Here is a 72,089-nt window from a genome sequence, read left to right as displayed (position 1 = left end):
CTTATAAATATAGTTTAAACTCGAGGTCTGTCTTCGAACTGTGTATGAATCATTTCAAACGATGCCATTTAATTTGTTGCCTGACATCTCAGACAGCTTTGTCTGTAAGAAATAAACTCCAGCTGTCTGGAACCTGGGTAGAGGAAACAGATTATTAGCATCAGAGCGTCCAACTTGCAGAACACATGACATTGACACATTTACACACATCTTATCTTGTTTCACATATGTGTGTTTACAATTACTCTCAAGTGTCCAGACTGCAACATAATCATCAACAATTATGTGTTATTTATTTGCGAAAAGACAGAATGCACCTTTACATGTGAGGTAGGTTGAAATATTCATTTTAGTTGTTTCCTAACTGGCAACTTTTAACATAGAACAATCAGATATTAACGAGTTTCCCGTCTGTTGTTTATTAAACTAGAGAATCGTGGTTACAAAAGTGCGAGCAAAATAATAAGAAGAGAAGCCGCCCCAATTAACATGTGAGGGTAGGTTGTACTAGTTATTCTTAATTGTTTCCTAACTGGCAACTTTTAACAGCGTGAGTGAGTGAGTTAAATTTAACGTCACATCGGCAATATTGCAGCCATATCGTGACGAAGAATACTTTAAACATAGCACAATCAGATATTAACAGCATCAGTTAAATGTATACAAGATAGGAATTCGTTTACATTCAGGTCATGACAGCAGGTGTGAGAGAACAGTTCAGAGTGAACCTGCCCAGCCGAAGGTATGTTAATTGTTCACTTGAAACATATAGCAAAACAAAGTTAACCAACAGGGGAACATATGGTAAAAAAATCATTTTTTAAAAATTTCATCGATCATTATTTGCCTTAGTTATTTGGAAATATCTCCTAAACATATCTGCCACAAAGACATTTTCTGAGACCTTGAATGTTGCAAACTTGATTGTACCTAAAACCAGTGTGGACTGTAGACACCAAAAGGTTGGGCATACGTCAGTAGCGTTCGACAAGGAGAGAAAGTTGACTATGGGAAGTCGAGGTCAACTCTCTTGTGGAAAGCATTATGTCACCTTGCATATTTAAGCTTGGATGTAAATATGGGTGAGATGAGGCGGCTTCTTCGGCGTCTGTTGTATCAGGCTCAGTGGGTTAATATGAGGAAATGAATTGGCTATTTAAATGAAGCTTGGGTTTAATGTCTCGTTAAATTCCTATGTTTTGGCTTTGCCAATAACCCAAAAGCAACCCTGATTCAGAATTTGTACTTTACCAAGTGCAGTACCTAATAGAACACTTGTAAACTTTAGGTTCCCAACCTTTTGTGTGTCGCTCGATGGCTTCCCTTACAACCTAAAACCTCGATGACGGATTGTTGTAATTTACTCATAAAGGGAAACCACACTCCGGCTCTCAGTCGTCTAGCCGGCGCCATTTTAATTATCCCTCCCTAATAACCAGATGCCAATGAGCGTCTGCGACCATAAACTGGGCTTCCCGGACCAACTTGGAAGAACCTCCTACACATCGAGGAGGAGTCCTTTAAATCATGGCATTTCATTGGATGATGCTTACTGACACCTTCACTTTGCAAATTCTTCAGTGTAACTTTGTGTTTACAATCATACAATTTAGCATATCGCAAATAAGTATATGCCGTATTTTGCAACAATAAAGTTCAGTTCATGTACTTAAAACAGCAACGATGGTTATTTTGTCTGCAAGTTACATATATCACAAAAATTTCAACTCTTTTGATTTGCTATATGCTTTCTGGTATACACCCTACACCTGTGTATGTTTGACGCATTCACAGGTAACTACAAGTGTCAATCAATCTTCATTTCGTACTGAAGAGGCCACAGGCCTATATTTCATATACATATATGATGGGGAATTACAAAAGTAAATATGTTTTACATTACAGTGATAAAACTTTTGTTCTATACAACGTTGCAATGTGAATGAACATGGCAAGATTTTGTAATATATTTTGATATTTACTGCTTGTATGAGTTGAGAATTATATAATACTTGGATGGACATAGTAATACCTTTTATTATATTTACAACGTATTGAATTATACGATGGGCAGATGAGAAGAAAGTGATATTCGTCTTCAATTCCTTACAATTACAAAGTGTACATATTCTATCTTCTTTTTTAACATTTTTATATCTCCCGCTTTCAATCGATAAATCGTGAGATAAATATCGGAATCTTGCTAGTGATCGCTTAAATTTCTTTACATTTACACATGATAAGCATACTTCATTGAATAGATCATTATTAAATTTTGAATGATAAGAACAATTACTTGACAGATATTTTCTCACACCATGTTTGAATATATATGTGTTATGGTTAACGACTGAATGAATGATGTACCAGATTCTACATATTGTGCATTGCAAAGGTCTCCGAAGCCAATAGAGAATTAGAAGTGTAATTGGCGGTAGAACCACTCATATTATTTAACAAAGACTATCCAAAATAACTCAGTAATGTTCACCCCAGCCTCAGAGAGTTCATGGATTATACAACAATCAGTGGTTTGAGTTTGGATACAGAACTTCTTGTCTCCGAGGTAAGTATCCAATCTAAGACTGGGTTATAAATATTGAGCGTCAGTGCAAACGAACACATTGCCTTGACTATCCTCAGAAACAAATTCCATTTGATGTAAAGGGAAAACTATCTGTAGAAATTCTATGAAAGGATCACTGAACATCAGTGATGACACCAGGTGTTGGCCAAAAGGCTGAGCATATCCGGCCCGACCGGAAGCAGATGCCATTTACAAAAATTGCCTGGGAATTGAAATATTGTTTGCGTGACATCAGTACTCCTGCTCTGTGACTGCGTCCTAGAAACAAACCAGAGAATCAATCCATTTAGCTAATTTGGAATTACGACTGCTGTGAAGAGGTAGAGCTTCCGGTGGTTGTAAGTAAAGAAAGACGTTTAGGAAATAGATTTGTTTTACAACACACTGGGTGCCAGTTTTGATGTCTCGGAGCAAATATTTGTTTTGTAGTTCACTCATCCCACATAATACTTGCTCTCTTACTCCCTTGACCCGTTCACTGATTACTTCAGAAAGGATGGTTATAGGGCTGGGACGGGTACTCGGGTACTCGAATCCGGGTCGGGTACAGCTGGAATCGAGTCCTATTTCTGGGAATCGAGTACCCGGAAAGGGAGAGAATTCTGTAATGACAAGGGCAGATAGTAACTTGTCTTTTTCATTATTGACGTAACACACATTTACATCATTGGTATTGTCCGATTAATGGAGGTTATTACTAACGACTGTAATTTATCTGCGCATGAGCAGTGAGTAATCAAGTTACAGTAACAGTAGGAACGAAAAGTTTTTTTTAACAAGCAATGTAAGCAATGGTGTTACTCATATTGGTTAACTAGACGTAAGTTATATAGCTTGAGATCATATTTAATGTCTTATTGCCACCCTTTCAAGTTTTCTGTAATAATCTCTGTCAAATCGTGATTGGATATTCAGAAAGTTGACGGAAGCGCTGTATTCCTTACATTTCCGGGTACTCGATTCCGATTCGGGTAAGTACATGAGGGTACTCGATTCCATTTTTTCCTACCCGTCCCAGCCCTAGATGGTTATGATACATCCCAAACCTGTCTTTGAACTGTGTACGAAACATTCCGCACGAGGTCTAGCAGATGATGACTGTATTTGTTGTTTGACCATCCCGTGCTTGACGTCTCAGACAAGGATACATTGTTTGTAGGAAATAAGCTCCAGCTGTGTTTGGGGCCTGGAGTAGAGGGAAGCAGATTATTGTCATCAGGGCGTCCAACTTGCCGAACACATGGCATTGACACATTGATCTGAAATAGTTGTCACTTGTAATGGAAAAATTAGTTCAGCCAATTGGACATACTTGACCTATTCTTTCATAACATTGGGTACAAAATGGAGGATCTTCACGATTTAATAAGTATTCATGTCTATTTGAATCTGATATGATCTCCTCCGATCTGGACTGACAATCCAAGTAGGATGAAGCTATCGTTGGTTTACTTTCATGTCCTAGTACCTGACATCCCGGACATAACATCTAATTACAGATTATAATCACTGTGTTGTGTCTCAGGTTTGTTGAGAGCTTCTTCAACCCTAGCATCTGCCACTGTGTTATCAGCAATCCAACGTGGCTGGTTAAGCAACAGAAGACGATGTCGTAGTGACCAGAAATAAGAACATTATTCAATTCAATGATTTCAATTGAAAGTTGATGTTTAGAAAACCTGCATTTGATAGCCGAGAGAGAATCTGGATATGTTGAAGTGTTTATATTTACACTGGTTATTGATACATTTAGAGCGGTTAATATGACATTAGCTTCTGCTGTGAAAATGGAGCTGCCATACGCTACCATTCTTGGATCCATCTGTGAAGATGGATTTGAAAAAACATACGTGTTTCTTCGTTTATTATTTTGTTTCAGCTGGTTTGTTTCAGATACCTTCAGTTCAGTTAACAAAAGGTCCATCTCTGGCCTTACCACCTTGGTGGAGAAGAGAAATTTTCAAGAGCTATTTTAGCAGAAAAAATACTAGATTGTATTCTAATTCCAAGTGGTTGAATAAGTGATGGTTTGTTATTGTTGAGTTCATTAAAAAGTGGATTAAAAAACACAGTTACATGCAGGATTGGATTTACTAGAAGGTAATTCAGGAATATACTATAAACATAATGTACGGCGGCGTAGTTTTAGGCATGGCTCATCAGCCTCCATATGCAAACTATGAATGAGTGAAGTACTGAAGGCTTTAAGGTTCGAAGGCTAAGCCCCAACCCTAGATGATGAATAGAATCTAATAGTTGTAAAATTCCTTTCACAAAGCTCTACTGTAATCCAGATTAGAACGGATCCAGTACTTCAGTGGGCGGTGTTATTTTTACCTCCTCCCAACTTTTAATATATCCAGTGCCTAAAGGCATAATATACATTTATACACATTTTATATGTGATTTATATTATCCACACAAATGGACACAATTTTGAAAATTAAAATCCATTTTAGAACACCATTTATCTAATATATCTAAATACATTTGCATTTGCCTTTCAACAGTATTGCTATTTTTCATGTTAATGGCATTTATGATAAATGACCTCAATGGAACTAAATGGTCAATGGTACTGCGATCGTTATGGAAACCCCACTGAATATGTGCAATTTACATTATTTGATTGTATGAACCATGTGACACTATTGTTGGCCGTACGTTCCGGTTTTTCAAACGCAGCTGGTCGGTGACATGAGAGTCTATAATTTGTGGGATCAGTATGATCATGCCCAGGCTTTGGTATGGGGTAGAACTGTGGCCTCACGCCAGGGAGAAGGAAGTTTACCAGCGGTCCAAATATCATCAAATGTACTTACAAACCTTTCTGAATATGGTTTCCGTAAATGACTCAGGAGTTTATCATGTATGTTATCAGCTCCTAAAACAGTAGCATGAACTTGTTGGAAGGTAGAATAAAGCGCATTGATAGAAAAGATTTCATTATAGTCTTTTTCCTTATCTGAACTACTCCTATTTTCCTGGTGTTCTTTGTATTTCAGGAATTAAGGAACACTCAACCAAGGAAGAATGATTAACCAGAGTAGCAATTTATCAATAATACTCAGCCTCTTCATGTCCCTTCCTGGCTGGTTTGTAGACAGCCTGGATACAAATCGTCATGCATCAGCAAGTTTAACTGTCCATAAGATAATGATTGTTATAATTCGGAACTGTTGGTTAACAGCGCAGGTGTTTACGTGTTGAAGTCAATACTTAAAACAAAGGCCAGTTAACTTTTTGTTGAAGGAAGGAACATCAGATAAGGGTCATGGGTTCAATATGATCGGAAAATAATCACTTACACAGTCGAAATGACCATTGGAATCCATGTAGTAGATCAGCAAGAGGCTATCAACAGATGAGTATGTACCTGCTCTTTGGTGCGGGTAGGTTTCTTCTTCTAATGTTTCCTGTTTACTGTTTGTGTCAGCACTACGCTAAAGTGGATTATACCCGTTTACATTGCCCACAACTAAACAGGGCTTGGGTAGCTGGTTGTGGAGTGCCTGAGGATCATTTAGCTCAACAGTGGAAGATGTAGATACATACAGTGGCCATACCGTTAAGATAATGCTTAATGTTAATCAGACAGCAACGACTTGAAATATTAAGTTAATCAAGGCTGAGAAAAACACCCTCCCTTATCCACCAGTAGCTCTCAGAAGTCAACATTTACCATTAATAGCTTTTACTATTTTTGTTTCATATTAAAAATACTGGACAGGTTTTGGGAGAGGACAAGTGCTGTACGTCGCAGTTGGCACATTTGATGTCATCTGTGGATTTGCACATGTCATCTGTGTACTTGCATATTTTTTCACTTCTACGGAAACATCTTGTCTTATCAGTGCAATCTGACTGTATGGCCAAACCTTTGACACTGATAACACCAGAGTGGTTTTGGGACTTTAAACTCCACTCCGATGTTAAAGTAACCAGATTGTATTGATTTGAGAATTTTTTAGAAATAATGAGAATGTGGAAGGGTAATTATGAGTTTTGACAATATTTCCAGCCTCTGTTTTCTGGTAAAGCGCTATTCAACTGATTTTATATCAGCTGCTATGGCTTCTTCTGTCATTTCTGACAGACAGCGAGCACGATCTCGCACGATGCCTCTGAAAGAATTAGGGACTTGTGAGCGGAAACAACAACCCCCTGTGTTAAACAACGGCTCGAAATGCAAATAATAATAAATTGTTGTCGTGATTGATCCAAAACAAAGACGGAACGTTTTGACGTTACCACAAATGTAACATTTCTTACATTTGACAACTTTCTAATATACGCATTATGTGTTCATACTTTCGGTCATGGGAATGAATACCCTCAGGGATGTCTGCCGAAAGAAAAATAGAGTGTACGTATATCATGAGAAGTGTCTACTAAGCACTCTTAACAAGGAGCCGTCACAAACACATACAATGCAAGTCAGTTGTTCATCTGAGAAAAAAAGCTGGCAAAACCGTAAGACATACCTTTTCTTGCTGATGTGTCGAATTTAGAAATATCCTCTACAGGTGAGCTAGTGGGTTAAACATTATAGTCACATTGGCAGTATCTCAGTTGTATTGACGAGAACAGTTATGCTAAATATGATAAATAGCTGTCACAAGGGAGAGTAAAACATTAGCAAAAGTCAAAAACCAATAATTTCAAATACTGAAACTATCTACTCAACACATACACCAACAGAAATTTACTATTAAAATACGAGGTATAGACCACCAGCATACAGAGATGGAACTGGAGGACGTGGAACCTACAGTATTTACTTTGCTGCATGGTTTTTCAGCAGAATTTAAACCATCACTTTGGTATCTGGTAATTATGCTAGCCATGAATAGAGTTCTAGTAGTTATGCTAGCCATGAATAGAGTTCTGGTAGTTATGCTAGCCATGAATAGAGTTCTGGTAGTTATGCTAGCCATGAATAGAGTTCTGGTAGCCCGCAATGCATTAGGACCAACATGTTATCACCAGAGGGCAATATTTTTACATTACTTGAAGCAAAACGTGCTTGGTTGTGATTGTCTCATCATAAGGGATACAAAATGGAGGATCCTCACCTTTCAACAAGCATTCATAGATAACATCGTCGCATTACAACTGCATCATGTCTCGATGGTCAGCCCTAGTATGTGAGTGAGTGAGTGAATGAGTATGGTTCTACGCCGATTTTACCAATATTCCAGCAATATCACGGCGGGGCACACAGAAATGGACTTCACACATTGTACCTATGTGGGGAATCGAACCCATGTCTTAAGCGTGACGAGCGGACGCTTTAACCATTAAGCTACCCCACCGCCCCTCTAAAGTTTGTTTCATACCGACATGGATGTTACACTTTGTTTGCTTTATCTGTCGTATATATTCTCTGATACAGGGATTAATATCAGAATATGGCATCAAATGTGGAGAGACAGATGTGTCAATGGCTGCTTTAGCTGCAGCATCAGCTTTGATATTGCCAAATATGTCTACGTGACTCGGTACCCAACCAAACAACGATGCCATATTCGCCAGTAGAAAGATCCTGAAACAATTTTAAAATATCAAGATTATTTGGATGACTATACGATATATATTTTAGTGCCTGGAGTCATGACAGATTCAGAAAAGATGATAAAACTGGTTACTATTTCATTGATACTGAATGTACATTAAGTCTGTCAGAATAGCCTTCAGATGCAAAGATTGAGTTATTGTCTGGTATCCTGAAAGATATCGTTTAGATCAAACGACACTGACACTTAAAACCTTGCTATCATCCGCCGATCCATTCATTATTACTGAGCGATAAGAATCATACTTCATTATCCATTGCTAAAGTTCATCTTTATAATCAAATTGATTGTTTCTGATTATTTTGGATTTAGTAAGATCTACATCTGGTCTAATTAACTGTGTAGGCGTAAGTTAATCTGGAATAGGGAAATTATATCAGTATCAAGGTTCGCAGCTGTTATGTGTGGTTTGAGCCGAATACCGATTGGTGGAACTAGTTTAGTAATTTCCGAAATAGTTCCTCATACTTTCGGTGAAAAACTGACCCACAATAACGAGGTTTGACGGATTCGAACGCAATATAGTTATGTACTGGAGAGATAATTTAATATGGCGTAGCCATACATTTGGAGAAGTCCTTAAGGCCCTGATACAGAGTTGAGGCCTTGGTGATGTATGGGCTCTAATATTACCAGATAACTGTTTCATGCTATAATAATTAGTCTATTTGTATTGCGCTAAATCCACAACGACAGCATGCTCATAGCGCAGACAAGATAGAATTTAGGAGTCACTTGTAAAACATAGAGAAAAGGTATGTCTTTAGGTTTGCTTTGAAACATGTGACTGTTGGGCTTGTTCTAAGGCGAGCTGGTAGCTCATTCCAGTTCATCATTCAGTTTTTAGAATAGGGGTCATGCTTGAGAATTTTGGTGCTTTGCTCACAATACGTGCCGCAATATTTTTATGCGTTGCAGGCGGTTTAAGAGCTCTTGTGGGATGTTTAAAAGCAAGCTATCACAATAGTCTATTCTGGAAAGAATGAGGGAAGGAACAAGGGCAGCTGTAGAATATTCAGTCATTAGATGGCGTATTTTTCCGATCAGGGATGCTCCATCAATATCACCTCTGGGAACTAGACTCAATAAATCCAGTGCCTTCAGACACTTATCTTTGATATATTTTAGGTGTGACTTGAAGTAAGGTGATGGTCAAAACGTACACCCAAGAAGTTGACTTCTGTTGGCAACTTTAAACTGCATATGAGATGGATATAATTGGGGGTCACTATATGGTTGATATTTCAGGCCGATTTGATTGTAATTTGTTTTTGGTTTTAAAAACTTCAAACTATATCTTTGTAACTAAACGTCTGTGTTATTGAGACACAGCTGCAAATGCCTCTGGGTAGTGGGCATATCTTACCGTGACGGTACACTTTAAGATTATTCACAGTTGACCCGTCATTAGAGCCATTTATAACTTTTTGAAAAACTATCTATTTTGTTGCTAAACAACATGATAACTTGTAGGACACCCTGATCTTGGTCGTGATAAATATTTGACAGATGGTGCAGATACAAGATCTGCGTGGCTGAAAATTTATCAGCAGTCTGCAAAGCGGATTCAGATGGTAAGATGGGCTCCCTTACCATCTTACTCCCATCTTGGGCTCCCTTAGGGCTCTTACGACGCCCTTACCCGGCAGGTAATTGTAATTTTACCTGTCAGTACCCCACACCTGGGATGGCGTTCCTTTTTACTGGAACTACGGTATATACCCTCGTAATCGGTCCTGACGATTTGGGATGTGCGAGAGGTACAGTGTCAGTACCCGAGGGCCCTTGGACCTTTACCGTAGTTCCTTCAGCAACACAAGACGATGATCTTCGTTCAATAGCTTTATATTCACTCTAAGTGATGCTGGTCCAACCCACTGTTTGTCACTTAATTAAGAGACTTCAGCCGCAAAGCTTCAGTTCCAGTCGAAATGCTGGTGCCTTGAGTTTGTTTCTTAGTTAGTGACAATCAGATGAGTGCGGATGCGCCCTAGACACCAGGTCTGAGGTTCCGAGGAGCACACCAGACTCTCCACTTGAGGTCTCGAAGCGCACTAGTCTCTTTCTGTCGGACCGCCTCCGTGGTGTAGTGGTTAGAGCGTCCGCCCGGAGTGCGGAAGGTCGCGGGTTCGATCCCCGACCGCGTCATACCACATGGCGTTAAAATATGGTACTTGATGGCCCTGCCTGCATCAACTGGTACAACAAGGACTGGTCGTCTCGGAGTCAGTATAATGTGTCTGAGTGGGGTATTCATGCTTCACTGAGGCATGGTATCTCAGTGGGCTAGCACTATAAAACCAGCTTCAGTCTGGGCTAGTACAAGCAGCCGCACATACACATACACACGCATGCACGTCGTCAAATGAGCGAAATATTCTCAAGCACGACGTAAAACCAAATTTCACCTCACCTCAGCTCACCTCTCTGTGTCGTGAGCTTTGCTATACCCGAAGACCCGGGATCCTTCGTCACAGGTATAAAGATTATTGTTGTTTTATTGGACGGTAACCTTTTCCCCTCGCTGCAAACTACTGTCCCCTTCCATGTCTTTACCCCCCAATACCTTATTTGTAAGCCTGTAGGGTGAATTCCAGGAATCTCAGAACTTCTCTAGGCTTGACCATATATGACTCGTATATTACCAAGAAGTGGTACTAAGATCCCTGGGCACGTTGCTCCATCTTGCCAGCCCAGCTGATTTCTCCTACCTTCCACCTCTTGCCCCTGTAAGCTCTGACGACCTACTTTCATGTATATTATCTGAATACCGACCTTACAAATATTAATAATCACATCCTATTAAGATATTATTAAATCCTGTCATAATGTGTCTCCCTTTACATCTTAATCACCTGTATTAATGATCTAGACTTCATATCAATTATGTAAATAAATGTCATAATTTATGCCTATAATAATACTGTCAGTGTTTACACTGTGGGTGATCACAGATACATAGGCCATTATTTGGTACACGTTTCTTTGCCTGGGTATAAATGATGTGTTTTGTGCATTTTATTTTTTTCCCAGACAGGAGAAGAATAAGATGATGAAGAATGAGATCCACAAAAGTTCTAACATCTTTTGAAATCGCTCTTACATTCTTCTGTCATTGGTTTCAGTACAATGTTCACAATGTGATAAATATTTGGAGGAGTTCACACAAGGTCCGAATTTTTAACATGTAAAACACCTCAGTCGGTTTAGGATATCTATTTCAATATCTGTTTTACAATGTCCCACTATGACAAATTTGGGTGCTGTTGGTGATTGAAAGGAAACAAAGGTACGTATTTGTTTTGATTGTTTCAGTTTCAAATGTAAATGATTGAAAAATGATTGCTGTGGTGCTTACATTCAGTTTGTATGGTGAGGAAAACCACGAGCCGTGTAGAACAGCATTGTTCGCGCACTGGTACTCATAGCATTGGGTGCGGAAAGAGAGTACTGTATTTATCAAACGTTAGGCGTGAATACACAATGCCTTTGCCAAATGTACCACAAGGGAACTAGAACCTACTGCGAATGTGTAATCTCAAATATATCATGTGTTAAACTTTAGACTTCCAGATATCCCTCGATGGCTTCCTTACAAACGAATCTCAAGGATTGTTGTAATTTACTCACAGGGGGAAACCACATCCCAGTTTTCTGTCGTCTAGCCGAAACCATTTTTTGCCAAATTCAAGTACACTTCTTGCACTCAAAAGAGAAACGATCTGTTTGCAGACAAATTACATTATCGGATATAATTCAATAATTACGACCCAATCCATGTACTATGGTACCAGCCCCGTATCTGTCGCCATGAACGTAATGCTCATATAATACCATTTTTACAGGTGCAATTGGCAGTAGAATTACTTGACAAATATTGTGCAAAACAACCCATTAACGTTCACCACTGCTTCCTCAAAGTTTATATGGCAGTCTGTCTTCCTCAAGGTTTATATGACAGTCTGTCTTCCTCAAGGTTTATATGACAGTCTGTCTTCCTCAAGGTGTATATGACAGTCTGTCTTCCTCAAGGTGTATACGGCAGTCTGTCTTCCTCAATTTTTATATGACAGTCTGTCTTCCTCAAGGTGTATATGACAGTCTGTCTTCCTCATGGTTTATATGACAGTCTGTCTTCCTCAAGGTGTATATGACAGTCTGTCTTCCTCAATTTTTATATGACAGTCTGTCTTCCTCAAGGTGTATATGACAGTCTGTCTTCCTCATGGTTTATATGACAGTCTTTCTTCCTCAAGGTTTATATGGCAGTCTGTCTTCCTCCATTTTTATATGGCAGTCTGTCTTCCTCAAGGTTTATATGGCAGTCTGTCTTCCTCAAGGTTTATATGACAGTCTGTCTTCCTCAAGGTTTATATGGCAGTCTTTCTTCCTCAAGGTTTATATGACAGTCTGTCTTCCTCGAGGTTTATATGGCAGTCTTTCTTCCTCAAGGTTTATAAGGCAGTCTGTCTTCCTCAAGGTTTATATGACAGTCTGTCTTCCTCAAGGTGTATACGGCAGTCTGTCTTCCTCAATTTTTATATGACAGTCTGTCTTCCTCAAGGTGTATATGACAGTCTGTCTTCCTCAAGGTGTATATGACAGTCTGTCTTCCTCAATTTTTATATGACAGTCTGTCTTCCTCAAGGTGTATATGACAGTCTGTCTTCCTCATGGTTTATATGACAGTCTGTCTTCCTCAAGGTTTATATGGCAGTCTGTCTTCCTCCTCCAGTTGTTTTCCTCAAGGTTGTATATGACAGTCTGTCTTCCTCAAGGTTTATATGGCAGTCTGTCTTCCTCAAGGTTTATATGACAGTCTGTCTTCCTCAAGGTTTATATGGCAGTCTGTCTTCCTCAAGGTTTATATGACAGTCTGTCTTCCTCAAGGTTTATATGGCAGTCTTTCTTCCTCAAGGTTTATATGGCAGTCTGTCTTCCTCAAGGTTTATATGACAGTCTGTCTTCCTCAAGGTTTATATGGCAGTCTTTCTTCCTCAAGGTTTATATGACAGTCTGTCTTCCTCAAGGTTCATATGGCAGTCTTTCTTCCTCAAAGTTTATATGACAGTCTCTCTTTCTCAAGGTTTATATGACAGTCTGTCTTTCTCAAGGTTTATAAGGCAGTCTGTCTTCCTCAAGGTTTATATGACAGTCTGTCTTCCTCAAGGTTTATATGACAGTCTTTTATATGACAGTCTTCCTCAAGGTTTATATGGCAGTCTGTCTTCCTCCATTTTTATATGGCAGTCTGTCTTCCTCAAAGTTTATATGACAGTCTCTGTCTTCCTCAAGGTTTATATGACAGTCTTTCTTCCTCAAGGTTATATATGGCAGTCTGTCTTCCTCAAGGTTTATATGGCAGTCTGTCTTCCTCAAGGTTTATATGGCAGTCTGTCTTCCTCAAGGTTTATATGGCAGTCTGTCTTCCTCAAGGTTTATATGACAGTCTGTCTTCCTCAAGGTTTATATGACAGTCTGTCTTCCTCAAGGTGTATATGGCAGTCTGTCTTCCTCAAGGTGTATATGACAGTCTGTCTTCCTCAAGGTTTATATGTCAGTCTTTCTTCCTCAAAGGTTTATATGACAGTCTGTCTTCCTCAAGGTATATGACAGTCTTTCTTCCTCAAGGTTTATATGGCAGTCTGTCTTCCTCAAAGTTTATATGACAGTCTGTCTTCCTCAAGGTTTATATGACAGTCTGTCTTCCTCTCAATTTTTATATGACAGTCTGTCTTCCTCAAGGTTTATATGACAGTCTTTCTTCCTCAAGGTTTATATGACAGTCTGTCTTCCTCCTCAAGGTTTATATGACAGTCTGTCTTCCTCAAGGTTTATATGGCAGTCTTTCTTCCTCAAGGTTATATGGCAGTCTGTCTTCCTCAAGGTTTATATGGCAGTCTTTCTTCCTCGAGGTTTATATGGCAGTCTTTCTTCCTCGAGGTTTATATGGCAGTCTTTCTTCCTCAAGGTTATATGGCAGTCTGTCTTCCTCGAGGTTTATATGGCAGTCTTTCTTCCTCGAGGTTTATATGGCAGTCTTTCTTCCTCAAGGTTTATAAGGCAGTCTGTCTTCCTCAAGGTTTATATGACAGTCTGTCTTCCTCAAGGTTCATATGACAGTCTGTCTTCCTCAAGGTTTATATGACAGTCTGTCTTCCTCAAGGTGTATATGACAGTCTGTCTTCCTCAAGGTTCATATGACAGTCTGTCTTCCTCAAGGTTTATATGGCAGTCTGTCTTCCTTTCAGGTTTATATGACAGTCTCTCTTCCTCAAGGTTTATATGACAGTCTGTCTTCTCAAGGTTTATATGGCAGTCTGTCTTCCTCAAGGTTTATATGGCAGTCTGTCTTCCTCAAGGTCTATATGACAGTCTGTCTTCCTCAAGGTTTATATGACAGTCTGTCTTCCTCAAGGTTTATATGACAGTCTGTCTTCCTCAAGGTTTATATGACAGTCTGTCTTCCTCAAGGTTTATATGGCAGTCTGTCTTCCCTCAAGGTTTATATGGTCTGTCTTCCTCATTTATATGACAGTCTGTCTTCCTCAAGGTTTATATGGCAGTCTCTTTCTTCCCTCAAGGTTCCTCAGGTTTATATGACAGTCTGTCTTCCTCGAGGTTTATATGGCAGTCTTTCTTCCTCAAGGTTTATAAGGCAGTCTGTCTTCCTCAAGGTTTATATGACAGTCTGTCTTCCTCAAGGTTCATATGGCAGTCTGTCTTCCTCAAGGTTTATATGACAGTCTGTCTTCCTCAAGGTTCATATGGCAGTCTTTCTTCCTCAAAGTTTATATGACAGTCTCTCTTTCTCAAGGTTCATATGACAGTCTGTCTTTCTCAAAGGTTTATATAAGGCAGTCTGTCTTCCTCAAGGTTTATATGACAGTCTGTCTTCCTCAAGGTTCATATGGCAGTCTGGCAGTTCCTTCCTCAAGGTTTATATGGCAGTCTGTCTTCCTCCATTTTTATATGGCAGTCCTCTTCCTCAAAGTTTATATGACAGTCTCTCTTTCTCAAGGTTTATATGGCAGTCTTTTTCCTCTTCCTCAAGGTTATATGGCAGTCTTCACTCTTCCTCGAGGTTTCATATGGCAGTCTTTCTTCCTCGAAGGTTTATATGGCAGTCTTTCTTCCTCAAGGTTTATATGGCAGTCTGTCTTCCTCAAGGTTTATATGACAGTCTGTCTTCCTGAAGGTTTTATATGACAGTCTTTCTTCCTCAAGGTTTATATGGCAGTCTGTCTTCCTCCAAGGTTTATATGACAGTCTGTCTTCCTCAAGGTTTATATGTCAGTCTTTCTTCCTCAAGGTTTATATGACAGTCTGTCTTCCTCAAGGTTTATATGATAGTCTTTCTTCCTCAAGGTTTATATGGCAGTCTGTCTTCCTCAAGGTTTATATGACAGTCTGTCTTCCTCAAGGTTTATATGACAGTCTGTCTTCCTCAATTTTTATATGACAGTCTGTCTTCCTCAAGGTTTATATGACAGTCTGTCTTCCTCAAGGTTTATATGACAGTCTGTCTTCCTCAAGGTTTATATATGGCAGTCTGTCTTCCTCAAGGTTTATATGATCAGTCTGTCTTCCCTCAAGGTTTATATGGCAGTCTGTCTTCCTCAAGGTTATATGGCAGTCTGTCTTCCTCAAGGTTTATATGGCAGTCTGTCTTCCTCGAGGTTTATATGGCAGTCTTTCTTCCTCGAGGTTTATATGGCAGTCTGTCTTCCTCAAGGTTTATATGGCAGTCTGTCTTCCTCAAGGTTTATATGGCAGTCTGTCTTCCTCGAGGTTTATATGGCAGTCTTTCTTCCTCAAGGTTTATAAGGCAGTCTGTCTTCCTCAAGGTTTATATGACAGTCTGTCTTCCTCAAAGGTTCATATGGCAGTCTTTCTTCCTCAAGGTTTATATGGCAGTCTGTCTTCCTCCATTTTTTATATGGCAGTCCTCTTCCTCAAAGTTTATATGACAGTCTTCTTTCTCAAAGGTTTATATGGCAGTCTTTCTTCCTCAAGGTTATATGGCAGTCTGTCTTCCTCAAGGTTTATATGGCAGTCTGTCTTCCTCGAGGTTTATATGTTTATATGGCAGTCTGTCTTCCTCAAGGTTTATATGGCAGTCTCTTCTTCCTCCAAGGTTTATATGGCAGTCTGTCTTCCTCAAAGTTTATATATGACAGTCTGTCTTCCTCAAGGTTTATATGACAGTCTGTCTTCCTCAAGGTTTATATATGACAGTCTTTCTTCCTCCTCAAGGTTTATATGACAGTCTGTCTTCCTCAAGGTTTATATGACAGTCTTCTCTTCCTCAAGGTTTATATGACAGTCTGTCTTCCTCAAGGTCTATATGACAGTCTGTCTTCCTCAAGGTTTATATGACAGTCTGTCTTCCTCAAGGTTCATATGACAGTCTGTCTGTCTGTCTCCTCAAGGTTTATATGACAGTCTGTCTTCCTCAAGGTTTATATGACAGTCTGTCTTCCTCAAGGTTTATATGGCAGTCTGTCTTCCTCAAGGTTTATATGGCAGTCTGTCTTCCTCAAGGTTTATATGACAGTCTGTCTTCCTCAAGGTGTTTATATGACAGTCTTTCTTCCTCAAGGTTTATATGACAGTCTGTCTTCCTCAAGGTTTATATGGCAGTCTGTCTTCCTCAAGGTTTATATGACAGTCTGTCTTCCTCCAAAGGTTTATATGACAGTCTGTCTTCCTCAAGGTTTATATGGCAGTCTGTCTTCCTCAAGGTTTATATGACAGTCTGTCTTCCTCAAGGTTTATATGGCAGTCTGTTTTCCTCAATATGGTTCTGTATATGGTTTATATCTGTCTTCCTCAAGGTTTATATATGGCAGTCTGTCTTCCTCCATTTTTATATGGCAGTCTGTCTTCCTCAAGGTTTATATGGCAGTCTGTCTTCCTCAAGGTTTATATGACAGTCTGTCTTCCTCAAGGTTTATATGACAGTCTGTCTTCCTCAAGGTTTATATGACAGTCTGTCTTCCTCAAGGTTTATATATCTGTCTTCCTCATGATATGGCAGTCTGTCTTCCTCAAGGTTTATATGACAGTCTGTCTTCCTCAAGGTTTATATGACAGTCTGTCTTCCCTCAAGGAGTTTATATGACAGTCTGTCTTCCTCAAGGTTTATATGGCAGTCTGTCTTCCTCAAGGGCAGTCTCATTAAAGGTTTTATATGACAGTCTGTCTTCCTCAAGGTTTATATGACAGTCTTTCTTCCTCAAGGTTTATATGGCAGTCTGTCTTCTTTCAAAGGTCTATATGACAGTCTGTCTTCCTCAAGGTTTATATGACAGTCTGTCTTCCTCAAGGTTTATATGACAGTCTGTCTTCCTCAAGGTTTATATGACAGTCTTTCTTCCTCAAGGTTTATATGGCAGTCTGTCTTCCTCAAGGTTTATATGACAGTCTGTCTTCCTCAAGGTTTATATGACAGTCTGTCTTCCTCAATTTTTATATGACAGTCTGTCTTCCTCAAGGTTTATATGACAGTCTTTCTTCCTCAAGGTTTATATGACAGTCTGTCTTCCTCAAGGTTTATATGGCAGTCTGTCTTCCTCAAGGTTTATATGGGAGTCTGTCTTCCTGAAGGTTTATATGGCAGTCTTTCTTCCTCAAGGTTATATGGCAGTCTGTCTTCCTCAAGGTTTATATGGCAGTCTTTCTTCCTCGAGGTTTATATGGCAGTCTTTCTTCCTCAAGGTTTATATGGCAGTCTTTCTTCCTCAAGGTTATATGGCAGTCTGTCTTCCTCGAGGTTTATATGGCAGTCTTTCTTCCTCGAGGTTTATATGGCAGTCTTTCTTCCTCAAGGTTTATAAGGCAGTCTGTCTTCCTCAAGGTTTATATGACAGTCTGTCTTCCTCAAGGTTCATATGGCAGTCTTTCTTCCTCAAGGTTTATATGGCAGTCTGTCTTCCTCCATTTTTATATGGCAGTCCTCTTCCTCAAAGTTTATATGACAGTCTCTCTTTCTCAAGGTTTATATGGCAGTCTTTCTTCCTCAAGGTTATATGGCAGTCTGTCTTCCTCGAGGTTTATATGGCAGTCTTTCTTCCTCGAGGTTTATATGGCAGTCTTTCTTCCTCAAGGTTTATAAGGCAGTCTGTCTTCCTCAAGGTTTATATGACAGTCTGTCTTCCTCAAGGTTTATATGACAGTCTTTCTTCCTCAAGGTTTATATGGCAGTCTGTCTTCCTCAAGGTTTATATGACAGTCTGTCTTCCTCAAGGTTTATATGTCAGTCTGTCTTCCTCAAGGTTTATATGACAGTCTGTCTTCCTCAAGGGGTATATGACAGTCTTTCTTCCTCAAGGTTTATATGGCAGTCTGTCTTCCTCCAAAGTCTATATGACAGTCTTTCTTCCTCAAGGTTTATATGACAGTCTGTCTTCCTCAATTTTTATATGACAGTCTGTCTTCCTCAAGGTTTATATGACAGTCTGTCTTCCTCAAGGTTTATATGACAGTCTGTCTTCCTCAAGGTTTATATGGCAGTCTGTCTTCCTCAAGGTTTATATGGCAGTCTGTCTTCCTCAAGGTTTATATGGCAGTCTGTCTTCCTCAAGGTTTATATGACAGTCTTTCTTCCTCAAGGTTTATATGACAGTCTGTCTTCCTCAAGGTTTATATGGCAGTCTGTCTTCCTCAAGGTTTATATGACAGTCTGTCTTCCTCAAGGTTTATATGACAGTCTGTCTTCCTCAAGGTTCATATGACAGTCTGTCTTCCTCAAGGTTTATATGACAGTCTGTCTTCCTCAAGGTTCATATGGCAGTCTTTCTTCCTCAAGGTTTATATGACAGTCTGTCTTCATCAAGGATTATATGGCAGTCTGTCTTCCTCAAGGTTTATATGACAGTCTGTCTTCCTCAAGGTTTATATGGCAGTCTGTCTTCCTCCATTTTATATGGCAGTCTGTCTTCCTCAAGGTTTATATGTCAGTCTGTCTTCCTCCTCAAGGTTTATATGACAGTCTGTCTTCCTCAAGGTTTATATGTCAGTCTGTGTTCCTCCATTTTTATATGGCAGTCTGTCTTCCTCAAGGTTCATATGGCAGTCTGTCTTCCTCCTCAGTCTTTCTTCCTCAAGGTTTATATGGCAGTCTGTCTTCCTCAAGGATTATATGGCAGTCTTTCTTCCTCAAGGTTTATATGACAGTCTGTCTTCCTCAAGGTTTATATGGCAGTCTGTCTTCCTCAAGGTTTATATGACAGTCTGTCTTCCTCAAGGTTTATATGACAGTCTGTCTTCCTCAAGGTTCATATGGCAGTCTGTCTTCCTCAAGGTTTATATGACAGTCTGTCTTCCTCAAGGTTTATATGACAGTCTGTCTTCCTCAAGGTTTATATGACAGTCTGTCTTCCTCAAGGTTCATATGGCAGTCTGTCTTCCTCAAGGTTTATATGACAGTCTGTCTTCCTCAAGGTTTATATGACAGTCTGTCTTCCTCAAGGTCTATATGACAGTCTGTCTTCCTCAAGGTTCATATGACAGTCTATCTTCCTCAAGGTTTATATGGCAGTCTGTCTACCTTAAGGTTTATATGACAGTCTCTCTTCCTCAAGGTTTATATGACAGTCTGTCTTCCTCAAGGTTCATATGGCAGTCTGTCTTCCTCAAGGTCTATATGACAGTCTGTCTTCCTCAAGGTTCATATGGCAGTCTGTTTTCCTCAAGGTTTATATGACAGTCTCTCTTCCTCAAGGTCTATATGACAGTCTGTCTTCCTCAAGGTTCATATGGCAGTCTGTCTTCCTCAAGGTTTATATGGCAGTCTTTCTTCCTCAAGGTTTATATGACAGTCTGTCTTCCTCAAGGATTATATGGCAGTCTTTCTTCCTCAAGGTTTATATGACAGTCTGTCTTCCTCAAGGATTATATGGCAGTCTGTCTTCCTCAAGGTTTATATGACAGTCTGTCTTCCTCAAGGTTTATATGACAGTCTGTCTTCCTCAAGGTTCATATGGCAGTCTGTCTTCCTCAAGGTTTATATGACAGTCTGTCTTCCTCAAGGTTTATATGACAGTCTGTCTTCCTCAAGGTCTATATGACAGTCTGTCTTCCTCAAGGTTCATATGACAGTCTATCTTCCTCAAGGTTTATATGGCAGTCTGTCTACCTTAAGGTTTATATGACAGTCTCTCTTCCTCAAGGTTTATATGACAGTCTGTCTTCCTCAAGGTTCATATGGCAGTCTGTCTTCCTCAAGGTCTATATGACAGTCTGTCTTCCTCAAGGTTCATATGACAGTCTGTCTTCCTGAAGGTTTATATGACAGTCTCTCTTCCTCAAGGTCTATATGACAGTCTGTCTTCCTCAAGGTTCATATGACAGTCTGTCTTCCTCATGGTTTATATGGCAGTCCGTCTTCCTCAAGGTTTATATGGCAGTCTGTGTCTTGTCTCGATGTAATAATTTAATCAAAGACTGAGTTTATATCAAGGTTGTATGGGGTGAAAGTATCGCACACCATGTAATGTACACGTTGTAGGATAGCAATAGAGAAATGGTAAAATACGCTAAAAATCAATCAAAGGTAATTCCCGCATACCCCAATACTTTGATCGATTGATTGTTATCTTGCACAGTGAATTGGTCAAAAGTACGCTTTTGTACATGTAGGTATAGTAAAGCAAACGGAAAATAGCCATATCTTTGCAAGATACATGTTCAAAGGATCAGACTCAAAATAGTATAAGTTCACTTGTTCTTCATTATTACCGAAACGATTCTTTTAAAGAACAGTGCACATGTACACAGTTGTCACGAACGTTTGCTTCTGACCAGTAAGACATGACACCATATTTGAAACACCTGAATGACATGGAAAATTGAAAGAGGATCTGGGCTTATAATATTCCCTAAAGCTAATTATATATTTTAGAACATGAGTATGTTTCACAGATACGTGACATTGTGCACCTTCCGGTGATATTGTGGATATTAACAGATGCATTCCTCGAATACGGCCACTACCTGAGAGAACTTCATATCACTTCCGTCCGTTTTAATTACGATATTGTATTTTGTTGTGCTATTATTTGCTGATGATGTCATTCTTATGTCTAGTTCTGTAATTGGTCTTCAAAATCAACTAGATGTACTTTCAGCGTATACAGATAAATGGCAGTTGAGTGTGAATCTAGATAAAACAAACATTGTTATATTCCGTAGAGGTGGTCCTTTGTCGGCTCGAGACAAATGTTTTTATTAAAGGTAAACGTATGAATGTTGTGAATGATTATAAATACCTTGGCATATTGTTTACCCATACGCTGAATCTGAATAAGTGTTTACTTAACCTGGCGAGGAGAGCAAAGAAAGTTCTTTTACATCTTCACTCTGGTGTTCCTGTGCTCTGTGTTATTCCACCGACTATTTACTTCAAATTATTTGACTCTCAGATACAACCAATTTTACTGTATGGATCTGAAATATGGGGTTTTAAAGAGTTTTATACCATAGAAAAATTCCTTTGCTTGCCTGTAAAAAGTTTCTAAATGTTGGTTTGTCAACACCAAATGCTATGGTTTATGGTGAATTTCGGAGGTTCCCATTGTACATATCATCTTATTGTCGTTGTTTAAAATATTGGTGTAAAATAATTCATATACCTGAACATCGTGTACCTAAAAAAGCCTTCAATATGCTTTTACATCTTGATTATCTTGGAAAGAATAACTGGACATCTCATATTCGCACCTTACTATTTAGATATGGTTTGGGTTGTATTTGGTTATTACAGACAGTTGGCTATTGGTATGTTTAAACAGGAATGGCATTCAACTCTTAATGAAAGTTCTAGATATTATTCATATCGTCAATTTATGTTGTTGCTTGAGCCAGAGTGTTATCTTGCTCACCTTCGCTACAGAAATTTTCGCAATGCTTTTATACGATTTAGATTAGGCCTTAATGATTTATTAATTAACCGTGGAAGATGTTTCTATGGAAAAAAAACCAAGATTATGTTACATTATTGAAAACGAATTCCACTTTCCACTTTATGTTTATGTGTCCTGTATATGAAAATCTAAGAAATAAGTATCTACCGCAACTGTCTTTATCTCAAATCAATGTTAAACTATTGTCTTCCTTTCTTTCCTGCAAAGAACCTCCAAAACAACACAAAGTTGCCCTATTTACAATGCATTTTTGTTAAGAAAAGAATTGATTAGACAGAAAGATTGATTAAATATGCTATTGTAAAGATGTATCTCTTTTGTACATGGGCCTATAGCCTTTCATACAATAAAGAATTGAATTGAAAATTGTATCTATTTGCTGCAGCAAGAACTCAGGAGACCTCACAAGAGACCTGTCAGTTATTCCAAAATGTTTACCAATACTAGGTTATTGCTATTTTAAATATATGATAATAGCTCAACTAAAATAATAGTTGTATCTGATCTGTTCCCTGAAGTTATATCATTAGGTATGTTGTTTTAAACCGGATTAGGGGTAGATTTCTAAAACCATTGCCTACAGCTGATTGTGGATTGCGAATACTCATGGTAACCTTTATTTCTACCTATTGACGATGCCTTGCAGAACAGAAAATATAATGTTAGCGGTAAATCACGATATCTGATGTATCCGAAATTTCTTTTACCAGGTTTGTTATCACATTCACTTCCTTGCTGCGCTATGTTATAGTTTCACTCTTCCAAGTGTTTACACAAGTCAATGCCATCTTAGCTGGTTCTTTATTGTCACCCTGCGTTTTGATATACGGAATGCTGTTCTTCCATTCTCGTGTAGGTGTCCATGAAATGCAAAACGTCGATATATATTTCAATTATTTCAGACTTGGTGTTTTGTTTTCCATGTATAATTTATTAATTGTTTTATATATACTTATATTGTTATAAAGCAAACAAGGGGGTTTTGCAATTATTAAATCTAAACAATATGTCACCAACATTCTGTAGTAACTATTTTTAGAATTCCCTCCTCCCCTTCTATTTGCGGTACAGAGTTGTGTCCATTGGCCATCGAAAGAACCTGTGCTTGCAGAGTTCGAATTCTAGTTCTCCCCGATTATTCTCGAGGGTATCATTACAGTAGAAAACATCTAAGACGTGCTGTGATGTAACTGGAATATCATCAAAAGCAGCGTCAGACTCGACTCATGCCTTTTCGTACAACAAGCTTAATATTATAGTTTACGCTAAGCACCTTTTGATGGAACAGGCCATGCTTAGCATTTTCAGTTGTCAGCTGAAGACTAACACAACTGAGCAAGTGTTACCGTTTTCTGTACCTTTTGTTGGCTTTTGTTCATCGTATCCCAGATGTGTTACTGTCAAGTCTATCCGTATGATGGTGTCTATTTTACCAGTTCATATCATCGCAAAATGATGAATGCAACAAATGATGAAAGATTCCAACCAACAAAAACCTTGCATACCAGGGCCTCCTTTCACAAAGCACTAAGGTGATCGTAAGTCGCTAAGGTAACCTTAGTGCAATGTTAAAGAATGGGAGTTAAGGTTAATCTTAGTAAAGGTTGCTTCGTGAAAGGAGCCCCAGGGCTACAAATATAGAATCGGGAGATGCTGTACCGGGAGGATTTTGTTTGTTTGTGTAAGTACATAATCGAATCTGGACAAGTCAATCCAGTGATTGATCATCTATCTCTGCAATTTGGATACGATCACATGTGTCATCCAAGTCAGCAACCCTGACAATTCGATTTGGCAAGTCGCCCCTGGGCCTGCACGTCAAGCATGGGAAACTGAAGATTAGTTCTAGCCGGATCTTCACGGGTCAGGTGTTACTGATGTTAATCGTCAGGAATATGCGACTGTGTTCTAAATGTGTCAACTTACCATCTGATAGTTACTACATTGGTTCGCTAGTTGGGTGCAGGAATTTATTCAACATGAAAATTAGAACCTTTTTCAGAGTGTTATGATTTTTCCCATTTGTCCCACATTTGTCATGCAGATAGATGCATGTCACACATTGTTGCAAGATATTCTTAATCAATTAATATTACGGTTCTTAGTATTGATGGAATAGATATCAGACTTAGCTAATAATCACATATTCAAACTATATGCAAAATGTCAGTCCCCAAAATATCAAAATTGACTGATTAAACTAAATTAAGAATATGGTCATTAGTATAATTATAGTAAACATAAAAATGTGTTATAATTAGGTAATGTTCGGTAACAATCTTAAGAGACCCCTTTTGGCCACTGTTCCTCCATCAATCTCCCACAACATCAATGATATGGCTTTCCCAAGGGTCGAATGTGATACAATTGATTTGAATACAGTAAATATAGAAAGATGACAGGCAGGTGGGCGATTTTAGGTGCGCGCCTTGAGTGACAAGAAGTATATCTTAACAAGCCAGAGCGTCTATTTGACCACTTCAACGTTTATAATTAGACAACGGGATCACAGTTATTTAAGCCTATTTATACCATGGCCATGAAACTTAACACATAGATGCGTTGTCGGGTTTATAGACTGAAGAATTCTGTGTTTCAGTGACAGTGAGTGAGTGATTTAAGATTTAAAGTCACATCGGCAATATTTCAGCCATATCGTGACTAAAACAAATTCTATATTCATGATAAATACACATAATTTATAAAACCCTGTCAACGAAGGACAGTAAAATTACTAGATTATCACAAAATGAGTTAAAACTAGCTAACATATATCTTTAAAAGTAAACAACTATTTTGGACAATACAATGTAAAATGGGCTATTCATCGCCAACAACTGAAGGTAGATCACCATACTAGGGTTCACTGTGACAGTCGTGTGAGATGTCGCCTCTGCCGGATGCGGCCGAAACATGAGGAATATGGATCAAACTGTGATTGTAGAGCTGATTTCAGATCATTACTTATAGTGTTAGAGATAAGCGAGTCCATAAACATGCACCTGCACTAGTAAATATATCCTTCCACTCTCGACGTATATTGCTTACGTCATCCATGCAGCATTTTTATGTCATTTGAATTTAATTGTGACGTAAGTTCTAAATAACGTCAGAAGGGACAATGAATCTTCATTACCATACTATTGTTGACGTCATTCAATAACTGTGTTTTTAGACGTCAGTTGTGATCAATGATCACATGATCACAAATCATTTCCTAGTAGATCTAGGGTAATGCAACTATGAATATACAATTGTGAATAGTCCTATATAGGTGAATCCCTTCCATCAACAGAATCAAAGAGCCAAAAACATGAATTGTCAAATCAGACAGTATATAAGCATTCTCGAACCATACCGGTAACTGTCCTCATCCCAACATCATGTTTGTTTCTGTTTTCATACCACACCTATTTCTCCCAGATTACCAGGGGAATGGCGGCCATGATTGTTACATCGAACTCTGAGGAGCTAGATAGGCATTAATCAACATGCGATGATTAAATGTTCAAAACCCTTGGCTGACATGATCCAGTCGTGAAAACAGTGACTGACTCACAATTTGGAGTCAGTATTTCAGCTGACTAGAACAGTTTTGCATACATAATATACATGTACTTTTTATAATTTCCAGTCATCAAAAGACTGTCAAGACCTCGACTGCCACAGACGGTGTCTAAACGTACCATACAGATTCGAATCTATTTTACTACGTAAGATAATACAATATTTAAACAACTGAAGGTAGATAAACATACTAGGGACCATGGGGATTTCCAGTACTTTTGCTTCCTGTATGGACCTTAGTCGAAAACAAACAAATCCAGACACGTTTCACGTGTAGTCCGTGAAATACTCTTTTGCATCTGTTTAGATAATATTGTTTACAAGCTAGCAGTCGTGCAAAAATGGTTTTCGTTCTTGTCACAAATATTTGATGTCATAGTGATTACAGATTGCAAATAGGTACTTATTCGTACATTCATTTCACAGATACAGTTTAATGGAGCTATTCTTCGACAGTACCTGCTGGTGTGGATGAGTGCCCTGTTATGTGAACACCTTCAGTGGAACAATGTTGTTCGTGGCATTTGCAGTGATCAAAGGCTGACTTCTTGTTCAGAGAACAAGTAGGATAATTCTTCTAGGTCAGAGTGGAATCATGGGAAGGACAATTGGTTGACCTGGGTAATGATGAAACGTCTTCCGTCTCCTCCAAGAATGGCTGTTGCTGAAGAAGGATGTCTTTGTGATGTAAGTAGTCCTTTTACCGAGAAGAGTCTTCTTACCGTCATTATTCTCACACTGGAGATGAGACAGCATCCTTCTTAAGTCCACGGGGCACCTGTTCACCTCTTGCCAGTTGTATATAGACTTAAACTGTGGCATAGTATTAAGGACTTCGGTGAAAAAGTCAGTGACCTTGTCCTTTTATTATTGTTTTTAGATGTTTAGAAACATCTGTCAAGTGTCATTCCCTCGGCTCAGGTATCTAGATTGGGTATCGTGTTCAATGATCAGAGGTTTGTTTGCGGTACGACAATCACCAATATATATACACTGAGGAACAAAGGGGTGGTGGGGTAGCCTAGTGGTTAAAGCGTTCGCTCGTCACGCCGAAGACCCGGGTTCGATTCCCCACATTGTTACAATGTGTGAAGGCTATTTCTCTTGTCCCCCGCCATGATATTGCTGTAAAGCGACGTAAAACTAAACTCAGTCACTCACTCACTGACGAAAAAAATATACTTTAGTAAATCTATGAGTTGATTTTGTCGTATGTTCTTTTTTTAGTTTTTACATATCTGAAGGTCAGCAGTGACTACGCTGTATTTGCTTTCAGCATCCAAAGAATGATAATAGATTTTGAAATTGAATAAAATTATAAATGAAATAAAAATATATCGGATAAGACACCACTGGTATCAATGGTATCTTAAACATAGTATTTTCAATATTCAATGAATAAGACTTTTCAACACAAATTTACATTCCAAACATGTTAGTGGTCATATTTGTTGCCCAGTCTATATTTTGCACAAAGCCATAGGTAATATTATAATTGCGTTTCTGGAATGAAAGATTGTTCCATAAATAATATTTTCATCCCTCGCTTTTCAGAGACATGATGCAGCTTTCGTACAGACATCAAGTGGCTCCGATTATTGACCGTCAGATTGAAATATTTCGGCAAGGCAAAGTCAAGGCCACATACTGCACGTGCCACATTTGACTATATGTACAAGCTAACGCTAAGACATTTGTGCCTTGACGTAGAACGGTACCGTTCCAGGAATTGTAATATGTCGTTATTGATTGAAAGTTTATTAGCTATTGTGATTAAGTTTTAAATTGTATTGATTTTGAGGACTACTGTTTGCAATGTTATCTCATGACCATGAAAGAAACAGTATGGCCGGGCTTCTTACGCCCGGGTAACCGGCTTCATGGGTGAAATGATATTTTCGACTGTACATAATTAATGTGATGACCAATATCCTTGTGTCAATGTAAAGCACATCAGATGAGACGAATACATTGTAGTATCAGGCACAACAATTTAACATGGAGCTTGGGCGATGCAATTTTAGTGCCAACGGGCCTCAAAGGCCCCGGGACCCGGGCAGAGGGTTAATTTCTTTGAAAAACATTGACGCAAGTACATTTAAAACTCAGGAGAAGTAAAAAAGGAAATCAATACACAGTCAACACTGAAACCTGGCCACGATGCTTGTTCAAGAAATACAAAATGGTATTTTACGGTAGTTTCAAACTGTTGTCTGACACCTGTCGGCTCGTGTGTTCTTCGATGACTGTACTTGTCTTGTCTGTCTCACAGCCCCTGCACCACATCATTTTCTGTTCAGCCCCTGCTGGGCTCCTTTTCAGTTTCAAAATAAAGCTATATATTTTCAGGGCGTTATTCCTGGACTGCTACCATCTCAGAACGTGCAAGGGGAGACAATCCGTGTGAACGAAGGGCTAGTAAAATGAATTTTCACAGAAAGGGTTTTCCCCGATCCTAGTCGCTACATCTACCTGGTGTTGGGTAAGGGGATCGAGCTTACCGTTTTCTACAGACGGTGGTACGACGCGCTATTATACGTGCGAATACACAGTGCCCCTAGCAACAAATGTAGCGAAACATGGAGTCAGTATGTCTGAAATCTTGGTCAAGGCGCCGATATTGCTGAAATACTACAGTTGTGACTATAAACTTTGACTCACTCACTCACTTCTTGTGTTGAATGGTGTCATCGTCGCTTTCTGGTTAGTTAATATCAACCTGTTCTTTTCGTTCCTTGGTTGTTCCAAAGTTTGCGAAAAGGATATTCTGACTTAACTTGTGCACGGAACTTTGTGTAACAGTAACGAGCACTTAGATCTGATGGTGAGATTGATTTAGCACAAAGATAATGCACAGAAACCATACTTATATAGATCATCCATCAGTTATTGAAGGCTGGCATGTGCAACGCTAATTCTTAGTTGGCAGCTGTGTTCATCTCAGACAAGACTCAAGTTACTATCGTGGATTAACACCGAAACGGCGCTAACTGTCAAGCAGCGATGAAAATAGATGAGACAGAACGCTTTCCATATTCGAAGCATCAGTTTCAAAGGTAGAGGTGAGTTGACTGTACGCTTCAGATTCTATCATGTGTATTTGTTTACAAATCATTATCAATTGATCATAACACGGGGTGAGAGTATCCCGCTTCATCGATTGCACAAAGCCAGGGCTAGTTAATAGTTCATCTGACAGAACAGTTCTGCTAATTGTCAAGCAGCGATGTAAATATATAAGACAGAACCCTTTCCATATTCGAAGCATGATTTTCAAAGGCAGAGTTGAGCTGATTGTACGCTTCAGATCTTGCTCCCGTCCTTAACAAAAGCCATGGCTAGTGAAAAATTCATCTGACAGAGCAATCACGTAAACTTAAAACAGGAAAAATAGGGCATTGCATCGATATAATTTTTGTCATTGCCCCGGTACAGCTACCATGAATCGTTTTGAAAACTTAACTAATGACTTGATCGCAGTAAGATTGTTCAAACAACTAGTGAGCCGTATCACTCTCTTTGCAGAGAGATCTGACTCGACTTACCTCACAACTTGTGAAATGTAAACCACAAAGTTTCGAGCTGCAGGAATAGTGCTCAATATGAAGAGTAAGCTGGGTGTTTGAAAGTTGATCTCGTTTGTCAAATCTTTGTGTGTGAATCTAATATGAAACATATTCTATATTTACATTTCAGGTGGGTGAAGTCCTACATCTGAATTTGTAAACGTTATATAAGGAGCGTTTAATTCAACATCAGAATAACGTAATGGATCAAGACTATGTTATACCATAACCTAATGGTGCAAGATCCCTACTTCATTCGGGCCACTTACAAACAAAACAAAAATTTCAAGAGCCAACCACAATCTACGTTACTGTATCAATCGGCTGATCATGGTACACCATGGTTTCACAAGCACTCAGAACATGTGCTTCTTCAACTAGATCGCCCTTATTTTAGTGAGTGAGTGAGTTTTAGTTTTACGCCGCACTCAGCAATATTACAGCTATATGGCGGTGGTCTGTAAATAATAGAGTCTGGACCAGACAATCCAGTGATCAACAGCATGAGTATCAATCTGCGCAATTGGGATATGATGACATGTGTCAACCAAGTCAGCGAGCCTGACCACCTCGATCCCGTTAGTCGCCTCTTACGACAAGCATAGTCGCCTTTTGTAGCAAGCATGGGTTACTGAAAACCTATTCTACCCCGGATCTTCACGGGTCGCCCATATTTAAACATAGACATACACTCACACTTTTTATTGAAGATAACCAGCATCCTAACAACACAAAGCTAATGACGACAGTTAAATAGGATCCCAAGCTTAATTAAAACACCGCCTAAAACAAACGTAATACAAGTTCAAAGATTGATTGCAAATTTAATGTCAATTATCACTGAAATATACAGATATCTTCTTCGACATGGGCGGTATACTCAGACGGAGGTCGTTGTTCATAATGTTGATCACATGTTATGCCTGTCCCGGAATCAATGACTAACAACTCCTGTCTAGCGAAAGTAACATTATACCGTAAACATACAAAGTACAATGAAGATTGATTTTCTAATAACTGGTGGCAGATGACGGAGGTATTGGAATGTTATGATGCCAAGATGTTACGAGCTTTTTGATCACTGACATGTTACTTTGTAAACACACTTGTCATATGGTCCTTCAAGGAATACTGTGTATGTACAAGGTTGTCTCGGTACTTCCCCCTGTACAGGGGATCAGAAGGACGCCACACATCCTCGGGGCGAAGAGCCATTTGGATACTCTGAAACATTAACACAAAAGTTATACTTATTGTGTCAAGGAATGCCTTCAATATTTCAATCTGGCTTGAACATCTGTCTTAATTCATTCATTCATCGGATCTCACATGTCTGAAAGGAGAGTCGATTCGAATCGACTTTGCTTATGCCATCAATCACTGGTTTGTTTACGAAATCACTTGCTGTACGACATGCTACATCACTGGGAGATTACTGATGGACAGAGATGCCCATGTGCGCAAACACAAATCACAACTTCCCTAAAAGCCCAGAAAAAAAAAAAAAAAACAGATAAGGGAAAAAAAATAAACAAAAAAAACCAAAAGAAACCAACAACAAATATTTGCATATTCTTAACCGATCTTATGCGAATCGGCGCAGACTTCCTTTGAATTGTTCTCACATTTGAATAGTTTCTTAAGTAGAAGTTGGCGTCCAGTAGTGCTTTCACAAGACGAACTTAACACTAACCTCTCTGAACGTGTGGGAGGCCATATGCTTTTCACCGCCAGATTCATATAAACTGGCAATGGAATAATGGTGTCCTAAAGTGCTATCACAAGACGAACTTAACACTAACCTGTCTGAACGTATGTGACGCCATATGCTTCTTCACAGCCAGAATCATATAAACTGGCAATGGGATGATGGACACAGAGGCGATGAACCAGCCGATGATGCTGGCGTAGCCGGGGAAGGTGTACTTGCCGTAGGTCGGCGGTTGGTACTGAAGGAGTGTCAGGATGAAGGCAGTCTGAAATATCCATCAGAAGCTTCATGTAACATGAATAAAGTTTGTTGCATTCTGAACACCTCAGGGAAATCCATACTTTGTCATACATCCTCATGAAAGGAATCAGCTGAAGAAGGACAATTGGGCAAATAAGTTTTATACCTAAAATAATTATCATTTTAATGTTTAAAACATAGATCAAATTGACCACAATTAGCCCTGATGTTCGTGCTATAAGCAAAAGGTAAGAAATTGATTTCCAATCTCTATTAACAACCTTCGATCACTTACAAGGAGCACTGCTGGTATGACGAAAGCCCAAAAGATCTTTACGACGATCGGAAGTGGTTTTCCAATCATCATCTCAACATCCTTGCTCATCTGCTTCACTCCTGGAATACATGTATGACATCGTATAGTGCACATACACAAAGTTTAACAGCAAACCAGGTATGATTTGTTCAGCTTCATATAAAATTACAAATAGATATCGTGCTGACCTAAAGGCATGTCCAGCTGTTCAACACGAAAACGTTGCTATATTTACCACAAGAAATAGAACAGAAGAAAATGTAAAATATATACTGAGGGAGGGTTGGCGATCACATGAAAGTTACAAGTGCTCCCTTTATTTGTTCTCCAGGTTCTTCACAAGCTATGCGATACAAAGCTTGTGAAGAAACCTTGGAAAAACTAAGGAACACTTGTCCTTTCATGTGATCCCTTATTTCTTTCCCTCAGTATATCTCCTTAGTCAGCGGAAATACATATCGTAGGATAAACTAACTTACTATTTATATTTTGTGCTAACTGCATCAGAGATAGTAACGCCCAGAGAAATAGGCATTCATGTGGTAATGATTTGAAATGTAGCTCACCATAGATATAGACCACGGTAACACATTCCAGTGTGCAGAACAGAAAGACTGATAAAGCACTTATATACCAGTCCAGGAGCTGAAGGGTGTATGGGCCGCCCTGAAACCGCAATAAAAATCCTAACAACAATAACAACAACATCAACGACGACGACGACGACAACAACAACAACGACAACAACAACAACTAGCAACGGCGATGGCGACGGTGATGATGATGATGGTCATGAATATCCACGCATCCTGCCCCGTGAAGATCCGGGTTAGAATTGGTCATCAGCAACCCATATTTGTCGTGAGAGGCGACTAACGGAATCGGGTGGTCAGGCTCGCTGAATTGGGTGACATATGTCATTGTATCCCCATTGCGTAGATCGATGTTCATGCTGTTGATCACTGGATTGTCTGGTCCAGAGACTCTATTAATTACAGACCGCCGCCATACAGCTGGAATATTTCTGTGTGCGGCGTTAAACCAGCCGGCCAACCAACCAACCAACCAGTCCTTTGAGGGCATCATAACTAGGTCATAGAATTTGTTCCACGTGGAGCTTCAACGCACCGGTACCATGTCCGAAGCCATAAGGCGAGGGCCAAACGTAAATCTTACCTGCGTGCAGAGTAAGATTCCTGCAAGAAAGCATATCACACATACACCAGCGGTTACAAGCCAACGCTTTCGTGACAGAGCTTTCGGGTATTTGTCTACAAGGGCTGTTGTGATGACCTCCACGTTCATGAACTGAAAGCAAAAAAATGTACATTAGTAGTCCTCCAATCAGCTGTCATGACTGAGTGAGTGAGTATGGTTTTACGCCGTTTCTAGCAATATTCCAGCAATCTCACAGTGTACTCATTTGGGAAATCGAACCCGGACCTTCAGCGTGATGAGCGAACGCTTTAACCACTAGGCCGCCCCACTGCCTTTCCTGTGATGAGGTGATGGCCCCAAGACTGTGTGAAATGTGTCTGCGTCCGCTTTGTTCGGCCAAATAATTATACCCAATGTCACTAAACTTACCAATCATGTATTTCCTTTACGAGGGCTATTACAGCCTTGTCTAACGCTTTCTTCTTAATATGTGATGTTCTCGTATGGCACACATATGGAGGACACTTTCATTTTGAAACAATTTTCTTTTGTACCTATTAGTGAGTGTTAATGTACGTAACTACTTGACTTGTCTTTGCATGTATTTATGACGTGTCAGGAGTGTGGACACCTAGTATCATTACGGAGTGATATTCTTAAAACATGCTGGTGAAGTACAAAGGAGTGTCCTTTTAACAGTGATTTCTTATCATTTTTTAAAAATTTAGTTTTCGTTTATATAAACGTCTGCATTCAAAACTTGCCTGTTGAGACTACGGCTTGTCTGTCCTCACAACGTTCATGATCAATGTTGCATACTCACGTAATGTACTCATATATGGCAAAATGGAGACGCCCACCTGACAATCCAGGCCCACAGCAAGAAGCATGAGGAAGAACAGGAAGGACCACAACTGAGGCACCGGAAGTTGCGCCAGAGCTTCTGGGTAGGCTACAAAACCTAGTCCTGGACCTTCATCACGATAGGATAACAGTATTGTATAAACTTTCTTCTGTTATTATCCTTGTGTACTTTTTATCCTTGAATGAGTACATAAGACTTTATGGTTGTAATAAACGTTCATCATATATAATATGTCTGTGTATATAATATAAGTATGGGATGTCAGAGACTGATAACGGAATTTCATTTTCTGTATTATCATGCAACCATGTACGGTTGTACAAGAACAAAGTCAAGTTTTATTTAAAACAATAGACCATTGCTTTGAAAGTTACAAATTGATCTAACGCGATTACACTTACAAATGTCATCACCATTTTGACCATTTCCCAAGTTCCTAGTCTATGTTTTCTGAACGTACGACCATAGTGGCCGCCCATAGGTATTTAAAGGGCTTCATACATACAGCTGTTCACAGCTTGACATTTAAGCTGTAGTGAAACAGCTGCAGCTGGTGTTTTCGTGGACATCAGGATGTCGCCTTTTGTGTTCACTAGATTTAAACCTGGGCGTAAGATAAAAAATACCCAAAGCAAACTAAGCACCTTACTCACCGCTGGAAACTACATCCGTAATATGGACGCCAGTTTTCTCAGACATCACCCAAGGATGCCAAAAGTCACCAGGCCGGCAAAGATGCTTGTACCTTCAGATATCGTGCTCACTATGATGGCGTCCCTATCAGAAATAGATACAACTGATCTTGTGTGCAATCTTCTGGCGGACGCTAGTTCAAGTTTCACTGGGGATTATTATTTGTCTTCTATCTTCGCCACCTTGACCCCGAATAAACATATCTTATGATAAACGTCAAAGAGAAATTAAGAGTGGATTATGACAAATCCACATGAAAAGTATCCCTACATGACTTAATGATACTGTGACGTGACGCCACGGTTGGAATGACGTCATACGTACATCCCACAATGTGGGGCATCTTAGGAATATCAAGCCTCTTTGTCTTGAGTATGATACAAGATAAACTAAGGTGCATCTGAGAGCATCGACACTTGTTCACTAAAGGATATATTTCTAGTTAATTGTGACGTGACGCCACGGTTGGAATGACGTCATATTTACATCCCACAATGTGGGCATGTTAGGAATATCGCTTCCTTTTGTCTTGAGCATGATATAAGATAAACTAAGGTGCATCTGAGAGCATCGACAATTGTTCACTAAAGGATATGTCTCTAGTTAATTGGACTGAACACTCATTAGTTTCACAGAGGGTTGACGTCTTTCACTGACGAGGAATGCGTTATGATCAGCCTACCTAGCTGACAATTTCACGGTTTGGATGTTGTTTTGGTCGTGTTTTCTGAGGCTGTAGCTTTATAGTGAAGAAAGAATCTCAAAGTGAAAGCTTTACATAAAACGCTCATGGCACCCAGTTATAAGAAGCGCCCAAAGCATAACGTTTCCTCAGCGTAAATTTGCAACGTTGGTATTACCTGGTGACATAACGTTATAAAATGACGTAATACTAACGTTGTGTCATGACGTTACCAATCTACAACGTTCCCACATCGTTGGGAACATGTTGTGTGTCATCACACCCAGGTGACACTGAAGGCGGACACGCAATTTCGTGCAATTCCTAAACTCGTGCCTTCAAAATAGTCGGTCTCGCAAAATGGTCTCTCAATTTGGCGACACTTTTACTCCTATGGTCTTAGAAATATAGCAAACATTAGGGTTTGGGAATGGACATGGTGCACCACTGTTGTTCTTGTTAACGTGAAGCGAATGTTTGGGTATGAGAGGAAATATTAGACAGTGATTATCATGAGCATCGATCTACGCAAGTCAGCCAGCCGGGCTGACCACCCGATCCCGTAGTCGCCTCTTACGGCAACCATGGGTTGCTGAAGATCTAATCCGGATGAGCACGGGTCTATGTTTGCATACCGAATGAAGAGGTATCCCAGGAAAGATTAGGCTGGCACCTCATGTCTCTTCGACCATTACTTACTTGTGACACGGCTCGTGGAACTTGTTATAGCTGGAAGCGGTGCCAATGGAACCCCAGCCTAGTCCCAGAGAATACATCACTTGTAGAAACGCCTCAAGCCACACCTTGTCATAATTACCATCATAATAATTACACCGAACTCATAATATTTGACCAAGAATTCTTGTTCATTATTAAATGATCACAGAGACATTTTTGAGTTACTCTCTTGTTGTCTTGAACACAATCCCTTACAAGCACTTATATTGTTTTGGAAAATGTTTTACTTTAAGTCAAGTCTGTATAATGCTTTATACCTTGACCAAATGCATGGGAATAATAACCACTGAAAAAACTATTACCTACCCCATTATTTCTATTACATAACCCTGCTGTAAAGCTTTACACCCGGATCCTACGAATAAATTCTACCATTGGATTCTCCCGCAAGACTCTGCCCCTAGGATTCTACCACTTGACGGGACTCTACAGCCGTGATTCTCACACAAGAGTTTGCCCCTGGGATTCTACCACTTGACTTAATTGACTCTACCCACGAAATTCTACCTCTAGAAGTTACCCCGGGATTCTCCCACGTGACTCTATCCCTGGGATTCCACCAGAAAACGCTAACCCTGGGATTCTACTACAAAGCCCTACCACCGAACCCTGCCAGAACGGTCTGCGCCGTACATTCTGCTGAACACACCTTCACATCCTGTAGTTTCCGGAAGTCCGGCGTGACGTAGTACAACAGACCGGAACCTGCTCCCGGTTGAATCAGTGTGCTGATGAAGATGATGATCAGGAGTATGTACGGCAATATTGCCGTCACGTACACTGCCTGGAAAAACAAGCAGTTGTTACCATCTTGACGTTAGTACATACACTGATGCACACTGATGTATTTCAGCGGCCATAAAATTTCCGAGTCCCGTGCTGGGATTGGAACTACGCACGCCTTGTGTACATGACCAAAGAAGTTAACCCTATCAGCAAGCTGACAAGGTAAGGATGTCATCTGTGAGATGGCTACATATTGCCAATGCCAACTACAAGGAGTTGTTATCATCTTGACTTTTAGTACTTTCACTATATTGGATCGGGTGTTCGGGAATTGTGACCATGTTGTTTCCTGATGTACTTGTGTTCTTGTTTAGACTCGCGAACATACAGGCTTTGTGACTGAGCTGTAACATAGAGGACCCTTCCGTATTTCAGAAAGACATTGTTCTGACAACTAACAGGCGAACAATGTGCGTTGTATATAAGATAAATGTGATTGCAATTAGAATACACACTGGTTGATTGGCAATGCCAAGTAGACATCGAACATATCCCTCTTCGGCCATTTAACTCATTAATACTGATATGATACGTTTTACCTTGCCCACGGACTTGACCCCGCGAATCATGCACAGAAATATGATGACATATGAAGCGAACAGACAAGCCACGATGTGCCATTGGACAGAGCCCACCTCCTCCAAACCTCGAGATATACTCAGCACATTGTACCTGAAACAACGACGGAAACAGCTGGACTGAACCGGTACATGGTATCACCGTTTGAGAGTTTTGTTGATTAACACATGCTACAATTGGTATGTTTGGTCCTCAGTGAGGTTTGTCAGGGGCATTTTAAGCGTGTGCTGAGCTCATTTGCATTAGTGGTTGTGAGTTTCCCTTCAGGGATCAGATGCAACAACACGGTCTTGTTACTGAACACCTCAACTATAACTTTATTGAAATCACAAAGTTCAATTTTGTATTTTGTCATGTCACTGTGATTTAATAAGTTATTAAAAAAATTGCCTAATAACAACAAGTACAACGGGCCAACGACTAATTCAAACTATGGCCCCCAAGGAATAATCGTACTGCCAGAATTCCTCGGCCGCTGTATGACCTAGAGTGACATTTTCCCAGCGTTGTGTGGCACCAGCAGTAATGTTATCATCCGCACTTGTTCCGTTGTGGCTGCTGTAGGTGACGTTCCTCACGTCTTCCACACACAGGTTGGTGTTCCAGTCGTTGCCACAAGTTGTCCAGGGCAGGACGCTGGAGCAGGACTTGACCATGTAGTAGATGGGCCAGGCCAGGAGGATGCCGTTGGACGGGATGCAGGCGACGTACATCACCAGGGCACCGACACCAACTCCTGTTTCCATGACAAATGGTCACAAGAATCTGACTACATGTTTCTAGAAACGTTTGTTTGCCTCCTTGGAGGCAGTACAAACGATCTACCAGTGCAATCATTCATTTGAGACTTTCATTTAGGTGGTTTTATTTTTTCGCCGCTTTCCAGCAATATTCCAGCAATTTATTTCGGGAGACTCCATGTATAAACAAGATGCAGACAGCAATGTCCTTGCTCGAGTGAGTGAGTTAGTGAGTTGAGTTTTACGCCGCACTCAGCAACATACCAGCTGTATGGCGGCGGTCTGTAAATATTCGAGTCTGGACCAGACAATCCAGTGATCAACAGCATGAGCATCGATCTACGAAACTGGGAACCGATGACATGTGTCAACCAAGTCAGCGAGCCTGACCACCCGATCCCGTTAGTCGCCTCTTACGACAAGCATGGGTTACTGAAGATCAATATTCTAACCCGGATTTTCACGGGTCTCTTTGCTCGATAATTCTAAACTGATTTCCTTCGATAATTTTGAATGAATGTATCCATGCACATCATACCAACCTTTGAATATAGGACAGAAACTCCACACACAAGGAGTCGCCCTCCCGGAGAACTGAGACAGTGAGGCTTCTAAGAAGAACACGGGGAACCCAATGATTAAGATACAGAGTAGGAACGGCAGCAGGAAGGCGCCTGTGGAGTAAACAAACAACCAAACGTGGGTGTCAGAACATATTCGAAGGCAATTTGTAACATCCAAAGGCAGTTTCAATCGCTTATCGTTTAGTAATTTACAACAAATAAATTCAAATTCAAATATATACCGTTGAGCGTATATACATACATATTATGGTATAGATTGAGTTGAATAGTTTTACGCCGCTTTTAACACATCTATATACCTGCAACATATATAGGGGGCAGCAGAACTGGGCTTTACACATCGTGGGGAATAGAACCTGTGTGTTTGGTGTGACGAGCAAACGCTCGAACCAGCCGGCTACCACACAACCCTGGCAAAAAATGTACAAAATAAGGAAATATATATAACTTGCTATCAACAGTATCGCAGCCAGATCAAACAATGTCAGATCCACATACTGGAAGTCGCGACGGCTGACCGGGTCAGGCGGCTGACTTTGTGTGCTGGCGACTAGGTGCCTGACTCTGAGGGTGTGGGTTCGAATCGCAGATGCGACTCAACCCAAAAAGTACTAGAATTTGTACTTTACTAAGAAAGTGTAATCCCAAATATAACATATTCACATTTGACCTCTTTCTAAATGGCAATGTGTAATCATAGCCACATACTGTGCTTAATCACTACAGAAAGAGATTGTTTCTGATACCTCCGCCATTTCTGTTACAGACGTACGGGAACCTCCACAAATTCCCGAATCCAACACAAAAGCCAACAAGGGAGAGGATGTATTCAATACGTGAATTCCATTTGGCCCTCTGATCTGCAGACTCTTTGTCCACATGTATATCGTCTTTAGTTCTCTCATCCATTGGAAACCCATGACTCGTCTCGTTCGTTGTCATACTTGTCACTGTTTAACAAAAGTTTGTGAATGAAAAAGTTTTATCCGAATCGGACAAGAGTAATGAGACATTGACTGATCATGTTTGTATTCTGGTCTTAAGAGATGATCGCAGGCTGCAATTTTGTGGGTACATATCAACAATGGTGAGGTGAGGTGAGGTGAGGTGAGGTGAGGTGAGGTGAGGTGAGGTGAGGTGAGGTGAGGTGAGGTGAGGTGAGGTGAGGTGAATTTGGGTTTAACGTCGTGCTTGAGAATATTTCGATCATATGACGACGTGCATGCGTGTGTATGTGTATGTGCGGCTGCTTGTACTAGCCCAGACTTAAGCTGGTTTTATAGTTCTAGCCCACTGAGATACCAAGCCGCAGTGAAGCAAGAATACCCCACTCAGACACATTATACTGACTCCGAGCCGACCAGTCCTTGTTGTACCCATTAATGCCGAGCGCCAGGCAGGGACCAACAAATGCCATATTTTAACGTATTTTGGTATGACGCGGTCGATAGTGGTTAGAGCGTCCGGGGATGTAAAACCAGTCGCTGAGTAACAACCGAGATACAACGTGTAGCGGCAAGGTAGGAGTCATCATCATCATCATCATCATCATCAGGTATGAATGCGTGAACGAAAAGACGAAACAATTTCGTAGCATTTAGGTTGTGTTTGTGAGTTCTTTCGTGTGGAGAACCGTTTATCATACATAACTCCTTGATCTCGCATCTCAAACACTATTTCAGCCTCAGTCATATCAATAAAAAACTGATCCCTGTCTCGAACAATTCCTGTACTGGTATTGAGTGTTTTATGAGCTGTAACTGAATCAGGAACACCGACAAACGAAACTATTGACATGAGGTTGGTGGATTGTTGCTTCCTGTTGCATTCTATTAGCAAAAAAACTGATCTTAATCGTCTGACGTTTTTAACCTCACCAGCTATGCCTTGAACACCCTTAGGTATTGGGGGCGGTGGGGTAGCCTAGTGGTAAAGGCGTTAGCTCGTCACGCCGAAGACCCGGGCTCGATTCCCCACATGGGTACAATGTGTTAAGCCCATTTCTGGTGTCCCCCGCCGTGATATTGCTGGAATATTGCTAAAAGCGGCGTAAAACCAAACTCACTCACTCACCCTTAGGTATTGCAAAAGGGTTCAATTTGAGATATGTTTTGTCAACTGTCTCAATCAATAAAAACCGTGACCAATGTTCTACAGACGTTAAAGGTCGTTGCCCATCTTCATTTTCCAGTGGACATTTGTTTTTTAAGGGGTTTGGTATTCTATGTTTGTTGGTAATATGGCTCACCACCCGAGCTCCCACCCACCACGGAGTATCGTAAAGACAATATTAATACCAATTGGATTTCCTGCTTGTAGCACCAAGGATACCCGGATGATATACTCCAGCAGAAAAAGCTAAAATATTAACTTTCAACCAGATTGGCCCTTGAGCCACCGGACTTTTAGAGCATAAGACACCGAGTTCATGATAAATATATATTATAGTCAAATGCTGTTCTATGAACAGGGCGCCAAGACCAAAAATTTAAACAATTCCAAATCAAATTTTATGCAATTACATAAAATCCATGAACAGGACCTGGCATGACCAGCCGATTGATAGAACCGGGCCCATTCTACCACCCGTCTACTTGAAGTAAGGGGCGAAGTTGTGTGGGGCAAAAGAACGCTATTCCTGGAACAAGTGTCCCCAACCACCAGAATCCCGTCCTCCATCGGCACAGGGGCGCAACCCACGGCAAACAGGATGGTGGACCAAATATGCACCCGGGTCCACACGGGGGGATTGAAGAACTCTTAGCGTTACCAGGAGGTGGCTCTTCACGGGTGCCAGTTCACGTTATAAGTTATATACAGAATCTAAGATATTTCGTGAGCCAAAGGGGTATCTGTCATCAAGTATTGGTCAAATTTAGAGCTGGTTTCTTATGTTTAAAGAATAATCTTGATGTATCTCAAAGAAATTGTCCTGTATGTAAAGTAGATTTAGAAGATGAATATCACCTTCGGAGTAGATTTCTGCCTAAGAATTTGCACGTTAGTATGATATCGTTTAGCAATATCCTTAAAACAACAACAACTGAAGGCATAAACATTCTTGCTCTTTTTATCTATTATGCATACAAAATGAGAGAAAAGTTAAAAAAAAAGAAATAGATATTACAATTCTAAAAAAGTCCCAGTATAGGTATACACATATATGTTACTGATCTTTTCCACTTGGGGTTTAAGATAATCTATGCAGGTAGACAGGTAAATGCTACGAATTTTTAAGAAATTGTATCCTCTTTTCGTTCACGCATTCATACCTGATTTTGATGATGATGATGATGATGATGATGATGATGATGATGACTCCTACCTTGCCGCTACACGTGCCTGTATCTCGGTTGTCACTCAGCGACTGGTTTTACCTCGCACTCAATGTCAGTGTCATTAAAAACGGGACTGAGCGTGATCAACATATAAATGTAAATGAGTCTGGCTACTAGCCAGATTAGCATGCATGAACTGTAAACGAGCACTACAACAGCCCGACTGCAATTATATTATTTTCTATCTATTATTCAGATGCCTCATACTCTGATCCTGATTGTAAAACTTGTTTTGGTCACTATACGGCTGAAATACTGCCGGTGTGACTAGAAAACTCGCTCACTCACTGATCCTGATTGTAATGGCCAGACAGGGTTGAACTCACTCAGACTTAAAATTACCTGCCTGTAAACGACTGTGATATTAGTTGAGTTAAACGACCTCTCAAACCAAAATCACTGAAATCCTTTAAGTAGAATCGTATGCCTTCTCCAGATCAAAGAAAAATGTTAAGTTACAATAGCATTCTTAACACAGTAACCCAATAGTACTAAATGATTAATAGAACTTTATGAAACCGCATTTTCTATTTATGATTATGTTATTAGGTTTCAGATACCACGATAATCTTTCATTTATCATTCATTTCATGGTTTTTCTCAAGACACAACTCGTTGAATATATTGGTCTTTTATTAGACGGATCAGTATGATGTTTTTGGAGGTCGGCATCACCAGATTGGCCCATGAGCCACCAACTTCTGGCATTGGACTCTTTGGCACCAATGTATCAATAATTTGTAAATTAGGAAAAATCGAAATGGCCAAGACCCAATGATGACTTGAATGTGCAAAATTATTTACTATGCACAGGGCCGGGCCTAGCGTGACCAGCCGATTGTTAGAACCGAGCTGTCTACAACCCGTCTAGGTAAAGTAAGGGCCGAAGTGGTGTGTTGGGCAAAGGAACACTGTTCCAGGAATCAGTGCTGTCAAATACCAGAATTCCTTCCTCCACCGACACTGGGGCGCAACCCGCGTCAAACAGGTTGCCTGTTTCAGTCGTCTCTTACCACCAGCAGTAAGGTTCTGAGGACCTTAGAATCTGACCCGGGTCCACACCTTGAGTGCCTTGTTAAGTGCTCAACAGCTGTGGAAATTACAGGTATGGGTCATTGAAAATATAACAATACAATAAATATCACCAAATATGCGAGTAGGTGTGATTCGTTATATTCCCTAGAACGTTTTGATGTTGTTAGTAGATGAACTGAGAGAAAGCCATATGATGTTTCCAACTGATTTGCCCATCTGAACCGGACACAAGAAGACAAAGTCATCAATATCCCCCGCAATGGCAAAATACTCTTCATGATTATGTCTACGAGTTATGATTATGTCAAATATTTATGTGTGTATATAGAAAAGTGGAAGGAGAGTATTGAAAGGTTTTGAAAGTTCTGCTCCAGAAAGGAGCACTGTCACCAATTTCATTCCATGTCAAACTTGTTGGCATGGAAATGCCAAAAATATTTTATTCAGAATTCCAAAACTACCAAAAGGCACCAGTACACCACCAGATCTATCTATGTGCCAAGTTTGGTGAAGAAATAGTGAACAGTTTTAGAGTTCAGCTCCGGAAAAGAGCACAACCACAATTTCAGGCTAAGAAAATTGTTGCCATGGAAACGCCAAAAATATTTTATTCAGAATTCCAAAACTACCAAAAGGCACCAGTACACCACCAGATCTATCTATGTGCCAAGTTTGGTAAAGAAATATTGAACGGTTTTAGAGTTCAGCTCCGGAAAAGACCAATTTGCACGTACCACCAATTCCAGGCTAAGTGAAACTTGTTGCCATGGAAATGACAAAAATATTTTATTCAGAATTCCAAAACAACCAAAAGGCACCACTACACCACCAGATCTATCTATGTGCCACGTTTGGTGAAGAAATATTGAACAGTTTTAGAGTTCTGCTCCGGAAAAGAGCACTACCACCAATTTCAGTCTAAGTCGAACTTGTTGCCATGGAAACGCCAAAAATATTTTATTCAGAATTCCAAAACTATCAAAAGGCACAAGTACACCACCAGATCTATCTATGTGCCAAGTTTGGTGATGAAATAGTGAACGGTTTTAGAGTTCTGCTCCGGAAAAGAGCACTACCACCAATTTCAGTCAAAGTCGACCTTTTTGCCATGGAAACGCCAAAAATATTTAATTCAGAATTCCAAAACTACCAAAAGGCACCAGTACACCACCAGATCCATGTATGTGCCAAGTTTGGTGAAGAAATATTGAACGGTTTTAGAGTTCTGCTCCGGAAAAGACAAATGTGCACGGACGGACGGACAGACGGACGGACGGAGTCCATTTTAATACCCCCCGCAAAACGCGTTGCGGGGGATAATAAAAGAGACAAGTGTGACCACAGCATGCGTTACATATGTTGACTGTACACGTGTTTACAGTTGACAACTTTTTAGATTCAATCGAGCACGCTCTTTGTAACATGATTTCAAATGGCCAAATACGACTCTTGCTCAGAAATTGTTCGCTCAAAGATAAAACATTCCGCGAAACAAGGGAGGTTACACTCTCACTACATTGCTCGGGTGGAAGTGCACCCACACTTCACATTAGACTTAATGAGTGAATGAGTGAGTGAGTTAAAATTTTACGTCGCGTCGGCAGTATTACAGCCATTTAGCGATGAAAACAAGGTAATCATTTTAAAATATCTGTCGACAAATGACAGTAAAATAGGTGGGTATATCACAATTTTAATATAAAACCAACCTGACCATAATCAAGATAAAAAAGACAAAAGATTCAATACATTCAGTGTGACCAAATAAAACCAGGCTATAAACCACATAAAGTTTGACCACCTTACTGGGGATCAAGGGGACTAGTCGTAATGAACGTAACGATAAAATGACAAAATTCAATATACAAGGGTCATTTATTGAACGTGGATATTCTGTGTATACCTTTCTTGAACAATTCACGTGATATTCCCCGTGACTTTATTTGGTGACATATCGGCGTTGACGTGATAGATAGGCGGAGTATGCTAATCTTTTTACTGCGTCTGCCGATACTTTACTACGGAGAGTTATTTTTTTAGTAACACAGTGACTAAAACAAGTTATACATAAATAATAAATATAGTCTCATGTTAAAAATGTGTCAGCACAGGACGGCAAGACATCCCATGTACAATATATAATGAAACTCAATACGATAAAAAGAATGGACTGTAGACGGACAGCAACCAACGTAGATCCCCATAATAGTGACCATGGGCACTTTTGCGACCTTTGTTGGAATATTGTCCTATTGGAGCAATATGGTTCACTTGTGTGTTGTCTAAAGCATACGGTTGTTGGATAGCTTTTGGAGGCATTCAGGAAATTAACTGGAGATCCTATTTACTGAAATGAAACGCCATATAGTATAATGTAATTCAAATTGGTGCCATATGAAATGACTGAAGAGACCTTTGATTCGATGAAAGGAAACTACCTGTTAGCCTCAACACTGAACTGTGATAGATGTAACGTTTTCATCACAAGGCAAAAAGACTGAAAGAACACATTTTGTCATGTTTAGCGTTGCACAAAATGTTAACCTGAGAGATGTTTCTGGGAAGGCCAGTTAGCCTCACTTGGCACATTGATAATGATTTGTACCTTTCTTCCATGACATTAAAGGTAAATATTGAGCATGTGTGAGAACACTGTATATAACATGTATAATCAGTACTGAGATGTAATGTCTCCTCTTCTGGATGGTCTGGATGTTGTACTTGGGGGGTGTTAGTAAGGTAGTGGAAATGGATGAGAACAAATTGGGGAGGAAGAGAAGGTACAACAGTAGTAATATGGGTCCCCTTATCGTAAAACGTTCCTATGTTAAACGAACGGGAGCTCCGGCGAAAGAAGAGGTAGGGATTAACTCCAACCTATTCACGAGAGCACGTACAAGGGATTAAGAACCGCGAGGTGTTGTTTACTTATCGCTGGAGCTGACCTTCCCCTCCCCAACAACGCTCGCGTCGAACAAATAAGGAAGCTGTGACAATTAACTATAGCTACTATAAAACTTATCATCCCTCTCCGCGTTCGAACGTAATTTTAAGAATAAATTGCATGGGAAACGTGATAATTTTTTATTTTTATTTTTTCCATCAATATATCGAAAATCAAAACGAAATAACTTGCATTATCGAACACGGGTTATTGATAAATGTCGTATAGCATCGCATTAACGAGCGCTTCTCCTTGATTACTTGAAAACTACTTGTTGTGTTGAGGAGTTATAACGTTTGGCTGCTTTATTAACTCCATATGATGGGACTAGGCGCGTGAGAACATCGCGAGAGTCCTATGGATGTCATAACATCATTTCATTATAACGCTATTTCAAATAGTATCAGTCCTGTCTATTTTATTTTATGTAACAATTTTTTTTTTTACGCGTACTAAATCGTTAGCGCAATACTAATGTAATTACTATAAAAATGACTATATTATTTTACTTTTACAAATCATCTTATATCGAGCTTGTGTATTGGACATTGGTCAGCGCTGGTCAGTCAAGGGTCGAAGATATTTAATGCGCATGAGAAATAGGTCAGTATGAACACTCTCAGACGAAAAGTTATGGCGAATGTAATCCTTATTCTGTTTGTGTTTGGATTAACACTTGGCTTCATCCCGCATTGTCACAAGGATGGTATTGAATTGGTGTGTTTTGGAGAAGAGAGCAGAGACCTCGTCGACAGCATTCCCCACCCCAGTGTCGTCAGAGTGAGCGGTAACGGTTGGGATTCACCTTTCCTAGTAAACAGGAAAACGTTTCCTAGTCTGAAAGTAATCGACCTCTCAGACAGTAGGGTGACTTGCGACGAGATACTACGAAGCCGAAACATAATGGTGTACATTAATCATCAACTCTGTCCAACGGTGAGTAAATGCGTTATGTATATGTTTTACGTTATTCACGTTTATCATAAACTTTACATTAATAAGTCATTCAACTTTTGATTTGTTTTGTTTAATTTTAAATAATTTTCAATCCATATGCAATAATCATCTTTCTACTTACTCCATTTCAGAATGCATCGCCCACCACCGCACATGCGAGAAATAGCGGTAAAATTCTTTCTTCTTTTTAACATATTTGAAATATATCATACTAAACTAAAAAGCAAACAAACAAACAAAAACAAACTACATAAACGTTGTAATTTGAGACAATATATTCTCAAACAATACCAATTATCAAATGTCTTGAAGTTTCAACTGTTGTATTGCTGATACGTTTATTCTTATCAACAAGACAATGTTTGTGTTATTTATTTATTTATTTATTAATTTATTTATTTATTATATTATTTTTGGGCTGTTTTTTCTCTTGTTTTTAGTATCATCATCAAGCTCCGTCTCTATCGCCTCTCCTTCACCTCCCTCGACGAGTCACGACAGCGCTACAACCGGTGAGATAATTAAAGAGCGGTATTCTTCCTTCTGAAAACTACAAACAACAAACAAAACAAACTACATAAATGCTGTAATTCTGAGACAATATGTTCTCAAGCAATAGCAATTATCAAATGTCTTTGACCGTTGTATTGCTAATATGTTTTATTCTTATCAACAAGACAATATATATGTTATTTATTTATTCATTTATAATATTTTTGTTTTGTTATTGTTGCTGTTTCTTTTTTTTTAGTATCATCATCAAGCTTCGACTCTATCACCTCTCCTTCGCCTCCCTCGACGAGTCACGACAGCGCTACAACCGGTGAGAAAATTAAAGAGCGGTATTCTTCCTTTTGAAAACTAATGAAGCATAATAATAGTGCAATACTAATCATTTCAGATCTTGCTACGGCATCACGCGAGAAGCGTTCTACTACTACTACTACTACTACCACTACTACTACTACTACTACTACTACCGCTCCTACTACAGCCGCTCGTACTACTACCGATGTTGCTATTGCTACTACTATTACTACTTCTTCTACTACCACCGTTTCTACGTCTAAAACTAATGCTACCGACAACACTACACCAACTGTTGTGACTACTTTATCACTACCCGAGTTATATACGACTTTTATGAACGACAGCACTAGTTATAATTCTCCGGGTACGTATAAAAAATATACCGAACCTAGAGTAAATACATATAATGTAATATTAACCTCGCTTATTAGTATCACTTTGTTGGCTTGCATTCTTCTTCTATATTTACGCATTCATAAAATAAATAAGAGAGTAGATTATGTACTTATGCGTTCAACACTTCCCACCAGTCTCGAAATGAGACGTCTTGTAACGAGTGTTTCGAGGAATAATCATGAAGCTTTTCCCTACGAGGAGTGTGAATGGGTGGAAAGCGATTACGAACACGTAAATAGCGTTTAAATTTATAAATATAATCAGGAAGTCTTGTAATTCCACAATATCTTTTTTTTTTTTCAGCCACATCTGTTATTTTCATCTCCGCTTTCACCTCCATAGTCATTTTTCACATCAATCGCCTTAATTTGCGTTTGTATCATCATCAGACGCATACGTCAAAAAAGACGAGAAATTGCTGTTGCTCGTAGAATGAGGGGATTTGAACTCTTCGAGGATACGACGGAAGTGTCGAATCGACGTTCTTTTAGCGACTTGTTAACGAGTATGAATGAAACCGAAATATAAGTATAGTTATTTGTATTATTCATGTATTCTCTTTTCAATTTTCATCTTTTGTAGATATGATACACCGTCTCCTGTGCCTGATGGGATTGCTACTCTATCATTTTCGGCAGTATTTATGTCGTCGAGTAATCGAGGTTATATACCGCAATGAGGGGGAACACGTACAACAACAAATGCGAAGGAGAAGGAGAGAGAGGGAGCAACCACCAGCTTTACCGAGAAGAAATCCCATCAGGAACAGGAGGAGACCCGATAGACTTATGTATCATTAAAATGTTATTTTACCATTAGAATAGGATGTTGTTTATTACCTGACACACACACACACACACACACACACACACACACACACACACACACACACACACACACACCTTTATTGATAATAATAATACATTTGTGTACAACTTCTCACTATACTCTTGCAAATTACGTAGTCATTTACAGGTAATAATGTAGTCATTATGTCAAATTGCTTAAGTATACTAACAAGATGTATTTGTCTTTTGTTACATGTCATCAAAACAAACAAACCCTCATTTTACTGCATTTCTCTCTTTCGAATATTTTGTTGTCATTAGTTTTGTCATAGTGTCTTACCCATGCCTTGCTATATGCATAAGAGAAATTTTATTTTAATTTAGTTTGTTTGTTTGTTGTTATAACTATTCCTTCTTGCATTGTGAATATCATAATGTTAGTTTCTTCCTATATATATATATATATATATATATATTACATAGATAAATAAAAACAGAATGTCTTTTTCTCCAACATGAAAGGCATTCTGTTTTTATTTATCTATGTAATATTTATGACTGAACACCTGTACTATTTTAAACATTTTGTGCATGTATGTATATATATATATATATATATATATATATATATATATATATATATATATATATATAATGTTTCATGTAAAATATCAATACTATTCATCTACCTCAATAATACTTTTATCAGTGAAGTGGAGTAGCTAGCATAGTGATGAAAACTTCGCTCCGCCGAAGACCGGGTTTCCATTACCCACACAAGTGCGATGCATGAGATTCATTTTCTAATGTCCACGCGCCGTCGTATTGCTGGAATATTGCAAAATGCGTCGTAAAACTCAACTCAGTCATTCATTCAACTATGGTTTTCTTTAATGAAAACTATCATATTCTGTTGCTAATGTTATAACCTTAAAACGTAATATTCCATATTTCAATAAAACAAAATATTTCTGAAATGCTCATTTTTTGTCGTATTTCAACTAGCGCTCCAACAACTGCATGGCATATCTGTGAACGATATATTATGCCTCGGAAACTGACTACTAGTTTTGAATCCAAGACTTGTGTAATACAAATTAAAAAACAAAACCAAAAAACAAACAAAACAAAACAAATACACCGCACAGTTTATTTCACATCAGTTATCGGAAAAGACGGAAGATATGCTCCAACTGTTGCTGCATGTATACGTATACGTATACATGAACAGTCTGTGTTGTGTAACGCACATCCATCGCTGAACATACACTGCGCACCACATTTCATGTCATATGGGAACGTCAGCTGAGTGTATGTCTGCGTGTAAGCGAAATGATTGTCTTCATATCTGAAATGAGAACATAAATGAGTTATATATATATATATATATATATATCACGTGTAAATATATGTATATCATGTCATTGTTAATGAAATAACTAATCTATAATTTACAACTACATCAAGTAAGCGAATGAGATAAATAGATCAAATAAGTAACACCCTTAAAAAAAAAAACATTGAGTATACGAGTACTTACTTTTAGTTCTCATCTTCTCGCGACCTGTTCGTCAAGACCCTCGTTTCCACAAAGTCCACATCTTCTTGTTCATATCGTCGATGTAATGTCGCGTGATAGTCCAAGTCATCCAAGTCGAACAATTTGTAGCCGCATGAGGTACAACACCAGCACATGACCTCGTCATTCGAGCTGCTGATGACATTGACTTGAATTCTTCTCATTTCAATTATTCGATCGAATTCAATATACCAGGGTAATAACGAATCTTCGTCGCTTTGATTATCGGTTGTATAAGGAGGAGATGTTGATGTAATCGTATTATCTTGTATCATCTGCTCCGCAGCCATTTTTCCTTTTCCTTACGCTTAAATGTAATGAATTGAGAGTGATGGTGCTATTTACTCGTCAAGAATGAACACGATGCTACCCCGGTTTTGGTTTTTCTTTCCACTCACTGTGGGTAGGTAGAAAACACCGGTGGCCTAAACGCCTGTTGCACACGCGTTCTCACGAAGGCCTGTTCGAGCGAATACAAAACAATTATAATTATCGTTCTTAATTGAATGTCTTTTGTTACCCCTCGTACGTCTGTTAACAGCATGTTGTGACATTCGTCTCGCCTCCTTTCAAGTCATTCTAATAATATACGTTAATTTACAGAAACCGTTAGCATGTCTATATGATAATGAATGATAATATTGAAATGTAAGACGTCATTAGAACACGTAGCCTTACACTGACAAAATATTTATTGAGGGAGATGGTGTACCCTGTTAGCATGCTTGATATTTTGTATAGACAGCGAACCTTTATTAATTACGCGAGTGAATAGTGTATCTACACTAAACTTTGACGTGAAAGGGAATAATAACAATAGCTATTAACTCTCGTTTATATTTAACCATCGAACGGCTAGAGTACATAGCCTTACACATACAAAATGTTTATCAAAGGAGATATGTGTTTACGTGTGCGTGATTTCTCACATAAAGCGAGCGTTTGTCAATTACGCGAGTGAATACCATAACACCGCTCGACTTTAACTTGAAAGGGAAAACAATAACAATGGCTATTATATCTTGCATGTATATAAGCATTGCGTGAATAACAGAAACATATAATTCTCCCCTGAAGCACAGAGAAGATGAACGGCATCACCAAGAACCAGCAGAAATCAATCTTGAAGCGCAAAGTCGTAGAAGAAGATGATATCCAGACAAAGAAACAAGGGAAAAAAGGTGAAACGGGAGAGCGATGAAGACACTCTTTTTACTATCAGAGGATGACTGCGATGGAAGGAAAAAGTTACCTACAAGACCTCTCGAAGACTGTGCAACCTCGTATCATGATGATGATGATGATGATGATGATGATTCGGAGGATGATGAAGATGAAGACAGTAATGATGACAGTGAAGACGACGACGATGATGATGACGAAGACAGTGACAGCGACGATGCTAAACCTGGGTTTATATCGGTAAAGAAGACAATCTCCAAACGCATATCAGTCAAAATTGATGAAGCTTCTAAATTCATCTACATAAGAAAGAAGAATGCGGATGGAAAAGTCAAGAAGCTGCGGCTACCGGAAATCGTTTTGAGAAAGGTAAGCAGCAGCCCTTGTTTTATTTAATGGAAATTCTTTTGTTTATTTGTTGATGTTTTGGTTTGTTTTGGTTTTTTGTTGTTTTGTGTTTTGTTTTTTTTTTTTTTGGTTTCTGTTTTGTTTTCCTATGTTAATCATACCCATTTAACGTTAGTACTATAATAGTAAAGTCGTTAATACTAAATCTTTTATAGGTACGGACGCTTAGGAAATCTCTCGTGTACAATGCAACGCTAATATAATATCTTTGACATCACAACTACGACTATATGAATTTATCAACAATAAGATTATTAAACTTAGCTCTATACTATCAGAAATAATGTATCTTATGTTAAGACAACGAATGGCAGTTTAAATGCAATTTAACTGTGTATATAAAAAGTCTCAAATAAATACCAATACTTCGAATATCATGAGTTATATTTGCAATGAAACGTGTTTATTTGAAGGAAATAAAATATAATTGTAAAGTCAGCTCTTCCATTCTAAGGTTGTGGTAATTATTCAAATCAAGCATATTTTGCGCTCATAATTCAAATAAATCATGTAAGCGAACAGCAATATGATACTGCCTCCTAAGTCTCTCGTTCATAAAATATACTTTCACCTTGCAGTATCTTTAAAATATAGGAGAGATTTTTAATTACCTCTCATACATTATTTATATAACATATTAGTCAGTGACCTTGTAAACTATTATTCTATAAAATAATTCATTCCCATGAGAATGCGCTACTTCGTATTTATTTTTTATCTCACTCTCTCTCTCTTCCTCATTTTCTTCAGATCATTAAGAAGTCGGGGAAACTTCAGGAAAAGAAAAGTGTAGCCCTCAAAAAATACAAGCGAAAATATCAAGTGAAGAAGACGGGAGAAACACTGCTTTGGAAAAAACCAATTTTCAGAAGCCATTTGGTAAAATTCAATGGCTTCTGGTACATCGACGTGCGCCAATACGGAAACGACGATGAATGGCTGAAAAAGAACGGAATATGCTTCCCCACTCAAGATTTCTTCAAAACGATTGATTTTCTCGCTAAACGACTTAAGTGAGTGAACGAACATTGAACATGGAAGACAAAAGTACTTATCAATGTAGACTCTGTAAGCAACGGGTGAGGGGACGCAAAATATTTAATAGACATCTTGTAGAATGTTGTATTCTAGAAAGGCGTCGTTTAAAATGTATACTTTGTAAATCTATATTCAAGCGTCGGAGAATATTTATGCATCACATCGATCAATGCAACAAAAATGTCATAAGCAGAAAGAACGGAGAAAACTATTCCACAAGCAGCTTGCAGTTCTGTCGAAGAAACAACTGGTTGTCTTTGGCGAAAATATGCGACGCCGTGATTCGATAATCACGAACATTTTCAACTACATCGCATTGGCGCTTTGTAGTGATAAAGGAACTGACAATGTCTTTACTTACACGTGTAGAAATGTGGAAAATCGTTTCGCGACTCGCACGAACTTCAACAATCATTTGAAATTGTGCTGTTACAAACGCCAAGCTGCTTTCATCAACGACTTCAAACGAACACAACGGAAAGGGAAAATGCGTAGTTCATTGTCGGAATGTGGAGAATCCTTTCAGAATCGTAAATTGTTGTATCGACATCAACAACGTCTACATCATCGCGGTGGTGGAAGTGAACTTCAAAAAGAACCTTGGGAAAATGAAGACATCGTAAGGCCGTGGACTGATGACAGCGGACAACTTACAGATGAAGCCCTTTTGGATGTATACGAAACGCACAGGAACATCATACTGCGAGCACACGATGATTCGAGCAGCGGAGATATTGTGCACAGGTACAATTTTCCATTAACAGGGAGTGAAAGTCCTGAAACTTTGAATTTCCGAGAACAGGTGTTCAAGATTTTAAAAATGAAGAACAATCTTTTAAGCTGAACCTCTCCTTTGGTATCATTTTAAAACACGTCGAGAGTGGAGAATACAGGTACTTCATACCGTATAGAAACGTCCTCCTATTTAAAAAACCGGTGTTAATTCATAATTTAATATCAATGGAGCGTGTTGTGAAAAGAATTCAAAAGAAAAGCATCGAGGAACACATCTATCAACAACGCCCAAACACCAAGTGGAAGCCTGTTCTCATCACCAACGTGACTTACTGGGTGTATCGGACTAGTTACGTTCTCGGACGACCAAAAGTGAACTTACCGCAATGGTTAAAGAATAAAAAGTCAATTGTCTGTATGCGGAGTGCTAACCTCGATTCCCTATGCGCTTTTCGATGTTTAGCCTACCATCAAACGAAACCTAAAGCAGCCGATCGAGTACCAAAATCACGGCATGTAGCCAAGGAGATGCAAGTCTTAAAATTATTTCGAACATGGACCCGAGCAAAGAAAGTGAATTCTTCCGTTCAAACTTTTAAAGGATTGAAAGTGCCCGATGACGTCCCTTCATTTGAAAAGATTTTCAACGTCTGTGTAAACATTTTTCGTCTACAGAACAAGGGCTATTCGTGTGTTCCGCTCTACATTTCACAAAGAAAACCAACAAAGCATGTTACCACGCTTAATATGAACTGTTACGAGGGACATCTGTCTTACATTACGAATCTTGAAGCATATACTAAAAAGTATAAATGTCGACACTGCGATATGTGTTTCAGAAATCACAAGATCAGCGAGACGCCATGAGAAGAGGGCATGTTGTCTCAAAAAGCAAACTCAAATACCCTGGTGGTTTCTTTACTCTCACGAGAACCATTTTCGATGAGCTTCACAGAGGAATGCGAATTTGGGTACCTGAAGGAGATAGACTCTACGACTATTACGCTATGTTTGATGGAGAGTCTCTCTTATTGACGCTAAAGATGAGCGTAGCAACACGTATTCCACAAAATGGACGGCGCCATCACCCTATTTCCATTTCTATCGCTTCCAACGTTCCCGGTTACGAGGAAGCTAAATGCTTCATAACCTCGGACGTGAAATCTTTGTTGAAGGAGAGCATAGACTATCTGAACGCTATCTCTGATGAGGCTAAGAGATTAACTGAGTTGAAAATCAAAAATGCTTTACGAAAATACAAAACCGTTTGGATGGGTTAAGTAACAGAAGATGTCTTGCAAAAGCGCCGGACGGATTTGAGGAATTTCCCCGCCATGAGCGAGTCGACTGACAAAGAGCAACGCTTCACAATAACACGATCGCTCTTCTTGAGAGAGTGAGCAGGATATAACTGACAACGAGTGGGAGTATATGGAGGAAACGGACGTACAGTATCCTCCTTCTTGGACAAACATAGATGAGAGGTCGTACAAGAGACTACAGGCTTTATGCAAAAAGTTGAGACAGTATATTTCTCAACTTCCTGTGCTAGGTTTCAATAGCTCGAATTATGATTTGAATTTATGGAAGAGCAATTTAGTCAGTGTCTTAAAATTGTCTGAGACCAAAAATTTTGTTATCAAACGGAACAATCAATATCTATGCATTGCAACCGAGACATTCAGGATACTGGACATATCGCAGTACCTTCCTCCAGGAACGAGTTATGACAAATTTCTTTCGACTTTCAAGATTTCTCAGTCTAAGGGCTTCTTTTGTTACGAATATTTGGACGATGAAAAGAAGCTAGATGAAAGCAGACTACCTCCAATTCACGCTTTTTTGGTCTTCGCTGAAAAAAGCAAACACCTTGGAACATCCCGATAGAAGGAAATATGAAGACTACATTCGTCAACATACAGACAAGACCACAGATGAAGTCTTGCAATGGTTGAAGCTTAAGGAAATTCCCAAAACCATCGAAGAGAACTACGCATATTTGCAGAAGGTGTGGTATGAGAATGGAATGCAAACGCTGAGAGATTTCTTAATATGGTATAACAATTTGGACGTTTTACCGGGTGTAGAGGCCATCTCTCGCTTGAAGCAATTCTATTGGACTGAAACGCATATAGATATTTTCAAAGACGCATTGTCTGTACCCGGTATAGCAAGAAAATTTAATTTTTAAATCAGCTCTAGACCAAGGCATAAACTTTTCCTTTTCCCCGAAAGTGACAGCGATCTCAGCTTAAACTGTAAAGGGAATTTGCGGTGGTCCTTCCATTATATTTTGTCGCTATCATTGCGCCGGAAAACCTTCATACGCGGCAACAGAGACAGAACGTGTCAAAGGTGTATAGGTTTCGACTGCAACGGGTTGTATCAATACTGCTTGGGACTCGACATGCCCACTGACTATTTCGTACGCTGGTTACCAGAAGGAGAGTCAGGGACATTTCACCCCAAAAAGTCAGAAAAATACACCCAGAGCTATGATTGGTTGGATTGGGAATCTCACCGGAGAGACATTCGGATAATACACAAGATGAATTCGGGGTATGAGAAGAGAATAGGACCTTTTCTCGTTGACGGATTCGATCCGGTATCTCAGACCTGTTTCGAATTCTTGGGATGTTTCTTTCACGGTCATTCATGCGTGAAACAAAACGACAGCATGAAAGAAAGATATGTGAGAACTATAGAGAGAGAGAGGTATCTCAGGAACCTAGGACACGAATTGATATGCATATGGGAATGTGAATTCCGAGAAATGCGTGACACGGATGAAGAATTGCAAGAATTTCTGAAACAAAGACAATACCCGTTTATGAGCAAGCACAGAACACGATCAGTGTACGAAGTCACGTTACTCGAAGGCGTCAAAGATGCTAGCTTTTTTGGAATGCTCGAGGTCGATATTCACGTGCCAGATGAACTCTACGAACATTTCTCAGAAATGTCTCCTTTGTTTGCTACATGCAAAGTTCCTTTTAACAAAATCGGAAGACATATGCGTCATTACGCTAAGCAAGAAAATATGAAACAGCATGATCGTACTGTGCTCGTGGGTGGAATGAAAGCCCGAGAGCTGCTCCTGTCCAGTGAACTGCTTCGATGGTATTTGCGACACGGACTTGTGGTCAGCAAAATTTACCAAGCGGTGGAGTACCGAAAGAAAAAGTGCTTCAAACCCTTTATTGAAAAGGTGAGCAACATTCGACGATTGGGTGATCTCGACCCGGATTTCGCTATTATGGGTGAAGTATGGAAATTGATCGCCAACAGCCTACGGATCGGTTCTACTCGATAAATCTCGTCACACCGATTGCAAATACGTTCATGGAGAGGATGCGGCATTGACCGAGATAAATAACAGACACTTTGTATCTCTTTGCGCACTGGATAGCGAGGATTATGAGGTGATATCTGCGAAAAAGAGAATTACAATGGATATTCCAAACGTACTGGGTTATTTCGTACTGCAATATGCAAAAATGCGTATGTTGGAGTTTTATTACGACTTTTTAGATCGCTTTGTCAGTCGTGAACATTTTGAACTCCTACAAATGGATACCGATTCTTTGTACTTTGTCATAAGCGAACAACGTTTACGTGACGTCGTCAAACCAAGTCATATGCAAGAATTCGATCAAATGCTTTATGGATATTGTCACAAAGATGAAATAGAAGCCGATGATTTGTCGCATTTCCTACCCAGAGAATGCTGTGCTAAACACACGAACTACGACAGACGCACGCCGGGATTGTTCAAACTGGAGAGTGAAGGAGCTGAAATGGTTTCCTTAAATTCGAAAACCTACGCCCTTCGTAAGAACTGTGAAGATGTGAAATTAAGTTCAAAGGGTCTGAATCAGAAGAATATCACAAATCCTATGACTCTTTATGGAAAGGTGTTGCGAGAGAGAAAGACTCAGTCGGTTGAGAATACCGGTTTTAGAGCTAGGAACAATACAGTGTATAGCTATGAACAGAGACGATGGGGTTTGTCGTATTTCTATGTCAAACGCAGGGTGATGCGTGATGGAGTGACTACGCGTCCTTTGCGTTTGCTTCTAAAACCCGTTTCCCGTTAAGAATATAATCCAAAATGTCAGTAGTCATATTGTGATGGTGTTATATATATATTGATTGTATATTATCACTTGAATGTAATATATCACTTGAATGTAAAGTATATATATTATTAATATGAATATAGATTTTCTGCAAAAAGAAAGTTTTCATGTTTTTAATTCACATTCCATACAGAGATATGTTGTTGTAAACACAACAAAACAAGAACAACAAAACAAACAAAATAAAACAAGACACAGTATACCTGTTCTTTCTTCAACTCGTGGCATACGAGTTAGAATTGCTCGTTAAAAGAGGTAGATAACGAGAAACAGGAGACTCTATCAGCCTTCGTGATTATTGGTTGAGACATATCACAGTATCCCAAGTATTGTGTAATTGAACGCTCATGCTGTTGATAACTTGATTGTCTGGTGTAGATTCGTTTATTTACAGAGCGCTAGCATCTAACTCGAATACTGATGAACTCAACATAAAACTTACCTTGTACATTCACTCATATTTCATAACCATAGTGACATGTGTTGAGAGTAGATGTAAAGACTCGCGGCTGATGGTTATTTGAAGTGAGAAGCGACTTAGTAGTCATGGCACGTGCGTGTGCGATCAAGTTAGTCTAATGTTTTATGTTTTCCTCTCGGTAATAAACGACATTACATTGCATTAGATATTAATACAAATATTTATTGTAATTATTGTTTGCTACAAAACGCAATACAAAGCGAACATTATCCCTACAATAATAAACAACAAAGTCTCATTCACCAGTACTAAAAGCTTACTTCTAAAAACAAAACAAAAAAACAAAACAAACAAAACAAAACAAAACAAAACCAAAACCAAAAAACAAACAACAAACAAAACAACAATGCTACAGTGTTACAATTATTCTCATTACTTGTGCGCTATGCTAAACCAATTCACTTTCTTAGCTCTTTCACCTGCGTAACGAGAAAGTTGTTTGTTACACTTTTTAATCACCCGTGGTAAAGTCCTTTGATGAATACTGCGTCGTTTTGTAGTAGTAGTAGTAGTAGTAGGCGTGTTTATAGGTGGTCTTGATTCTTCAGTTTCCGTATGCCTCACTTTCTCATCGTCATTTCCTTTCTCCTCTTCGTGAGGTATTACCGACCTCTGAGAAGTCAATTCCTCTTCATATGCTCTCAGCAACCTTTCATATCTCTTGCGAGGTATCAAAACCAGTTCTTGGGCTTGAACTGGATGACCTCGATGTGAATAGGTCGTCGTCATCCTCTGTGTTCGATGTGTCACTGTCGATTGGATAATCGAGTAAGCTGATAATCAGTGGAAGCAAATGTCGAATTTGTAACAACAGTTTCTTAGTGATAGTTCTACTAACTTTCTTGTCGGCGATTCTGCGCAAATGACTCTTTTTCTGCTCGAGTTGTAGTTTTTGTAGATTCGATATAGGTATGACGCCTTTTAAAAGGTTCAGACAAATTTCGCTTAAGATATCAATTTGTCGATTAGTCATAGTTTGAACTATAACCTTCCGTTGATTATCGGATGACGTATCTCTGAGAAATTTCAGGAAAGTTCTTTCGCTGAGTAAATGCGGGGGCAAGCACTGCTTCATTCTGGTGAATATACTGTTAAAGTCTGTCCCGGAAATATGTTTGTTCTCAATTGAAATTGCGAATTTCCTCTAGGAGAAATATCTATCATCAAATATCCAAAAGGCTCTCTGTTTACAGCTTTTTCATAAGCGTCTAAGAAAAAATTTCCCTTACCGGGTAATATTTGTCGATCCTATAGCCCTTTATTTGAGATTGGTCTCTTCTATTTCTCAACAACACGATGTAATGCGACCAACGAAATAGTTCGAGCGCGCATTCTCCGTGATGACGTCGAGAAGGAAAGAGTGTTTGACTGAGCAGACAAACCGATATATTTAAATGATGACTAGACATTGTAAAAAGTTTACACATGTTTGAGTCACGTGATACTTCATCAATGAGGTCGTCTATAATCAACAGTTTGTGTTCACCATTGGTCGTATCCCCCCATTCCACGAGAAGGTTTTCACTCGGTAAACCTTTGTGAAAGTCAATGGGTTGATGCATGCTTTTCTCCATAGCATCGTACAGATTCTGCCACATAGAATAGCAAAACATAACTTTGGTTACTTTTTGGTCAAACATAAGATCTGCATTGTCCATTAGTCGTTTGGTAAATGAGGTTTTACCGGACTGTGTAGCGCCACAGATGAAAACAGTAGATGGAGCTGTTATTTGAAGAACTGGACGTCTCTCTTCAGCTGCCGTCGTCGTTTTCACTGTCTGATCTCCGTCCGCGCTGTCATTATACACTAACGTCTCCATCCTTTTATCGCATGACCGGGACTGAAACACAAGGCGTAGCGTCTGTGAATATATTCCCATACGTAAGAATCATTCCACTCATAATTTGTTAGCGAAAAGGAATGTACGATATCCTTCATGTTCACGTCTCTCAGTCGCATCATTAGATAATATATGACATAGTAACCACAGGTAAGAGACTCGTGACTCTGCAACCGATGTTCATTCCGACGAATGCATCTGCTTCTCGTTTTGATTTCTTTCACGAATTGCTCTACTTCTAATAATGCATATGCGGGTGAGATGTCGTTCAGGCTGTCAAATATCTCGACGCTATCACAGTTTGTGTATATTGCAAACCAGTGTTGACCGGGTGAGTTCCTGTCGTGTGTATTCACGATAATACATGACGGTCGCCTACCATTCATTTGACCCGCCACAGTACTCGATAATTCATTTTTAGCGTAAATTCCCAATACATGATTACGCAAGAAGCTGTCGCAATTGATAATACAGTGTATTTGATTCGTATTCATTATACTCCTCGGGTTTACAATATAATGTTCCTCGATTTGTCTATCTGAAAACCACCTCCAAATTCGGCGTAGACGATGCAGGTTACAGTCTCTGTCAACGCCGTTCGAAACTGAGCTTCTAAACGAATGCTACCCTGTTTTTGTAAGGTTAGATACGAATGTTCATTCGCGCGTCCGAGTAAGGGTTCGATGGGAAAAAACGTAGAGAGCATATCCAGCTCCGAATTCATCCCTGTCGAGGAAAATAGTGCTCTGCCCGTTCACAGCCCCGTCTTCTGCGGCCCAAGTACCGTTGTAGCGAAACAAGTTCGCGTATGCGGAAATGATGTTTTGCCCCTGTTGTGTGTTAAAATTCAATTTCATAGGTCCAGCTTCTCCTATGCTTTTTCCGTCGCAGAAAAGAGCTATTTCGGACAGATCATAATTTGCAAAATTAAAAGGATTTCTTGATAAATGTCCCGCCGCCGCTTTCGAAGACACAAATGCGACGACGACTTTATTCGGGCGAACTCCTTGAAAGATATTGTCATATGTAAAGGCTACTTGTCCCGCTGGAATGGACATCATTTTCACTTCCGTTCTTCTGTAAGGATATTTTGCTGTCGTTGTAGAGAGCGCTGTGTTGTGACCCAATATGACTCCAGGATTGACTTGAACTTTCATGACTTTCAACGCAATATCTTCGATTTGAATGGCGTAGTCCTGATCGGATTTCTCCGCCATGAGGACGAAGCTGGGGCTGCTACGATACATTTTCACTTGTACATCCACCTGATTTAGTATGTAGCGTTTCATATGAAACAGGTCGTGTAACAGACAGCCGGTCATGTCGAAACTCTTGCTGTTGGAGGTGATCTTAAATCTCTCAAACAAACCTTTGTTACCGGCGTTAGGATCGCTCACGTCCATTTCTTTCTCCGTATCCTTCACGAAAAGCTGTGTGGTCAATTTTGATTTCGCATTTGTGTTTAATAAGGTTTGAATGAGAGCCTTGTAGGGATAATGATTATTGGTAGAATTAATGAGTCTACCTTGCAACCACACATCGACTTGACTGAACATCGAATGCATGAACAGATTGACCGGAGCACAGCTCTCCGTAGAGTCAAGATGCGTTCCGTCGGCTTTAGTAATTCGACATTTCACGTAGAGCGTAGATCTACGTAGATCTATATATTCCAATCCGTTTTGACCGCTGATATGAAATTCTATCGGTCGTTACCCGATAAGGGTGAAATTGGACGACAATCTTGAATGTAGGTTCTTTCTACAGCCGTTTGCGTGGGTGGTAAACTGAAAAGATCTAGCTCCGCTGGTTGAGTTTCACTAAAAATTTAGAATCCGTGGTGAAGGCGGACTACATGGTTTTGTTGTTGTTGAACGCTCTTACTTGAATATATCTCTGGAAGTTGTTTTCTTTTCTTACTATAAAACTTTGCTGCTGGTTTGCTGCGCTTACTTCTCACCTTCCTCCCGCTGTTGCTGCCCCTTTCTTGCTCCTTCTCCGCTCGTGCTACGTCTGACACTGACGCCTTTCTGTGTGCGACGTTGTCTTTTAATTCGTGCATTCCGTTTTTATTGCGACTTCGAGAAAGGGTTTCGGATTGGCGTTGTATTTCCGATTGAGCTTGATATACCGCTTGTTCGGTTGGTGCTACCAGTTTTATATGACTACCGCTGTCGGTTGACGATGGTGGTTGGCGCATTTTGAGTATCACGTGGTTTTTGTATTACGGATTGAAATGGATGTATATTTCGTATGGTAGATACTTCACCGCCTGTCTTGTCACCCTTTGTCTTGCGTATATGAATTGACCTTACCTCGCCAGCGAAGTTCTTCATAATATCTCTGCCACAGAGACGGATTAGGAACGTAAAGCCGTTGTCATAATCTTCTCCGTCCTTCATGATCAGAGGATAAAGGATAACGTCCTAAGATGTAGCGTCAACGAAGAAGTATCCGTTAAAAATGCAGCCGGATTACCCGAGCTATCTGTTATATAGATATCAAATTGTTGAACTGTATCATTAACCAATCTGAGAGCTATGTCGTATGGTTCCGTTGTTCGCAGTTGCCATATATTCCTAGAGGTTGAGTGCACTCGACGAAGTAGTGGTCGCCGATTTCCTCCTACGATTATAGGTTCGCAAATAGAGCAAAATATATACAAGAGTCCATCCGTCTTTTCCTCTTACCCGGCGTCGTCCGGCGTGCAAAATTCTCTCAGTGAAATGGTCCAATGACCGGGTAAAGGTAGTGGTTGTTTCAGATACACCGAAAATTGATATGCTTTGTTTTCCGGGAAATACTCGATACAGTCGTTACTACTAACAACAATCCACTCTGCCGAGTTGTTCATTGTATATTTACTTTATCACTAAACATCATCCGTGACAGCATTCGCATTAATCCATGAATTAAATTTTTTTAGGAAACCCATCCATTTCACGCATACACCTGTTTGATTTTGCTTCCTTTGTTTTTATAGTTCTCTTTTTCAGAATTTTCTCTATGCGCCAGTCAACTTGATCTGGGTTTTTGTGATATTTCTTCAACTCGCTCACAGAAAAGCTTCCTTCGACAGGATCCGATTGCAGATCTTCTAACCAGTAGATATTCAAACCGCCTCTAATGCGTCGTTTGACTATTTTGAAGATTTCCTGCGACCATTTGTGTTCGTATTCTTTCTCAAAGGTTCGCTTCCGTCAAGGAGATACGGACGAAATCACCGACTTTAAATTTATATAATGAATGCCGTATATTTGTTTTCTTCGGTTTTCCTTGTCGCTGATTGGTTGACATTTTATCAATACCGTGGGTGAGTATACTTTTCCAACCATATGTCTGCTTCATTGACCTACACTTTCGCTGGGCTTCTACCTTTCAATCCGCTGTGAGGTCGATGGTTGTAGTTGAAAATAAGGTCCGATAGAGCGTCTATATACGTATACGTATTTTTATAGGTGAAATAGCGATATATCATACTCCTCAGGGTACGAATAAATCTTTCCGCATAATTAGCCTTGATATCAGAATTTTGTGTGACAAAATGTTTAACATGAAATTTCTGATATATCTTTTGAATATTGTTGTTCCGAAATTCAACTCCTTTATCCGTTCTCAGAGTAAATGGAACTTTCCTCATTGACGTGAGAATTTTGTTCATAGCTTCGCACATGGATTTAGATGATTTATCTTTTACGGTTTGTACCCAAACAAATCGGGAGAAACAATCTATCAAGATAAGGATGAATTTTATTCCTCCATTGTACTCCGCAATATTGGTAAAATCACACAGATCAGCGTCACATTGAATATTCAAGCCACCCACTATGACACGGTTTCTTTTAAAACGTCTCTTCGGTTGTTGATGAAGGGAGTATGCATCTCGTGTTTCAAGCCATTTTATAACTTTACCGGTTTTCACATTTGGATACGTTTTTTAATGTTTTGGTGAATTTCTGAACACCCGCCAAGGCTCCCTCGGTTTTCTTCGCGTCGAAATAATCCCTTTGAGTGTTTCCTCCGTCAGTACATTCGACATAGTTAACTCGTTAATAGGCGTCACGCTTCAGGAGTTTTACAATACGTCGATATACCTCCGAGGTCCATCGATGTGTCTTCAGACTAGTGTCACGATAATCTCGACACTGGTATTTGAGGGTGAACAGATGTGATATATTCTGTAAGACTTGTATTTGACGAATATTTCTCCTCCATATATCTATTACTTCGATTTCATCGAGATTGTTGTATAGTGTTTCCTCGATAAAGGAGTACAGGTTGTCGTCGTTTCCCTTAAGACTGATCAAATGGTATTTCTTGTTCTGCCACAGGCTTGTTGTATAGGCACGAGTCAACAGTTCCTCTAGAATAACGTCGATATAATACGATTCCATTTCATCCACAATGACACGAGATGCATCCATTTGGCTTGCTTACCTCTTCGTTGTCAGATGTTTTCCATGAAATGCGTCCAGTTCATGCGAGTCTGTAATTTTCTCGTGTACACGAATATATGCGGTGATCCCCAAGAATCCGGAATATCGAAGGTTTTACTTGCGTACTGATGTCTAAAGTGATCTAGACAGTCTGTTTTAGTTGAAAACCAGTGGAAATAATAACTTCCTCTCCGAAATGAGTCTTTTGACTTCCCGGTGGATAACCGATGACGACCCACTTATACTGCTTCATTTCGTTTAATGTTCTATTCACCTCTGCAACATGAGACGCTATGTTATATATATCGGTCTCCCATCTATTAATATAAGGCGATATTAAGTTAATGTTTATTATTTACACATGTTAGACAGAAATGAAAGGAGTAAACAGTGTTTATTGTCTTGTACGTACTCTCATGAATAGGTTATTCGTTACTTTTCGGGTTACACTGGGGTCACTCGACCTTTGGTTAATGTAGAAAGCTCCAGCGATAAGTAAACAACACCTCGCGGTTCTTAATCCCTTGTACCTGCTCTCGTGAATAGGTTGGAGTTAATCCCTACCTCTTCTTTCGCCGGAGCTCCCGTTCGTTTAACATAGGAACGTTTTACGATAAGGGGACCCATATTACTACTTACAACACGTTTTCTAGTCAGGGCATTGGATCTTTGATCTAATTGATCTAATTGCCAATAATCATTGTTCAGAGTGAGTGAGTTAAAAAAATACGTCGCATCGGCATTATTTCAGCCATATCATGAGGACAAGAACTCATATACTGAGAATATATATATTCATATAATTCTTTTTAAGTTGTCAACGAAGGACAGTATAACGACTTGACTATTACAGATTATAATTAAACTAGTCTGACATCATTTTAAAATGCTACATTGTTAGTCAACAATACAACATAGATCACAGCAACCAAAGTTAGGTCTGGGAACCGTGGAGACTTACAATACTTCAGTAGTATACACAATAGCGGAACAGGACCAGGTCCTCCAAAGGCCTTAATTGTACCAATTAAGGCCTTTGGAAGGCCCCAATCACGTTCCGCTATTGTGTTTACTACTACCGGAGGTGCATGCAAAATTTCACGACAATCGATCGAATAGTTTATGAAATATTCACTTTTAGTGAGCATGGGGTCTGTCTGTAGAAAGGCTAACTATTCAACGTATTGCCGTACTTGTTATAAAGTAGCGAGGCTGAAAAGTTTTAGCAAAATGTCCGCTGTGGTCACAACCCCAAAGAGGGAGAAAGAAATAGATAGACTGCGATTCGCAAGGCTTCCTCCCTTGTGGGATTGCATCCAACTGAGTACTCTCGACAAGAGTCGCCCTGTTCTAGATAACCTTATCGACAGTTTTGAGAGTTGTAAGGAAATCATAGAGGCCAGACGGGATACGAACTCACAAATCGCACAGTTGCGCGGCTGCACGACGGTTGCGGCCACGACGGTGGATAACAACCCGACACCTGTTGTGCCTAATCCCATGCTGGTTGCCATCAAAATGGTGTCAATACCGTCCACGGAATTGACAGCCCTGTGATATTTTTTCTGTAATGCTGACCGTGTATCGCATTCACGTTCTAGTTGTTGTCTGATGTCGCATAACTGTTGCAAACGAAACCTGTCTACGGTTTCCAGTGTTTTTGCTACTTCGTCGACAACTGGATACAGTCTCATCCTGTATATATGAGATTTTTTATAACATAATATTTAATTGGTTTTCCGTTAATTTCCGATTGATATATTTGAGGCCGATAAGGTTTAGATTATCGTACACGTAAATATTCGAGACACGAGGCTCACTATCGGTGTCGATCCTTGTCTTATGATGATAATGACACCATTGGTGATTGTGTCTGTCGAACCAGTGTATTGTCAACCCAGCCAAAAGTTGTCGTTCTGACCTCCATACAGCGTCTGCGAGATAGACTTCTATTACGAGCGTGGTGTCTGCTTTGAAAGCCAAATTTGAATCGAAAAAATCCGGTTGGTAATTGGGTATGTCGAACCGTAAATATGAAGCCACGTCGTTTGAAGCTAACATGTTGCCCTTGTGACCTGGTATTCGTAAAACTTGTATATCAAACTCTGGAGTGAAAGACGTGACAAGGATCCCGTTGTTCGTAATTTTGGAGGCATAACCATTGTTTTAAAAAAGATATGTGGGGTGAGGTGAGCATCATGTCGATCAACCAGTCGGTTGTTTGAAGTCTGCTAGTGTCATCCGCCGCATACATAGCTTTTAAGTGCAGGACATACAAGGTGTTTTCCTCGCCGAAAGCAGATCGAATCCGCCGCGTCCCCCGAGATCGGCTAGCTTATGTTGGGACGATGGTTCATCATTTAATATAACATTACGAAATGGTTTTCAATTGGTTATCAGATTATTTCTCGGATGTGCACTTCAAACCCATGAGATGTATGTTGTCGAATAGGAAAATTTGGGTGAGCGATATCCTGTCTTCCACGGTCAAGGTGACTCCCTGCAGACTGGTGCAGTCGCTAACGTTAAGCTTCGCACGTAAACGGAGCAAACTTGGTATTGTTTTTGTTTGGCCCAGCGGAGTTTGATCCCTTCCACGATTTCGATGATGTCACGCGCTGACGGCAGTTCACCAAGGTAGACTTGGATGTACAGCGTGGATTTCGCAGGCAGATTTTCCAAGACGTCTACCATGCTGTCGAATTCTGACACCATCTGCAATCCCACGTTTTGCGTCCTGGGTTTACTCGACAGCATGTGGGCTACTCTTTGCCTCAAAGTGCTGATGATCACGCTGCGTCTTTGTGTAGGCACGTAAACCACGATTAGCTTTCATTTGTTCACGATTTTCGTCAGATAGTGATTTTTGTTGTCAGTGAAAACGTGGGGAGAGTCGAGTGTGATGTTGAGATTCCAGTCGCTTTTGACGCATTTTAAAACGAGTGTTCCTGGACCTTGAGACTCTGTCATTGTCGTGATGTGCAGCGCCGCTACTGAGATATCCTTTACTTACGGGATCGTGTTTGATATCTAGAACTGATATTTTCAATTCCATGATGTCGCATCAGATTAATTTCTTCTATGGCCACGACGAAAACTATTCGGTTATGTGTCATACTTTTCCGTTTTCACCAGCACGGCTCTCAGCAGTGTGGAAGGTCATTCACCTTGAACATTGTCGGTCGCGGCTCAGCTGATCAAGATGAATGCACAGTTGGCTGTACTGAACGAGGTCGGGTACATGGTGGCTTTCGGTTGTGTTTCGTTTGACATAAACCTGAGCATTTTCGCCAACGGCCAACTGAGTCTCAAAGTCTTTTCTCCGATGCTCGCTAACACGATCCTGCCGTTCGAGTCGTTCATTTGAGTTCAGCTCCCCGGCGTTTGAAGATTTGTCGTTGAGCAAGCACACGCTTTAGTAGCCGTCCGTTATTTGGTTGCGGGCGTTATTGACGAACAGCCTGTTATTGTTGGTCCATCGCGGATATTAGGTGATATCGCATAGCGCGACTTCAAACTGACCAGATGTGTTATCGATGTCGTGAAGCAGTTGAACAGATTCGCCGCTCGTTATTCCCGGAAGCGTGACGTACATATTGAAGTAGATATGTATACTAAAATTAATATATCAATTCATTGTACAAATCGGGAGTGTTTTATTTTAAAAGTCATAATATAAGTGCTACCGATCTCATGCAACCAAGTATTGTGGTGGATGCGGATGGTTCCCACTTTCGAGCTCGTTTTATCGATGTATTTAAAAAGTACAGGCTTTCTGTCACGAATGTGAAAACGGTACACGCTTGGTTTTCGAACCCAATGCAATTCTGGCAGGGGTGTGGTGTGACGTTGAACGACACTCGTCGTGATCCGCTGAGTCAGTCTGTGTTCCTTTTTCATATTTACTACCAGATCAGACGTATCCTCAAAGAAATCAGCGAGCCGATTCTGCAGGACAAGGTGTGGAACGCAGTAAACAATCCTTACGATAGACGTGCCTACGAACGCATTTGCGATGAATTCGAACTAAGTCCGAAGACGGTCGATTGGCGTTTGCCTGGAGTGAATCACAGTTTTGGTGTTCCCATCGTTCACAATATGCCCCTTGTAGAAACCAGTGAGAAGTTGAAAGTTTGGAAGTTTCAGCAGGGACCTGTAGACGATTGGAAAATGTTTATAATGGATACGTCGAAGGGGTTTTCTCACGTGGGTACCATACTGTTGAACGATTCGATTCGAACGTACGTGTGGGCCGTGCTGGGTGTGCAGACGCAAACGCGTTTCAGCATCGTGGGTAAAGGGATGGCTTACGATGCGCAGAAACAGTTCGTGATCAACGTCGAAGATGTCATCGCGTCTCCGGTCGATCTGCCGAATGTCATCGAATGCTATGAAAATGTGCTGGAAGTCGACAACGTGTTCGGTGCGGGATTCTACATGGCTCCGAGTGACATGCGACTGAGGGTGAACAGACTGATGGGCTACAATAACTAAATCTTCAAAAGTTGGGCTTGATCCGAATTGTCAATAACACGAGTCGAGTCACGCTGCAGTACGAAACAGGCATCGTGGCATTGTCACCGGAAGTAGAACCACAACCACCGTGACAACGGCAGCAACATCCTCCGCATGTGCAGGCAAAGAATCAGTGGCACGTTGATTGCAAAGCCCATGGCGCGGACGTGGTAAGAGGCCATCTCATCTACTTGACAAAAAGAGGCTATCTCAACGAACGCAACCGACTTCTTAGAATAAAAATTTGATTTTACGCGCGCTTCATTTTCAAAATTTGTCAAAGAGAAGGCTGACGGAGTTACCTCCCATTTTTCAACCATGTAGCGAACAACCAATTAGAGATTTGACTTTGCACCTGACTATAGCGCAAACCTATTAGAGATTTAACTTCACAACTGAATATAGCAAAAATCAAACCTATTAGAGATTTGACTTCGCATCTGGATATAAAGTTTTCACACATTGATATAGCAATAATGATTACTGTTCGAAAACTGAAAGCAATTGCTAAAGAACGTGGAGTGATCGGTTACTCCGGCTTGAGGAAACCTCAGCTGTTGAGATTACTCGACATGGAACCCGTCGACGAACAACCTCGCACGGTGATACTCCTAGTGAAGGAACGAGGGCTCAGAGGTTATTCACGTATGAACACAGTCGAGCTCATCGAACTGCTGGAGGAACACAAACCCGTCCAACTACTGTTCGCACAGACGAAGCACGCCATAGGTAAGTATCTGAGAGGCTGGCGGATGGACGTCGACAAAAACATGGACGTCGACGACATCAAACCGCTGGTCACCGCCAAAGTCAACAGGGAACTGAACGACCTGGGAAGCCTCAAATTTCAAATCACAGTGAAAATGTCTCTGGACAAAGAGCAGACAGACGGCGCCACGGATCACGTACAGACGTATTTCAGCGGCAAAGAAGAAGTTGCGACTCAATCTGAGTCCATCGATGCATCCATCGACACCTCATTGCAAAAAAATACGAGAATCCCTGGAATGCTACATGCACATGGTTTCCGGTGGGGTTGTGGACAGGATCGACACGGTCTATCTAGACTTAGGGAACTACATGCCATTCAAAGGCGGATCGTACCTAGACTTGACACCATATTACAAGAAAAAACAAGCCATGTTCAAAGTCGAAAACAAAGGCGACGATTGCATGAGGGTTTCGATCAGATCCGCTTTGTTTCCGGCCAACGCACCTTCGGACAGACCTTCGAGCTATCCTAAAGACGACGGGCTTAACTGAGGGGTTGTAGTAAAAAGGGCCGAAGGACAAAATGGCCGAAAAAAAAAGTAAAAAGGGCCAAGGCTAAACGTCAAATGGGCCGAAATTAAAAGTTAAAAAGGCCGAAAAAGGGCCGAAAATAAAATAAAATTTAATAAATAATAATTTAATAAATTACGTAGTAAAATAGTATGAATAGTGTTTAGTTTGTTGTTTTTTGTTATTTTCAATGGAATTTGAACATGAGACTCAATGTCTTGACTAATCCGTATGGGATCCGTTTTTGTTGTTGTCGACTCAGTGTTTTAACTAATGAGTGAGTGAGTGAGTTAATATTTAAAGTCACATCGGCAATATCTCAGCCATATCGTGACGAAAACAATTTATACAATATAAAGAGAAAACGTTTTGAAGATTAAAACCTGTCGACGATGGACAGTAAAATGACTATAGAATAACAGATATGAATAAAACTAGCGAGCAAAGCTAAAACATTTCAATTAAAGAGGACAATACAGTATAAAACACGGGCTATAGATCGCCAACAACTGAAAGTAGATCACCATACTTGGAACCTTGGGGACTTACATTACTTTTGCTACGTGCATGGACCCTAGCTGGATTGACACCATTCCTTCAGCTGCTGGCGATTGTAGGAAAATGTAGCCGGCAGTTAAAAGAACAAAGATACTACGTTTAAAATATGGTAAATTTACATTTTACTTTGAAAGTTTTGGGACTTACGTACCCTCTCAGGAGGACAATAATTTTATAGTACTTTAACCCCCTTTGAGGGTACAGCCACTAACAATGTAAGTTACTAATCTAAATTACCAATCTTTAAAATATGTCTATGTACAAAACACATTAATCAGAAATCATCAAACAAATCAATTTCTTTTAAAAAAACAATAATTAAATGATAATTAACATTTGTAAAAAGATCCTTCATTGTTTTTACATTGAAATATTTATCCCTTATGATGGAGAATTCAACACAGTCAAGCATGCTTGACCGTGGTTCTCTCATCACAAGGGATACAAAACGGAGGATCTTCATCTTTTAATAGGTATTTGTGAGTATAACGCGTATGGCCAATGCGACATCGTCGCATAATGACCTCCTCAAATCTGGACTGACAACCCAAGTAGGTGTAACCAATATAAGGTTTTATTTCATGTAATTTGTTAATACCTACTTGGGCATCCCACTTCTTCTGCATCAGATCACGGATGTAAGTTCTAATGCTTGCTTTGTAATCAGAGTATGGAATAAGAAGTGGTGTCACAGATTTGTTGAGTGCTGCCTTGGCAGCAAGATCAGCCATTGTATTCCCAGAAATGCCAACGTGGCTGGGTAGCAAACAAAAGACGACGTCGCATTGGCCAGTAGCAAGCTCACAATACAATTCAATAATTTCTATTAAAAGTGGATGTCTACAAAACAAGAAAGAGAATCGGAAAAGATGATGTATTGTTTATATTTATTGTTTGTATTTGGTAGTCGAGAAGATATTGTTTTGGATCCAATGACAGTGGCACAAGCATCTGCGCCACCATCCTTGGATCCATCTTTAAATAAGGATTTGTATGTATTATATTTATTTTTTAATTGATTAGATTCTTGTTTATATTGTAATTCATTATGTTCTGCTTTCTTAAACTTAGTCAGTGTGAGGTCAACTTGTGGTCTTAACTAATGAACTCACTTCAATTGACAATATGGTATATAACCTGCTTCCCAACATACAACATTCACAACACTAACCATGGCTGTCCAGTGTGCGCAGTGCTCTAAGACTATAAGAAGAAATCAGCTATCTTACTACCTTCAGAAGACTGATCTTCAAACTCTGTATGACCAACTACCAAATCCCTGTATTATTATGGGGGACTTAAATGGCCACAGCCC

The 72,089-nt window shown here is 39.8% G+C and overlaps 2 protein-coding genes across 2 annotated transcripts; both read right to left on the bottom strand.

Annotated features, from left to right (window-relative positions):
• Nucleotides 1-30,299: 30,299 nt before the first annotated feature.
• LOC124274890 (sodium- and chloride-dependent glycine transporter 2-like) lies at nt 30,300-32,151 on the bottom strand. The gene is made up of 4 exons (XM_046710258.1): nt 32,055-32,151; nt 31,468-31,568; nt 31,024-31,197; nt 30,300-30,445 (listed from the first exon to the last, which is right to left on the bottom strand). The coding sequence occupies exons 2-4, from the start codon at nt 31,555-31,557 to the stop codon at nt 30,311-30,313; spliced, it is 399 nt and encodes a 132-aa protein (XP_046566214.1). The 5' UTR covers nt 31,558-31,568; nt 32,055-32,151; the 3' UTR covers nt 30,300-30,310.
• A 4,059-nt stretch (nt 32,152-36,210) lies between these two features.
• LOC124274891 (sodium- and chloride-dependent creatine transporter 1-like) lies at nt 36,211-37,735 on the bottom strand. The gene is made up of 3 exons (XM_046710259.1): nt 37,446-37,735; nt 36,950-37,082; nt 36,211-36,408 (listed from the first exon to the last, which is right to left on the bottom strand). The coding sequence occupies exons 1-3, from the start codon at nt 37,733-37,735 to the stop codon at nt 36,211-36,213; spliced, it is 621 nt and encodes a 206-aa protein (XP_046566215.1).
• Nucleotides 37,736-72,089: the final 34,354 nt, after the last annotated feature.

This window comes from Haliotis rubra, unplaced genomic scaffold (assembly GCF_003918875.1).
Source record: "Haliotis rubra isolate DU_JTF1 unplaced genomic scaffold, ASM391887v1 Scf1952, whole genome shotgun sequence".
Taxonomy (NCBI): Eukaryota; Metazoa; Mollusca; class Gastropoda; order Lepetellida; family Haliotidae; genus Haliotis; species Haliotis rubra.
This window is presented reverse-complemented; position numbering and strand designations above follow the sequence as displayed.

Excerpts from the sequence above, each read along its gene's own strand:
- LOC124274890 (XM_046710258.1), bottom strand. The coding sequence starts at position 31,557 with ATGAGCAAGGATGTTGAGATGATGATTGGAAAACCACTTCCGATCGTC. Across the intron at positions 31,198-31,467 it reads TCATACCAGCAGTGCTCCTT|ACTGCCTTCATCCTGACACT; the intron begins GTAAGTGATCGA and ends TGGATATTTCAG. Across the intron at positions 30,446-31,023 it reads CGTCACATACGTTCAGACAG|AGTATCCAAATGGCTCTTCG; the intron begins GTTAGTGTTAAG and ends TTAATGTTTCAG.
- LOC124274891 (XM_046710259.1), bottom strand. The coding sequence starts at position 37,735 with ATGGAAACAGGAGTTGGTGTCGGTGCCCTGGTGATGTACGTCGCCTGC. Across the intron at positions 37,083-37,445 it reads GCGGCCGAGGAATTCTGGCA|GTACAATGTGCTGAGTATAT; the intron begins GTACGATTATTC and ends TCGTTGTTTCAG. Across the intron at positions 36,409-36,949 it reads GGGTCAAGTCCGTGGGCAAG|GCAGTGTACGTGACGGCAAT; the intron begins GTAAAACGTATC and ends TTGTTTTTCCAG.